This window comes from Channa argus, chromosome 11 (genome assembly GCF_033026475.1).
Source record: "Channa argus isolate prfri chromosome 11, Channa argus male v1.0, whole genome shotgun sequence".
Lineage (NCBI taxonomy): Eukaryota > Metazoa > Chordata > Actinopteri > Anabantiformes > Channidae > Channa > Channa argus.
This window is the reverse complement of record NC_090207.1, coordinates 26,916,374-26,988,462: the sequence shown is the minus strand read 5'-3', so window position 1 is coordinate 26,988,462 and position 72,089 is coordinate 26,916,374. Positions and strand designations below refer to the sequence as shown.

The 72,089-nt window shown below is 39.2% G+C and overlaps 1 protein-coding gene across 1 annotated transcript; it reads left to right on the top strand.

The window, feature by feature from the left end:
* The first annotated feature begins 34,788 nt into the window (after window positions 1–34,788).
* LOC137136613 (protein crumbs homolog 1-like) lies at window positions 34,789–65,984 on the top strand. Its single transcript, XM_067522147.1, has 13 exons — window positions 34,789–35,018; window positions 42,022–42,717; window positions 44,509–44,704; window positions 47,148–47,287; window positions 48,351–48,536; window positions 48,641–48,754; window positions 53,787–54,740; window positions 55,218–55,759; window positions 56,212–56,377; window positions 56,703–57,564; window positions 58,700–58,816; window positions 58,960–59,086; window positions 60,619–65,984. The coding sequence occupies exons 1-13, from the start codon at window positions 34,949–34,951 to the stop codon at window positions 60,838–60,840; spliced, it is 4,392 nt and encodes a 1,463-aa protein (XP_067378248.1). The 5' UTR covers window positions 34,789–34,948; the 3' UTR covers window positions 60,841–65,984.
* Window positions 65,985–72,089: the final 6,105 nt, after the last annotated feature.

Below are 72,089 nucleotides of genomic sequence, written 5' to 3'. Positions count from 1 at the left end.
GATGCTGACTCCTATAGTGTGAGTCCGCTCCTCTTTTTTGTCTTTTGCCCCTTCTCATCTTCTCGGATTTTCCACTTTAATCCTTTGTGTCTGTTAACCACTTTAGTGTGGTCATAATGGTTAGCTGTCTCAGTGACCCTTCTCCTTTTTCCCTGGGTCTCCAGGACCGGCCATCCTTTTTCTCCTCATTATGCTGCCATTAATTGTATGTATTGCACTTTGTTGTGGTGTCCAAAAACCCAGGTCTACAAATGAGAAAAACAAAGTGGAGGTTTAATTTGCTATAAAGTGAAGTCAGTAACTGCATGGAATTGTCTTTTTCATCTGAACTCATTATGAAGGTGAGAGAAAGGAGTCAAATAATTGCATCAGAGATCTGTTCTGAAATGTTTACTCAAAAAGTGCCAAATCCATATGATTAATCATAACTTGACTGCAGCATACACGCTGAACAATGGGGACTCTTTATGTTTCTCATACAGTCTTTGGAACCTTGTTCATGAGTAACATGTGAATGTTGATCCAACACCTGCAGCTTTAATAAGTGTCTTACTGTGTTATTAGGGTCTGGTTAATGTTAATGATGTCATAACGTTTTCCAGAATATGCACATTACTATATAGAATAATTTAAATAAATGTAATAAGCCGAACAGTACTCGAACATGCATACTAGACAATTCTTCATAGAAACTCTTTCTGAAGAACGTGGTCATTCTACCTTTCAATCACGTAGAAATTATGTTTTATGCAATTTATTTGCATTACACCAGAATTGATTGATACTTTGATTACCGTAATAACATGTGTTGAAGTGTATACAAAATCCACATTCCTCTTTGTGTCAAAGTAGAAGTCTCAAAGTTCATTTAGATATATGAGGCTTCAGACACCTGCGTTTGACAAATCAAGTGGTTAATATAATCTACACAGCACAGAAGTTTAGAAAGTTCAGAAATCGTTGAAATAGTCAATAAAATTGGAACAATGTGCACATGTAAACGCATGCAAGTGATTTAAATTTTATTTAAAATAATGTCCAAATAATTCAAGCTGAATTCAGGATTAAATTACCACTTTGCATATTGCAAAGCACATGTGAACTGGAAGACAGAGACTACTCTGTATTCTGGAAGATGGAAACACATTTGTCATGTTCTCCGGCAACAGTGTACATATACGATAAGGGCGCCGTTTTAGAGTGTGTGGGTGTGTGTAAGTGAATATCTTGTCTGCACGATGCATTTAAGAGGATCTCCCTCTAATCTAGACACTGGCCTGGACTCCTAGTAGAGCCACATGTGTTGTTTTTCTCTTCCTCTATTATTAAGGATGGGTGTTTTATTGGAAACATCTGTTGTAAAGTGTGTGCGTACTTCGTATACAGTATATGTTTGAATTCATTTTAAATTGCAAAATGCATTTTCAAATTGCACGATCAAACTAAAAATGTAATTGCCAAATGAAATATGAATAACAGTTGAATTCAACAGCCCAGTACGCTTCCATAAATGTAAGCTTCAGGAATAAATCAAAAACATTTTTTTTACAGCAATTCAATGGATCATCTCAAAACAGTGCAGTTCTGAGAGTAGCAGGGTTTGTTCTCTCTAGTAAAGCATCTTGTTGTTGTGCGAAGTTGTTAGTGCGACAGCATTTTGCAAACACAATGTAACATTCTGTTTCTGGCTTGTGTGTTCACTGGTTTGAAATTGTGAGTTTGAACAGGACCTCTTTCTTTGCTGTTGGAATGTGTTTCTATTTGTATGGGCTTGTTGGGTGTTCTTTGTTTTTTAACATGCAAATTAGCTGCTAACATTTACCAACTGGAGTTGGTAAATGTGGATTTCGCTGTGTCTTAATATGCAAATAACATATAACTTGATAAAGAGCTGATCTAAGCTGTGTTTGCATTAGAAACAGCAGAACACCAACTGGCAATAGATTATCTGAATTCCACATGCTCTACATGTACCTACAACATCCTCAGCACAAACTACCAGTAGCTTTTAGAGTCTAACGCCTCTCAGCTGAAGCTTTTAAAGTTTTAAAAGCATTCTCAGACTCCAGTAAAAAACACCCTGCTATTTACAGGCTGTACTATATAATTTACTTGTTGTTTGTCATGTGAAGGTAGTGTTAGCATCTGCAAACACAAGTGGTGTAACTGGAAATTTCATGCCGTCAAAAAGAAATTCCACAGATCTATAGTCCATCAGTTTCTGGCTCACAGTGCTTTGCATTGGTTGACTGTGTTCTGCTTTCAGTCACTCAGTTATGATGAACATTTTTATTGGACATTTTAATAACTGACACTGACAGGGACTAAAGTGGAGAATGAAACCATTTTGAAAAAAATCAAGAAATATTCACAGAATAATCAACCTGTGAGATATATACAACTTTACACACAAACATCATAGGGACAGCTTTGCTATGTTTATACCCTTTGTATATAAAAATAAACCTTGTGAACCTTGTGTGACAATGGAATGCAAAACTTAGTACCCTCTGTTTTAATTGTATGGCTGTATGTTGTGTAAAACACAATAAAAGTCTTGTAGAAGGTCATAGTATTAAGCAGAGACAAGCTCGGAAGAACACCAACATAATGTATAACCCTTTAAATTGTGCCATTATTGATTGGATACATATGAATCCAATAAAAAATCAGGGATATAACTGTACCCACTTATTGCTTCCATAGGATTTGAGTAAAGTTGCTAGGTGCTATCTGCAGACATCATAAAAGCAAAAGTTTTAGCAGTTTGCTGATCTGAGTGTGTTAACAAAATGCCAAGAGGGAAATACAATAGCAATGGTCTTAGAGAAGCAATTGTTGCTGCATATCAATCTGGAAATGGTTATAAAACCATTGCTGAACAATGTGGATTTCAATGTTCTACAGTGAGAAAGATTATTCACAAAGAGAAAGCATTCATGATGGTTTCCAATCTTGGACTTGTTTTGCAACCACAGGACTGGGGCACCTTGCAGTCATTGAGTCAACCATGAACTCCTCCCTATACCGGAGGATTCTAGAGGCAAACGCAAAGCCATCTGTTGCTTGAGTCATGTAACAGGACAATGGATCAAATAGACCAGTAATACTACATCAGAATGGCTGAAAATTAAAAAAAGGGTCAAAGGGAGCAGTCCCATCCAACTATCACCCAATAACCTGCTTCTGCACAACATGGAAGCTCCTGTTAGGCATCAAAGAGGCTAAGATGAGCAGGCACATGGATCAGAGCCAGGAGAGGAAACGGTAGTAACACCAGAGGAGCAAAGTAACAGCTACTGGTATGTAAAGCAGTCACTCGAAACTGCAAGACCAGACATACCAACCTGTGTACTGCCTGAATTGACTACAAGAGAGCCTATGACTCAATGCCTCACAAATGGATCCTGGAATGCATTTATACATGCATTGCATATAACATTAACAGGATTCTAAGAGACTTCCATGAGAACTGAATGGGGAAATGGGGAAGAAGAAGCCAACTTCAAGCCAATTGCACAATTTCAACATCAAGTGCTGCATATACCAAGGAGATGCTCCTATATATATTCCGGCATTGTTTTCACATTCTCATTTCATACATAATCAAATAATTTGCGACTGCTATAACAAATTTTCTCTTTCTGATAATTTCATGCAACATTCACAACTGGTCTTTCGTTAAATCCAATTTTCTAACTGCCTTACAATCATTTCATTTCATTTTTATATTCATGAAAATTTGCACCTTATTCAAACAAGCTCCCATGAACTTTTAACAAATACTCTGGAAACGTTTGTGTTGCATTTATGTTCTTCACTCTTCATCACTAAGTTCACTTACTTATTGACTTACGGAAGTAAGTCAATAAGTAAGGAAGGCCCAAAAGGGCTAATGAAAAAGTTATATGCATCCTAAATATAACATGTAAAATAAAAAGCAAGAAGAGGAATAATGATGAAAAAGAGCTTGACACATTCATTTCATACTAATCACTGCTCCAGGATGTCAGGAGACCTTAAAAAATCAAATTCAAGCTAATTTAAGTTGAAAGCCTAAATTGGCCAAACGTTGTAGTTAGAATTTAAGATAAGGTTAATCATGATCATACTTGACAATAAAGCAAACAGCTCTACAAAAGAACCATTTGAAAATCCCAAGATGACTAATTGTTGTACTGGCATCATGCAAGTCTGCACAAATTTCTGCTATTTCATTTTCGGACATGTTTTGGACGAAATGGTGAGAATGTTTTTGGCTGTTTATCCAGCAATGTAAACTAACACTGAGTTTTACTTATCTTTGCAGGACATGGGAAATCATTAATGATCAGTGAAATCATTAATGGGGAAAAAGTGTCAGAAAACTCAATGCTGGTTTCAGTGCAGAACTACAACGGCCATGTGTCCTGAGGATTTCTTGTGTGTGACCAGTTTGTGCCCACTACTGCACAATGTGACAAAGAGTGTGTTACATTTTGAATACTTCAAGAAAAAATCATTTTAATACAACCTCGTTAGTGAAATAAATGTTTTTTAAAATAGTTGTTGGCCCAGTTTTAATCTCTTTAATATTGTAATACCATATTATATTGAATTGAAATATAAACCCAAAGCTAAGCAATATGCAGGAATACATGTTCCTCAATATTCGCAGGTGGCGTACATTTTTATGATTAGACAGATTATTTTTTCATAATCAATTGGTTTTATTTCCAGGGAAGGTTAATGTTAACTTTATAAGTGGCAATGGCAGCATGAACATCGAGAACATCTGAGGTTAAGATAGTTTCTTCAGCACATTACTCAGTGAGAAAGGTGCCTAATTATTCTTTTTTTGCAACCTTTTTTTAAAAATACACAACCCTTTTTTAATGAGAACACCCGATAAATTTTAAAGGGCTGAACAGACTCAACTGATAATAACCAAATATCATGTAAACAAATGTAGAGCACAATGTTCACCTATTAAGTGCAGCTGGGAGGTGTTAACAGCTTATGTGCAATGAAACATTTTGTAAATGGGATGCATAATTAAAGGGTTGTTCCATTACTTTTAGACCTGACCTAATCTAAAAGAAGAAGGACAATGATGCATGGAGTGCATCTTAGATCTGATTGGAGTGGATTCGTGCGAGTAGCTATTATGTGTGATAGGATGTACTGGAAGAGAAAGTGGGAGAAAAAGTACCATTTTTTAGTGACCAGTGCCTCATGGCTCATTTTACTGCACAGTCTCTGGCTCACTTTGCACTATATGGTCAATCTCGGGAGTCCATGTTAATCTTTAGCTAAGTGATTCCCATAGTTTTAAACATTAATAATCCAACATCATTGATATATGTTTGTAGACCTGCCCAAATTTGCTTTTTCATAGCTGTCATTTTACTTATATACTTAAAATATACTTTTAAAAACCAAATACTGTTTATTTCTGTTATGTATAAAATACTTACAACATGCTACTTTTCATCACAGCATGTGAGAAATGCCAGATGCACCTATTACACCTATCTTTGCCAAATTAAATTGAGTTGATTAATTTAAACTAAAAATAAACCCACTGTGTTTCATTTGTAGTAGACTGATTGTACAGACATGGTTTACTGATGGAAGCAGGGATATTCTTTAGCATAAACATTTTAATTGAAATCTGTTATTGAGATGTTTTGGATCGGTCCTATATCGTCTATCTGATGTTATGTCCTTTAACATATATGTAAGTGTAACTTGCCATTAAATGAAGCACAAGAATTAAGTCTATCAATGTTACTCAAATTTAGATTGTGTTAGGGATATAATAAGTTTAGCAAACATGCAAAAAGAAAATCCTAGTAAAAGCAGTATTTCTTTTTCGTATCCTAATGTTCTTTACTGGGAAATGCATTTTTTTTTACTTAACAAATGGAATTATAAAGTTTAAGGGTGGCTAAGTGTAAATTAATCAAAGGTTTGATACAGTACAAGTGGATTAAGAGAATATTCTTTCAGTCATATACAGCTAAGTAACTCAGTTGAAGCCTGTTGTATGTAGCATCACACAAAACCCCATTGTTTCTTAAGAAGTGTTTTTAACATAACAATGATGACGTCTGATACAAAGTTTTTTTTTATCTAAGCAATGACACTGTGCAATAAACCACAATTTTCTAAGTATTCAACACACAAACAAACAGGTCATATTTTTTAAAATCATTGTCATTTACAAATTACTTAGATTTACTCTTTTTTAATCTAAATTTACCTAAAATGTGTCACAGTCCCTGGTTTTGGTCTAGTTTTGTTTAAATTGATTTCCTGTTTTGTGCTTTTATTTTGTTGATCCTCCTGTGTCCCTTCCTTTGAGTCTTTTTAGTATCTTTACCTTTTCCGTTTTGTTCTAATTGGTTTCACCTGTTCCCCAGTTTATTTATACCCAGCTTTCCCCATTGCTCACTGCCAGATTGTCTTCCCTGCTTCCCTAGAGAACTCTCCTTATGAATTACCGCTTTGGACTTTGGCTTCCCCTGCACACCTGTGGATTACCCCCTTTGGACTTTGCCCTGTTGTGCCCACCTGTTCCTTGAGTTTTGTTCTGAGGGTTGGTTTTCCGTTTATTCCTGCGTAGTTTTGTTGATTAGGTTTTCTGTGTTATTCACTGTAGTTCCTTAGTCCCCGTGTCTTCCCAGTGTGGTAATAGTTTAGTTGATCCTCTCTCCAGCCGTTTAAGTTCTTTGTCTGTTTTACCTAATTTATATTGTGAGTGTTAGCATGTGTTTTCCCGTCCTCCTTACGGAGTGATTTTCTGTTGTTGCCTTTTGTTTAAATAAACTTTAATTTATTATAACCCCTTGCCGTCTCCTCCTTTTCGGGTACTGCAAAAATTATAACACACAATAGAAAGTGTGTCAGAACGATCTGGCCAAAATTAGGACCCAGGAGGCGTGCAATTTAATTTGTTAACATGGATGCCTCTGAAGCTTTTGAACGCTCCCTTGGCTGCGGGCCTGAAGCTATTGATCAGCCAGGCCTCTTAAATAGTTTTGACGGCACCCGCTTAGCTATTTGTCCTCCGGGAGTGGGGCCCCGGCGTAGGAGAAACCCCAAGCCACAGCCTAAACCTCAGGCCCCTCTTTTGAATTGTTTTGAGGGCACCCGCTTAGCTTTTTGTCCTCCAGGAGTGGGACCCCGCCGTAAAGAAAACTCCAGGCTTCAGACCAAACCTCAGCCCTTTCCCCCCCTCCGTTGTAGATCCCCAGTTCGTAGTCTCCCTTCGGCCCACAGTTCCCCACCTGCCCAGCCGGTTCCTGCCTCATCCTCAGCTCCCGAAGTTGCGCAGATACTGCGTCAGTGGAGTTATGAGCAGCTTATGGCCAGGGGCAAACAGACCCCGATCATCCTACGACTCATTACTAACCTAGCACAGACATTCCAACAGTCTACAGACCCAGACCTACGCAGGGAGACTGCTGCCCAGCTGGAAAGGATTATCTATTCCCGATCATGGCTGATCGAATTGCCTGGGGTGCCTGAAGGGTTGGGGGTCCTGGCCAATTTCAGGACTGGGGGGAAACTGGGACACACTTCCTCTGGCTTGTCAGACACTGCCTCTTCAGCTGCTGACCCCGGACTTATCGACGCTGGCTCTTCAGCTGCTGCCTCCGAGCAGGTCAACGCTGTCCTTCTTGTCTCCGGGCGGGTTGACGCTGCCACTTCAGCTGCTGACTCTGGGCCAGCCGACATTACCGCTTCAGCTGCTGATCCTGGGCCGGCTGACGCCGCCACCTCAGCCCCTGCTCCGCTGCGGGTCGACGCCGCCACCTCAGCCCCTGCTCCGCTGCGGGTCGACGCCGCCACCTCAGCCGCTGCTCCGCTGCGGGTCGACGCCGCCACCTCAGCCCCTGCTCCGCTGCGGGTCAACGCCGCCACCTCACCTCTGGTTCCGCTGCGGGTCGACTCCGCCACCTCACCTCTGGTTCCGTCGCAGCGCCGAGGGCGGCGACCGTTTCTCCTGTCTCTGTTTGTCCCGTCTCTATGTTCCCAGGTCCAGCTCCCGACTCTGATCCTACTCTGGCACCTGCCTTTCGACCGGTCACCGCTCTGCCGGATCCCGACTCTGGGCCTGTCTCTGTTCCTGTTCCTACTCCTAGCATTGGGTCGGCCATGGTCCAGCCCGCTTCTGATCCTGCCCCTGGTCCTGCTCCGGCTCCTGCTCCTGGGTCAGCCAATATCCCTTTGGGTTCAGTACCTGGTCCTCCGCTGGTCGCAGCCGTTCTCCCCACCATTCGGAGGGCTCTCCTCGTCGTCCCCACGGACCCCGGCCTCCACGCCGACCCCCAGAGGGCTTCTGCATTCATCCCCAGCTTCCACGCCGACCCCCGGAGGGTTCTTCTCGTCGTCCCCTAAGAGATCGGCCTCTACACCGACACCCAGAGGACTTCTGCATTCATCCCCGGCCTCCATGCCGGCCCCGGAGGGCACTCCTCGTCGTCCCCACGGACAGCCTGCCTGGCTCCCTGCACAACTTCCTACAAACTAGGCAGGGAGAGCTTGAACCCGCCTCCAGGCCCCCTCCGCCCACCCTGCTCGGCGGGTCTCTAGATTCTTGTTTAGGGCCGTCTGGAATCCGGCCCTTAGAGGGGGGATTCTGTCAGTCCCTGGTTTTAGTCTAGTTTTGTTTAAATTGATTTCCTGTTTTGTGCTTTTATTTTGTTGATCCTCCTGTGTCCCTTCCTTTGAGTCTTTTTAGTATCTTTACCTTCCTCGTTTTGTTCTAATTGGTTTCACCTGTTCCCCAGTTTATTTATACCCAGCTTTCCCCATTGCTCACTGCCAGATCGTCTTCCCTGCTTCCCTAGAGAACTCTCCTTATGAATTACCGCTTTGGACTTTGGCTTCCCCGCTTTCCCCTGCACACCTGTGGATTACCCCCTTTGGACTTTGCCCTGTTGTGCCCACCTGTTCCTTGAGTTTTGGTCTGAGGGTTGGTTTTCCGTTTATTCCTGCGTAGTTTTGTTGATTAGGTTTTCTGTGTTATTCTCTGTTGTTCCTTAGTCCCCGTGTCTTCCCAGTGTGGTAATAGTTTAGTTGATCCTCTCTCCAGCCGTTTAAGTTCTTTGTCTGTTTTACCTAATTTATATTGTGAGTGTTTGCATGTGTTTTCCCGTCCTCCTTACGGAGTGATTTTCTGTTGTTGCCTTTTGTTTAAATAAACTTTAATTTATTATAACCCCTTCCCTTGCCGTCTCCTCCTTTTCGGGTCCTGCAAAAATTATAACACACAATAGAAAGTGTGACAAAATGTTTACTTTAACTAAACAAGAGCATGACTTAAAATGCCTTCACCTGCTTCCTGAACATCCACCTGGACAAACCTAGGGTGGCTGACTTGTTTGCTTTCCTAAACACATTAGACCTGAGTCTGGGCTCCACTCCTCCGACCCACAAAGCTGGCAACAACCTCGAACTCTTCCTCGCCACATATACCACAGACAACATCTCGGTCACTCCTCTGCATTTATCGGATCACTTCTTTATTCAACTTTCAGTCTTCATCCCTAGACCTACGCATTCTCCCACCACACTTGTAACATTCGACCCTAACCTCAGGTCTCTCAACCCAGACCAATCTCTCTGCAATACACTTTCATCGTGTCTGGATAGTCTTTGCCCCATGTCTTCTAGACCTCCTCGTCCCTCAGCTTCCAATCTGTGACTCACCGACAGAATCCGTGAGCAACGCACCACGCTCTTGCATGATCTGCTTGGATTTTTGTCTCACAGTGTCACTAGAGCAAAGACAGAATACTACCAGGAAAAGCTTAGCTACACCACACACCAGAAAGCTGTTCTCCACTTTCAAATCCCTCATCTACCCACCTCTGCCATCTACCTCTCTTACTGCCAACGACTTTGCCGGCTTTTTTACTAACAAGTTGGCAGCCATCAGCTCACAGTTATCTCCTCCAGATGACGACATCCAGCTAACTTCTTCCAACACTGAATCACTCTCATCATTTTCAATTCTGACTAAGGATGACGTATCATCCCTCCTGCTCTCTAACCATCAAACCACCTGCTCACTGGATCCAATCCCTTCTGCTCTCCTTCAGGCTGTTGCACCTGCACTGTTGTCAACTCAATTTACATTTAGTGAATTTAGTAAAGGGAGGGATCAGTAGAAGGTTTCTTGAGCAATGGGGTATTCGGGGCCTGCTGAGGTTGGAAAAGTGCCTGCTGTGCCTTGCCAATTACCGACATCTGTTGGTCCCAGCACCGCACAGAAAACACCAAGCAAAACTCTTCAGCGCAATGATCCCACGATGGTCATCTCAAGGCGTAAAAAGTCAAGACTATACAGATGTGTAAAGAGAACTCACCAAATACCCCTTGAGTAAATCCTATAAGCAGCAGTGGAGAGGAAAAACTCAGTTAAACGGAAGAAACCTCCAGCAGAACCAGGCTCAGGGTGGGCAGCCATCTGCCTTGACCGGTTGGGGTGAGTAGAAAGGGGAGAGAGAAAAGAAAAGAGCAACAAAAAAACATTGGGTAGGTTGGCAGGACCATTAGCTGTGCACTATAAAAACACAAAGCTCCAAAGCCAGGGACACTTGCAAAATGGGACAGAAAGAGGGACACAGAGAGCACAACTACAGGAGAGAAAGATACAAAGTTAATGTCATGCAGTGGCGGCATATAAATGCAGGATGAGAAGAGAGAGGGACAAGAGGAGTAAAAGAGCTTAGTGCATCGGGGGGTGAGTCCCCCAGCAGTCTATAGCAGCATGACTATAACTAGCTGTAAGCTTTATCGAAGAGGAAGGTGTTAAGCCTAGAGTTGCACAAGAGAGGAGCTTGATAGCTAAAGGCTCTGGCTCCCAGTGTACCTGTGGAAAATCTGGGAACCACAAGTAGGCATGCATTTTGAGATTGAAGTGGTCTTCGTGGATGATATGAAACTATGAGGTCTTCTGATAGATATGATAGAGTTTGACCGTTCAGAGCTATTTGAAATTATATATATATATATATATATATATATATATATATATATATATATATATATATATATATATATATAAGAAGCAGGGTTTTAAATTCTATTCTAGATTTTATGGGAAGCCAATGGAGAGAAGCTAGTTAATTATTATATATTGGACCTAACACAGAGCCTTGTGGAACTCCATAACTAACCTTTGTGTACATGGAGGATTCATCATTAACATGAACAAATTAAAATCTATCAGACAGATAAGATTTAAACCAACCTAGTGCAGTTCATTTAATCCCAATTTCATGTTCCAGTCTCTGTAATAAAATGTTGTGATCAATGGTATCAAATGCAGCACTAAGATCTAACAGAACAAGTATAGAGACTAGTCCATTATTTGATGCCACGAGAAGATTGTTGGTGACTTTTACCAGAGCTGTTTCTGTACTATGATGAACTCTAAATCCTGACTGAAGTCTTTATACAAATTATTCCTGTACAGGTGGTCGCATAATTGTTTTGCAACAAGTTTTTCTTTACAGTATACAGTCATGGCATTTAGACTTAGAAATGCACCCGCCACGTTTCAACACTTTATTCTTCAGCACCTTATTCTTGCTGGTGAGGTGTGATGATATTGTGGCATATTCAAGTACGGTGTTTAAGCACATGCAAACATTTAAAACAATCTTTGCACGACTAACAGAAGCTTCCCTTAACCAAATTCTGGCCAAATACGACTTTGTTAGAGCCACAGTGACATACTTAGGGTAAGAGGTGGGCCAAGGACAGGTGCGTGCGCTCACTGAAAAAATCCCGACCTGTATCTAAAACCAGACGAAGGGCTCCACCGGTTTCTGGGCATGGCTGGCTACTATGAAGAATTCTGTAGAAACTTTGCTGATGATGTTGCTCCCCTCACCAGTCTCACCAGACCTTTTGTCTGGTCTTCTGCGTGTGAAAATACTTTTCAGTCTGTCAAGTTGGTCGATAATCCCATCTGGTAAAACACCAGTTAAAATACAGCACCATTGAAAATGAAGCCCTCTCGTTACTTCTAGCCCTTCCACAGCGTGAGGTTTATGTTGGCTCCAGCTCATTACCAGTTGCTCTTGTGTTCCCACCACAGATGCAAAACTCGAACCAGAGATTAATGAGGTGGTCCTTGCGGATACAGGATTTTAATCTTGAAATCCATCACAAAAAACGAACTCAAAATGTTTTTGCTGATGCTTTGTCACGTGTGTCTAGCTGTTCTTAATTGCCAGACATTTTAGATGGAATGCCTGATTTTTAGGAAGGGTTGTTATAACTGTGTGTGATGTAATTGTTGTTCTTTTTAAGTTGTGTTCTGTGTGAATGTTTTTGAATGAGTGTTTTTTGTCTGTGTGGATCTGTGTGAGTTATAGGTGCCCTGTTTGATTGGCTGGATTGGGGGGGAGTAACAGAAGCTAATTGGTCCATCCTACACTTCCTAAAGTTCCTAAGTATGGTTCCCACTAGCCAGACTGGCTTCTCTGGCAGCAGGACCTGTTCTGTATCCTCGGCCTCCAAACCTTTTCGAGCATTGTAAACATTGGAAGGGTCCTCTTCCAAGTCATTTTTTATGGATATTGTATTGTTAGGCCTTGTGACACAGTTTTGTGTATTTATTGTATATTCTTTAAATAGTGTTACTCCTCTCTATTGCTATCTTGTACATAACTGTAAAAAGTATTGAAGCTATAGGGGAGAACTGCCATTTTCTTTTTAATGTTTTCTCTTCTTTTTACATTTGGGATTAGTGACTGTGTTAAGTCATTAACAACATAGGTGTCAGGCTATATCAACCCAGACCACTCAAGATATATCCCACGTTCCATTTGTCAAAGATCAAAGATCAAACCAGCACTCACCATTTGACTCGTTGCCTTTGCCAACTATCTTCTCTTTTAAACAAACTTCTTAAACTGAGCACTAGTGTCTGGCACCAAGTGTCTGGTCCAACCTTAGAACCATTTGTTTCACAGACCCCAACATTAGTTTGTTTTTTTCTGTTTACACCTAAAACTGATTCTGTAATTCAGTGCATTCCTACTCAGAAAACTGATGACAAATATTTTTCAACAATTACCCTGGTTGTTTTTTTCACCCAGCTTGTGAGTACATTCAATAGCTGAGGTATTGATTGAGAATAATTTTCAGTCCAGTTTTCTCTTCATTGCAGTGCTGGATTTTTTTCTCTAACCACGCTGTCTCTTATTGTGGGATGCACAAACCACTGTTTGTGATTGACTATAAAGTGGCTGCAGGCAGTAAACCACAGTAAGCCCTCAATTGTTCAGCAATAAGAGTGAATAAACCAGTCTGACCTGTTAGAGAGGCTACGTCTTCTCTTTACGAGCTGTATGGCTGGATTTCACTGAGTATCAATTACTCCTAGTATGACACAGACTCAAGTTTTTTCCAAGGTGTGGTTGTCCTCACTGGCCATACTGTTATAAAATAAATGTGATATCACATTGATTTTTAAAAAATCTCTCTGATTAAAAGAGCAAACTACTGTAGTTTCAAAAGGTGAAACCATTTGTCCATGTGTAGAAACTTTGCCCGAAAGAAACAGTGCATTGCATCAGACATCTGCATAATTTTAGACAAATCAGGTTTTTTAAAGAGGAAATTAGAAAGCAAAGGTAGAGGTCTACACGGACATTTATTTCTAGCAGCACTGTAGATGAAAAAAGAGACACAATTATTTATCCAACCCCCATCAATTATTGAATTTGTTTAACCAACTGAAACAGAAAGGGGAAAAAAATTGTACTCCAACACTGATATATATCTAATTTTACTAGATTTCTGGTAGCACAGAATTACAGCTCAATAATTGTGTTTTCTTAAAACTTCCCCACCCAGTCTCAATATTACTATTGAAAATAGTTGAAACAAATGTGCAGAAATGCAAATCATTCATAATTTCTCTATCCTTGTTTTAGGGCACCAGATCAATTATAAGCAATTATCACTCTGTTCAAACTTGTTAACCAATAATTCAGTCACATATCAAAGGTGGGCTCTTATCCAGCTAAGCAATCTCTGTCTTCTGTCACAAAAGGAAAAAAAAACAAAACAACTTATCACCTGATATCTCCAAAGGAATATTTATTGACGCAATAAGATAAATAGACTAGATGGTTTTATAGATCAAAGAAAAAGAGCTTTGGATGAATAATGGTTTTCAACATAGGAAACATAATGGAAATCTGGGCAGAAAAATGGTCTTCACTTACACATGTGTACAAAATTGTTGTCACCCTTCTGTTAAAGAAAGAAAAAACCCACGGTGGTCAATGAAATAACTTGAAACTAACAAAACAAAAATTATAAATGACATTTTCTGAAAATTAACTAATAAAATTCAGAGATTGATTTTGAATTGCGAATTGTGAATTTTTAAAAACAAACTAATGGAACATTCTACAGCTTTTTTTACCTTCTTAGTACCCAAAGTGCTTTACACATGCTTTGCATTCACACTGTGCAGTTGCACTCACTGGGAGAGAAAAGTTTGGGTTCAGTAGAAAACCACCATGTAAGTGCAGTGCAGACCATTTATCATTGATAAGCCCTTGATACCTGATACCTGTCAAAAAATATGTGGTAAAGATTACCAAATTATCAAATATCGTAAGATAAACAAAGTGTTTCTTAGGAAATGTGATATAAGATCAAATAATAAGAATACATTGCACACAAATTTTTTCCAAAAACACATTATCTTTCTGAATTTTCATTGAATTTTAAAGAGACTTGGATCAAAAATAATGAAATCACTTATGGGAACTTGCTATTCAGGTTACATGAACCTCATGGCATTGGTTCATACAGATATTAGACTTTTACCAAATTAAAGTTTATAATTTTTTTGACCATTTTCGTTTTACATCAATGTGGGGGTGTAGAAGAGAAATGTGACTAAGAACATATCATATAAACATAGACAGAGAATAAGATAAAAATTAAATATAAAGTTACAAATGTAAACAGAGTATCTGATCTCAGAGGGTTATAAAGATTGATGGCCACAGGAAGGAATTACTTGCTGTGACTTCCTAAAGTCATAAAACTTCCTCAGCATGGTTTGACAGATGTTAAAAAACCTGAGCCTCCTCAAAAAATAGAGGGAGCCCTGGCCCTTCTCGTAGAGGGCTTTAGTGTACTTACCCAGCCCAATTTATTGTCAATAAACACTCCCTGGTATATATAATCTTCCAAAACCTACACACTGTGACCCTGAATAAAAATTGGAGCCACAAGTTCCTCAGCCCTCTTCAGATCCACAACCAGTTCCTTTGTCTTTGCCACATTGAGCTGCAGATGGTCTCCCTCTCTCTGTCCATTTCTGCATGTGTCCACGGCTTGGGAGCTGTGTCTTTTTCCAGTGTGCAGCTATTGGTCCTACCAACCTGCCCAATGAAAACTGCCTTGAGATGAATTTGTTGTGAACTGACACTATATAAATAAAGTTGTATTTAATTGAATAGTCAGTATAGTACTGAAAGGGGATATTATTCCTTGTGTAAAGAAGGCCTTCTATTTAAAATAAATTAGAGGCAAAATGTTTATTTGGAATAAAACCATTTTCATGAATAGAACAATACAAGCCAAGGTTAATGGGAAAAGCTCAATAACAGTTACAATAGAAAACTGAACACCACAGGGCAGCGTCATTACTTCAGTACTGTTGCATATGATAAATGATATATTTGAACATTTTGGAAAGTCATTCTTTGCAGTTGAGTGAGCCATTTGGAAAAGCGGAAGGATTACACAGTTTACTTTAAAACGTCCAAAAAGTTTTGCATTCCATTAAAGAATATGCAGAAAAATGGGGCTTTACAATGTCAGAGATAAAGTCTAAATTTATGATTTTGGTTTCACATGTATGCTACCTGACAAATGGTTGTGTATATATGGGTCACTACTATTAATGATGAATCCTCCATGCACACAAAGGGTAGCTATGGAGTTCAACAAGGCTCTGTGTTAGGACCAATACTTTTTACTTTATATATGTCTCCTTTAGGCAACATTATTAGAAAACACTCCATAAATTTCCACTGTTATGCTGATGATACCCAGCTATATTTATCTATGGAACCAGATGAAAATAATCAGTTAATAAAGCTTCAAGCCTACAAGACATAAAGGCCTGGATGTCCCACAATTTTTTACTTTTAAACTAAGACAAAACTGAAGTCATAGTATTTGGGCCCAAAAATCTCAGGGATATGATGTCCAACCATATTGTTACGCTAGATGGCATAAGTCTGGCCTCCAGTACTACTGCAAGGAACCTTGGAGTTATTTTTGATAAGGATCTGTCCTTTAACTCACATATAAAACAAATCTCTAGAACAGCCTTTTTCCACCTACGGAACATTGCCAAAATTAGGAGCATCCTGTCTCAAAGTGATGCCGAAAAACTGCTCCATGCATTTGTTACCTCTAGGTTGGACTACTGTAATTCCCTACTTTCAGGATGCCCCAGTAACTCCCTAAAGAGCCTGCAATTAATCCAAAATGCTGCAGCAAGTGTGCTGACTGGAACTAGCAAGAGAGATCATATTTCACCTTCACTAGCTTCTCTTCATTGGCTTCCCATTAAATGTAGAATAGAATTTAAAACCCTGCTTCTTACATATAAAGCTCTGAATGGTCAGGCTCCATCATATATAGAAGACCTCATAGCACCATATCATCCGAGTAGACCACTTCGCTCTCAGAATGCAGGCCTACTTGTGTTTCCCAGAATTTCCAATAGTAGAATAGGAGGTAGAGCCTTTAGCTATCAAGCTCCTCTCCTGTGGAACCAGCTCCCAGTTCAGATTCGGGAAGCAGACACCCTCTCTACTTTTAAGTCTAGGCTTAAAACCTTCCTTTTTAATAAAGCATATAGTTAGTTATAGTTATGCTGCTATAGGCTTAGACTGCTGGGGGACTCACCCCCCAATGCACTGAGCTCCTTTCCTCCTCTCTCCTCTCCCTTAGTTGTCTTTGTCCTCCTCTTTCCCCCTCTCTCTGTCCCTTTCTGCAGGTGTCCCCCGGCTTTGAAGCTGTGTGTCTACCAGCGTGAAGCTACTGGTCCTACCAATCTGCCCGATGTTTTGTTGTTGCTTTTTGTTGCTCTGTTCTTTTCTCTCTCCCCTTTCCACTCACCCCAACCGGTCGAGGCAGATGGCCGTCCACGCTGAGCCTGGTTCTGCTGGAGGTTTCTTCCGTTAAAGGGAGTTTTTCCTCTCCACTGTTGCCTATGGCTTGCTCCAGGGGGAATTGTTGGGTTCTCTTTATATATCTTTATAATCTTGACTTTATTCTGTAAAGTGCCCTGAGATGAGTTTGTTGGGAATTGGCGCTATATAAATAAAGTTGAATTGAATTGAATTGAACTACTAAAGAGTGAAAAACAAATATGTTTAGGTCTTTGGTTTGATGAAAAACTTTCATTTAATTTTACAATAAATCAATCAGTAATAAGTTCTGTAATGAATGTTATGTTTATGGTTCAGCTGCTAAAAGAGGGCTCATAAAGTTAGGTATGGTTTAGTCAAAGGCACTCCGGCATTTTAACTTCTCCAATTCTTGTTTTATTAATTAAAATGGGAGAAATATCAACTTATAAACTTATAACTTATAAGTTAAACATAGGACACAATTAGATGGGATTACAGTACGGTCCAGGACCACTAGAAATTGGGGAGGGTTGCTTTAGGAGGGGATCTGGTGTAAAAACTGTGCCAAATCAACATGCGGACAATAATCCGCTGTGGCGACACTGAACTCACAGGATAAGCCGAAAGGACAAAAACAAACAAACAAACAAACAAACAAACAAACAAACACAGAGACAAACAAACAAACAAACATATACACAGACAGACAGACAGACAAAAACAGCATTGTGCAAAATTTAAATACAGCAAATACAGGGTTTAAATACAGCCTCCAGCTCAGTCTTCTGAAAGATATTTTGATCAAACAATACACATTATATGTTATAAGAGAACATCCTACTTGGTTTTGTGATTGTGGCAGCCCAGAAACCATCAAGCATCTTCTCTTAGAATGAAATAAGTATTTAACTGAGAGGAAACTGCTGCATAAGAAATTGTCAGATCTTACTGTTAAGTCTTTTTTTGGCCAAAGTGAGAGCCACCATCTACTCGCACAAGAAGTTATACAATATCTTATACAAGACTATAGACAATAATAAAAAATCTAACTGAACTAGCTAACACCTAACCCATGGAGGGCAGTAAAACAGCTATTAGTGTCTAAACTGCCAAAACAGAAAAAGAGGGTGTTGGGTGTGTTTTTCTCCTTGCAGCTTTATAGGTTTTCTCAAAAAAAATAACAAATAAAAAAATTGAAACGCTGCAGATATTATTAGAAATCCTTAGATCCCTGCAGTGACTATTTGACCAATTTGTCTACTTGTCTATAAAGGCATAAATGGTTCAGTATCAAAAACTTTCAATTAATTCAATAGTGTCATAGTAATAAATTAATTAAAAAAAAAACTTGTCTGACTATTTCTCTCTAGTTTGGCTCAAACTTCCATTTCATTGGATGATACAGTGTCCTAAAAGAAGTTCCAAAATGTATTTGCAGGCTGGCCAGAAAAAAAACTTGTTGATCCCAGTATTCTGCATATAGCACTTGTTACATTTACAGTTACTTGTATCTGTGATGACACCATCAGGTCACCATAGTAATTCAACATACAATAATTTCAGGACTGAATATGATGAAAAAAAATATTTATTTCATTCTTTTTTCTATTTCAAAATAAGGGGGTGGACCCCATTATTTATCATTTGCACTTGCCCCAACAGTATTTAATAAGTACTTAAGTATTTAATAAGGGTAATACAGTGCTGGGTGATATATTTAGTAAAGATCAGCTGTGGTGTGCTGCTACCCAATGTAACCCAATGTCATTATATGATAATCATTATTACAACACTCATGATGCTGCTTAGGCTTTTATGAATTCACAGCACTATTTGCTACAGTTATTTTTTAGAGCTTAGCTCGATAAACTCAGCTAATAAAAGTGTGACAAAATTTGTTTAATGTATGTAGAAATAACTGTGTTCTTTAGGCTTGTTTTACACAGGTGGCTTTCTAATACAAAGTGGAATACAATGATTTATCTGGTATAGTGCTTAGACAAACTGGGTCTGTGTATGCGTGTGTTCAGATCCCATCAGATGTGCTAATACACAATGCTGGGAAAACACACTGATCCATAATTTTGAACAGCACTTTTACACGCTGCACTTATTTTTATAAATTATTTTATTGGCTGATGGTTCACAGATGCAGAGCCTGCATTCAGCAGAAACAACTTTGTCACCATCTGGTGAACAGTTTCGTGATCACAGTCTAGTGTTCTCCTGCATCCTGAGCACCCTACAGTGGACAAGGGAGGAATAAAACTTGTGTCAATCCCTTCTGGTTAATTGAGGTCCTGTGACAACTTGTCTATAAGGATGGACCCAAGTAAGACAGCAACACAAAGTAAGGACAAGTGGGGTTTATTAAGGTTACACAAATAACCTTAATGAACAGGATGGAAATGATGATAACAATTATGCCATAGAATGAAGGGGGTGTGAATACAGTGAAAAACAAAACCAGAGAACACAATACTGTGAAAATGGTGACAGGACTGTTGACACAGGGCATCAAAATGTGTGAACTAACAAAGACCAGGTGAGAGCAAAAATAAATCAGGTGTGCAAATACAGAAATAGAACAGGGACTGGGATAAACAAATAAAACAGGATGGTAAATCAGAAACCGAACCCCAGACATAAGTAACAGGGACAGATAAAATCCAGAAAACTTGGCATAAAAGAGAAGACTCAAGGCAAAGATCTGATAGGAAATTAATCTTGCAGGGGGTTTAAATGGACAGGGGAAGAGGTGAAAGCAATCGCAGCGTATGATGAGTAGTGAAGTTGCCAAAGAGAACTATGAAAAACATGAACTGAGAGAGAGGGGCTACCAATATAAAAGGCAGGAACAGGAAGTAGCACTGGAAAGGGAGGAAGAGAAAGAGCAAGACTAAGGTTGCTAACTAGGTTTAGGATAGAGATGGTCAAGGGTGAGGATTAACAGACTACAGAGTTTGATTCATGACAGATCCTTTTTCCACAGTGCTCAATGGCAGGATCTGAGTATTAATACACCTGTTCATGGAAGGTTCAAATACTAGTGAATCAGTATTGTGGAAAAAATCTACACCATGAATACAAAGGAGAACTCCAATCAAGCCTGAGCATTGGTAATTCTCAGCTGTTTCATGTTCAGCTGCTCATCCACATGCACACTGATGGACTGCACATAGAACCCCACACATCATCCTGATCATCTTAGGAACCTTTTTCAGTGGACAAAAGCAGCAAATTTGAAACATAAAGTTGGAAACATCACTCATGAGTTTACAGAAAGATCATATGGTGTCCTCAGTGTGTGCAGTTAGGAAAAATTCCCATTATGTTCCAGATTTATGGCTATAGGCAGATATGTTTTTGCTTTGTAACCAGCTGTATAGTGTTTTTGCACTGTGTTCTATGATGTTTTGACCATTTACGTTGTGAGTGAGTTCTCATGAGCTCCCCCCTATAGGAATGCACCAGCTGTTAAGAGAAGTTATGTTTGATATCAGTGCACGCTGCCAAATCAAATTCTAATATGATATGATCACGATAACGTCTGATAGAGTAGATGGGAGATCACCGCAGTAACAAACATCCATTCAGTGTGGTTACACTTTAACTCACAGTTTTATCTAAAGATGGATAATGATACAGAAAGATTTTTTATTTAGGTGGTAGTGAAAACTAAATTGTGAAACATAAGATATATTTGGCACGATTCCACTTGTATGAATTAAATAAATGAATTAAATGATTCATTTGATTTTTTATTGATTTACATTTTAACAGTTAAAGACTAATATAAAAACACAACAAAAAGCCTATCTATCAATTACAACCATCATTATTAGTTCACTATTAATTATAATTGTTTACCAATTCATAAGTGATTAAGAATAACAAGATGAAATAGAGGCATTAATGCCATCATTCTTTCTGTAAGAAATTTTTATTTTGTAATAAAAATTAGAATACAGGAGAGATAGTTTACTGACAGATCCCCATTTTTCACTTCCTCCTTCAGGACTTTTATTTTGCAGCCACTTCCTGTTCCCCTCACATTGTTTCCGCTTTACTAATCACAGATGATCAGTTTCACCTGCACTCATCAATTTGTTTATATACCTCAGTTCCCTCATAAAGCTGTCAGCTTGTCTTCTTTATCACTGCAGCTTTCCTGGCGTCATCATTGCTTTCCACGGTTCGGACCGCGCTGCGTTTGTTGACCTGACTCTGCCTGCCGCTCTGTGTTAGTGAGTAACAGCTGCCTGATGACTCTCTCTGTCGCCGACTATATAAATTACGCTAAGGATTAAAAGTATTGCTAAACGCCCGTGAGGAATCAAGTTTCATCATAACCATGCCATCGGAAAGAGACCGTTTTCCATGCTCATGTTTTTATTCACGCCATGCATAAGTGTTTCCCACTCCGTGTGACTGTCTGCCTGTGAGGCTCAGACAGATGTTACCACGTGCTCATGAATAACACTGATTATTGAATCAAGCGCCAAGGATTTCCAGGATGTCATCCTGCACCCTTTCCCGTAAGATCCCTACCTCCCCTCCAGACTCTGCTCGTCTCCTCACGCACTCTAACTGGAGATCAGTGCCACCTAGCGAGTCGAGATTATATGGCAAACTCATAATCATGCCAACAATAACGCTCTATCATAAACTTTATTTTAACTGAGAAGTTGTGTCAAGCACCTTATTGGGTCCAACCCTAAAACTAACCCTTTACAGTTTACAATGATTCGATTATTACTATACCTATATGCTTTCCAGTAGAGTTGCAGTTTGGGGGGGTGTAATTTAGAATAGTTGTAGCCACAATTATACCCATTTAGCAGGGGGAGTCTGCAGGTTTGCGTGGTCAGGATAGGTTCTAAATTGTATAAATGTTTTTTTTAGCACAAGAAATTAATAAATCTAATAATTTAGGCACAAAACTGTTTATCAATGGTTGATAAATGAGACCCCAGAATTTTTACTAGAATATTTTAAGTACATTTACTGCACCCATGTAATCTCCATTAAACTGAGACTTCTAAAACCAACTCTCTGCATCACTGATGCTTTATATTCATTACCTCAAATGTATTTTCTGGTTTTTAACTCTAAAAAAAAATAATTAAATAGTTTGGATCACAGCCGCATTGATTTAATGTCATTAATGACCCTGATGTGCTCTTCTCCATGTGCATTACTCTTTCCCTTGCAGTTCAACACCTACTACAGATGTTGATCTCTGGCCACAAACCTCTAATAAAGCAATAAAGAGGAGTTACAGAGAATTGCAGAACTAGCTACAGTTATGATTCAATAGAAGCTAAGGCAATGTTTAAAATTACATTGTTCAGTCATAAAACTGATCTCCAGCACCACCACACTGAGCACTGGGGCCCCTCAGGGCTATGTGCTCAGCCCTCTGCTGGTCACTCTGCTGACTGACGACTGTGTAGCAATGCACAGCTCGAACCACATAGTCAAGTTTGCGGATGACACGACCGTGGTTGGTTTAATCAGCAAGAACGACAAGTCAGCTTAAGGAGAGGAAGTGCAACGGTTAACAGCCTGGTGTGGAGCAAACAACCAGTCTCAGAACATTGACAAAACCAAAGAGATGGTTGTGGACTTCAGGAGAGCACAGAGCGACCGTTCTCCACTGATTATCGATGGATCCTCAGTGGAGATCGTCAAGAGCATCAAATTCCTTGGTGTTCATCTGGCAGACAACCTCACCTGGTCAGTCAACACCAGCTCCATTACCAAGAAGTCCCAGCAGCGTCTCTACTTCCTGAGAAGGCTGAGGAAAGCCCATCTCCCTCCCCCCATCCTGACCATGTTCTACAGAGGGACCATTGAGAGAATCCTGAGCAGCTGCATCACTGCCTGGTTTGGGAACTGCACCGTCTCGAATCGCAAGACCCTCCAGAGGATAGTGAGGACAGCTGAGAAGATCATTGGAGTCTCTCTCCCCTCTATTATGCACATTTACATAACTTGCTGCATCTGCAAAGCCAACAGCATTGTGGACGACCCCCACACACTTTTCACACTCCTGCCATCGGGAAAGAGGTTCTGAAGCGTTTGGGCCGCCACATCCAGACTAAAATATTTTTTTCCTGCAAGCCATCAGGCTCCTCAATACACAGAACTGAAATGGGACACACACACACACACACACACACACACACACACACACACACCACTCTTCTCAATTTGTTTCATCATTTATTTATTATTCTATAATTGACCACACTACACTGTTTACTTGCTTTTTTTTTTGCACATTCCACTGCATTGCATACATGCTGCACATTTAACTGCACTATACTTCTTACATGCTGCTCTTTGCACCTTTAGCACATTTGACTGTACTGTATAATCTATGTATACAATAGGTTTATTGGTCAGCATTGTCTTAGGTTTTGTGTCCTGTCGTGTGTTGCCTACACTCTCTCTGTACTGTTTCGTTTGCACTTGATGCACTTTACATAGCTTGTGTTCTGTAGCACCATGGTTCTGGAGGAAGCTTATCTTGTTTGTGTCCCACTGCGTATAGTAGAAATGACAATAAAAGACACTTGACTTGATTATATGCTGTAAGCTCTTTCTGACACATTTAAGCCCTGCCTTGTTTATATTTCATGCTAAAATGTTTAAATGGTTTGATATTTGTGTGGTTAAACTATTTCATAATAACCAGTGTGAGCACTCTGTCTGTGAAACTTGAGTTTGCTTAGATCATGGTGATGAACTTGCAGTACATATATTGTTTGTTCTGGTTCAGTGTTGGTGGACTTTGAGCAGACATAAAAAAAAAAAAAAAAAAAAAAAATGAAGCTGGGTTGCACAGACACAGCATAAACCCACCACCACAAACTGCACATCTCTTTAACAGTGACATTACTGCAACAGAACAAAAAAAATGTGTCTGGCCTGCACGGACTCCCCCTGCTGTGAATTCCTTCTAGGAATGTCAGCTAAGATGACAGACAGACATGGTCTCACAAGCTAAATGGAATTCAATATTTTACTATTATATTTATGTACCACAGAAAGGAAGTTTGCTTTGATCCCTTCTAGCTTTGTTCAAATCCCTTTCATTACTTGAGCATTGGATCGGGTACACTTTGGACCAGGATTGAGTGGTGAAGGGCTATTGCACGAGGATTGGAAAGGTTGTGGAGCCCACTGGGGGAGCATTGCTGGGAACTGCTGTCTCTCTAGCTTATTAGCCCCTTGTCAAGATTACTGGAGGCCAGAGGACAGGACAGCAGATTGAGGTCTGACCATTTCTTTACAGAGAAAATATCATTAGAAGTGGTCAGCTGTTTTTCTGATTTGTAGATATTTTCATGTTGAGCTTGGAGATTTAACCATAACCAAGCACCGCTTGCCAATGAGCTTCATCTAGTTTTTTTTGGTTGCTATTCTTTTTTTAAAATTTCATTTGGTAGTTAGTAAGAAATCTTTAACATGATCCGTGTGTTCACATAGATTAATATGAATTCAATTGATTATAAATAACATAATTAAACAGCAAATTTGTTATTTTAAAAGTGTGTATCAAACTGGTGGCCCTTCGCATTAATCGGTACCCAAGAAGTAGCTCTCAGTTTCAAAGGTTGGTGACCCCTGGTATACTCCATCCAGGCATGGATGGCATCTTAATAAGAGCTACAAAACAAAATAGCTTCTTACACAGACTTTGAGGAAGGTCCCAGTTGGTGTGTAAATCACTTTATTGTGCTAATCGGGTATTAGAGACAGCCCGAGCAATTAGTGAAATCACAACAGAGATTTGTTTTGTAGAGCCACTGTCAGGCACCAGCATTTCATGAGAAACCTTAGGGATTTGTTCTTGTATCAGTCATGTGTTTAAGGTGCTTGAACAGGCCAGAATCCTCTTACCCTCACTATCCACATTAATTCCCCAGAGGAGGAGAAGACCCACAGTTTTGTGCTATTTATCAGAATCTCTTATCATGGCTTTACCTGTCAGGGTTAGGACTTGTTTTTATGCAATCTGGATTTTCACTGATGGCACAAAGTTGTTCTAGACCAGCTAAATTCCATCATCCACTTGTTTTCCATAAAACTTGCCATTAGTACATTTAAATAAGAAAAAAATTGTACATGTAGACACTTGATTGGTGATTTCACCTAATGATGTGTTTGAGATGATTAATTCATAATAAAACAAAATATGATTTTACATACGATATAGAAACTAAAGAAGGGAATAGTAAAGTACACTGAAAAAAAAATCCTTTTTGTTAACTTCACCAACTGTCCAACATTTTCACGAGCTCTTACCAGCCTTTGAAGAAGCCATGTCCTAATCTTTGTCTTTTAAATCTGCGTTAGTGGTTAATAGTGGAATGATATCTAATGTTGATCCTGTCAGAAGCACCCAAACCCTTTCTCTTAATGTTAAGTCGACATTTCTAGTAGCAAATGTAAAACTAAGGATTGATGAAGAATTTGCATCTAATAAATAGAATATTTATTATAGAAGAATATATAATATATAGAATATAGAAGTGCTATTATCTTGTTCTCCTTACATTATGTCAAATGTTGTAACAGGTTAGTTAACCTGATTGTGGTTGGCTATTAACAGTGTCTACAATTCAAGCTGGTCAAACACCTTCTCAGAGCTTCATACATGTGATTTGACAAATAAAGTGCATTTTTAGCAGAATACTTGTACTTGTTTTGCCTGCAATTAATTCAATTGTCCATTTAAAATTACAATGTGTGTTTATATCCTAATCCATGTTAGAGTCCCACACCTTATGTTCTCTCAAAACCTGTAGGAAGGGATTTCATGGGCAGAACCATGGCCCACAGTCATCCTTATTCATTAACACTTTGGACAAAAGTAAGTAAATTACTAAGTGACTTACAAGTGAGGTAAAAGGCAAAAAAAAAAAAAAAAAAAAAAAAAAAAAAAAAAAAGGGAGAAAGTCAGGGAGAAAACATTAAAGCAAAGTGATATGTGAAGAAATGTTTCCCTTTCATGAGATGCAAAAAGCCATTTTTTTTTTTTTTTTTAAGATTTAAGAACGTAGCATTTTTGGCATTTTCTTTAATACTGGGAGAGAGGCTGCTGAGAGTGCAGAGTTTTGTAGCTCATTCTACCTTTATTAGACCACTGAGCAGATGAATTTAGCTTGAAGTAAATTTGGCTGCCTAAAGTTCATGATTAATTTTTTATTGAATTTTTGGATTACAAACTGTAAGCTGTTATTTTGTTCACAAGCACATAATGTATTTTTTATGGCCCTTAATATAAACGTGATAACGGTCAAACTAATTCCCTTTCGTGACACAAAATTTTTTTTTGAGGCTGTTACAATGACCCATTGTCTCACCTGTGTAGAAATCAATAGTTTAAGTGACGGAGTAGGAAAGGAGACCAACATTGCGGAGTAAGATGTGAAGTTTGGCGGATGTAAAGATGTGAAATAGATGCGTTCACTGATGCTGAACTTGCTTCGTGTGGTTCTAGTTTGGGCAGTACATGTACATAAATGTCATTAAACTTCCCTCTGATTTACCCATATTAAAATATCCTCTAGGTAACACAATCTAGAAGCAGAATCTAGACCCATCTATCTATTAATATGGAGCAACAGGAATATTCTGTTTAAGAGACATTTAAGGTAAGAAGATACAAAATATGTGCCATATTACTCACTGTTTTTCTGTGTCCAGATAAGATTAGCCAAAGAAGAAGACGGAAAAAGCCTATTGTCAGTGTGATGGCCTATAAGTCAGATCTGGGTCCTGTCTTTCTCCATGTGTGTGTGGCTGTGTTTTTCCTTGTTTCCCAGGAAGCCAGTGGGTGAAGCTGAGATTTGGGCCTGCTGTACACCTGTGTCAATTGGGTTGAGGCCTTAAAGATCGGCTCAGTCTCTTCCCCTGGGCCTGCTTGTTGAGTTCTGTTTTGGTTTTGTCTACGTGTCTTTTACACCTTCCATCCAACATGGCATACAACACTGATTTGGTCACAAACTAATTAGAATCTTTATATACTCAATTAAAACATATTGAGTTTATTGAGAACCTTGTGTGGCCTCTCTTCTTTGTCACATACTGTTGAGCCAGGTTGTGACATCACTTATCACCCCACAATATGTTAAAGCAACCACTCTCTGCTGGATGAGTTCACAAACTCTTTCCTACCAATGCTTTATCATTACTGGGCATCTTGGGCGAAGAAATCAAAAGTATTTCAGTACATTTACAAGTATACCTGTACACTGTAAATAGTCTGCAGCACTTTACTAAATGTTCTGCACTTATATAGCGCTTTTCTACCTATTGGCACTCAAAGCGCTTTACACTGCTTCTTATTTACCCATTCATACTCACAATCAAACACACACTCATACACCGATGGGGGAGCTGCTATGCAGCTGGCCAACACTCACCAGGAGCAACTAAGTTGGGGTTCAGTGTCTTGCTCAAGGACACTTCGACATGTGACTGGAGGAGCCAGGGATTGAACCAGCAACTGTGAGATTGGTGGACAACCGCTCTACCTTCCTGCGCCACAGTCGCCCCTATTGGTACCTATTGGGGGTGCTCCCCCGTGTGTGTGTGTGTGTGTGTGTGTGTGTGAATGGGTGAATAAGAAGCAGTGTAAAGTGCTTTGAATGCCAATAGGTAGAAATATATATATAAGTGCAGACCATTTAATGTTGAAACATAGCAGTGCAACATAGTTGCCATAAATGGGGGAAGGTGCACATGTAGATATAAAATGCTTTTTTTAAGTTAAAGAAAATGCAACAATTCTTATTTTCAGGTGATTACACAGTGATTACATAATTATGATTGCTAAATTCCATTTCTACTAATAGACTGCTTTAAGTCTTACACACTGCACCTTTAAAACTGAATTATGTGAAAATTTTGATCTAATTTTGTATGTAAAAATATCTTTGTGTCCGAGAAACCAATTAAATACAATTAACTATAAAAAAGGAAAGGTTTTTAATCCAGCATTGAGACTTGTGTGCAACATGTTCGAATCAATAAAAATAAATTAAATACTTAACAATGCTGAGCTGTGCTGCAAATTTCAACATCAGTATTGGCAATAGTAGTTTGGCTGGTAAATGTAGTTTTAATTCCTCCCAATCTTCACCCTAGCGGCATTCTTTGTTGCCAGAGTTGAATAAAGCGGAATGAGTGGTGAAGTTAAGGGTCACGGGGCAATTGGGACCCTTTAGAAAAGCAATTGTTGTGGAGGGTTAGACAGGAATAGATGTTAAGGTGATGAGGGAAGAAAGATGTGTGTGTGTGTGTGTGTGTGTGTGTGTGTGTGTGCGGGGGAGAGGGAGACACAGTGAGTAAGAATGAACTAGAATACCCACAGCAAACCTCCTTTCTGAAACTTTATAAGAAGACCCATTAATTCTAAGAAGTCTTGTTCCTCCTCTCTCCAAAGCAGGTGGGAAATGTTGGGATTTTCCTGAAACTACAGTGTGAGGTCACTCTCTCTGACATTGCATCAAAACGTTTCTTATTCTTTCTCACACTGTCAAGTTGTTAAATGTTGCCTCTCAGTGGGCAGTGATTGGCTGTTCCAAACCTCACTGAGCATTCAATAGCAGAATTGTACTGGCTGCTCATTAGCACCCAGCTGTTGCTCTAATTACAGTTTTAAACTAACTTTTTACAGCCACAGTGCTTCCTCGTAACTGCTTCATACCAATAGAACCTTAAGCCGACACAAGTACAGATCTAACTGCAGGTGCATCCAAGGGATTACAAGGAGTTTGACATAATGTTTTACTTAAATATGTCGGGTTCTTCCTTCTCCAACTTACACCAGCATATATGCTGTTTACCCGTATCCTCACATGTGAGCAGTAGGATCTTCTCGGGAACAGCGTCACCATGGTTAGTGTACCGGACCCTCATCATCACTGAAAGAATCCTAAACATGCGGTTAACATTTTTATGTTGATCTGGTTACATTGAGGCAATATATAAATATATATGTTTAGATCATGTTTTTTTCTTAGCATTACAGGACCATTATCATCATAAAAATGGATAATGTGGGGATTAAAAAATGATAAAAATAAAATATGCAAATGACATCAAAAACTGTGTTTAGTTACCTTTAAACAAAGTAGCACTACAGACTGTAGTTGTGTTTTTACTTTTTAAGTCCGAATGAAATAGCTAGTGTTCCTGTTCTCCACCACAGCACTTAATGACAGGCTCTCTCTAATGCCATACAATGCAGGTGTAAAGAAGGAGGCAATGTTGGTATCCTGTTAGAATCTTTAATGTTCTAAGTGTTAGTCTATAATTGATTGTGACTTTATTGTGTATTGTGGTTTATTTACCCACATTATCACTTAGCTTCCAGAAGATCCCCCAGACTACTGGCCCATATGGCACCATGGGTAAGTAGCAAACACTGACTCAGAGGGGCAGATTACGTCTAAATCTGGACAGTATTTGTATAAAGAATTGATAGACTCCTCTAATGGTTTGTCTGTGCTCTGGATGAAGATATCCAACTGCTCTTGAAAGAATACATCAATGTTTACTTGGCCATCCTATGTTTAAATGATGAAAACATTCATACCCACTGTCACCTCATCATTATGTTACCAAAATTAAGGTAATTCGTTCAGCGGATTACATTAGTTTTTCTGGAGTATGGCTTTTAGAATGGAACATTAGATTCCCTACAGTTAAATGCTGTACCTCCTGAATCACTAAAGCTCTAACATAACAAAACTGCAGGAAGGAGCGGGATCGTTTGGGTCGGGGGGAGTTCAGCAGACCTTGTTTTAAGATAGTACATATCAAATATGGCTGAATGGTTAGCGTACATAGTCAGCTGTAGTGATTATCTAACAAACTGTACGATGGATGGGGGACTGTAGGGAAAAACTGACAATACTATTTTTCTGCATGTTTATGCAAAAATAAATTACTTTTATTGGTGGGAACCAGTATTTAGCTAATTAACAATACGGAATGAGGAATGAAAACTATGATGATGTGTTGATGTTTTTTCAACAAATAAAACTGATGATCTGAAAGAGGCCGAACGAACATGAAGAAACTTTTTAATGCAAAGTCTTATTGACTGTCTAAATGATCTGTGGTTTAAAAGTAAATTTAGCTGCTTAATAATGTCTGACTAAAACAGGCATCGTCAACAAGGCAGCCACAGCCCCCTTGGGCTTTGGCATCAAGAATTTAATGATTGTATGCCCCAATGGACTTTATTCTTTATATTAAGTGTTAACTATCGGAAGCTTTTTAAAGCATAGCATGTTGATCATGTTTCATCTTTCACCATTGGAAATGACAAAACCTGCAAGGACTACTACAACTAAAAAAAAGAAAGATTATGAGAACAAAACACTTCCAACTTCCTACTGAAATGTATCCACAGTAAAATGTTATACACTGCATGAAAACATTTTCTTATTCACAGCCAGGTCTGGCAGACTAGTATGCTAGTTCAGCTGCACCTGTCAGTGACCAGTCCTGTCACCTATGACTGATCCTATGCACCGAGCAGAATGCAGGCCTATTTGTTGAAGGTAGGATGAGAGGCAGAGCCTTTAGCTATCAAGCTCCTCTCGTGTGGAACCAGCTCCCAGTTCAGATATGGGAAGCAGACACCCTCTCTTCTTTTAAGTCTAGACTTAAAATCTCCCTCTTTGATAAAGCTTATAGTTATTTGTAGATATGCTGCTATAGGCTTAGACTGCTGGGGGACCCACCCCCAGATGCACTGAGCTCCTTTCCTCCTCTTGTCCCTCTTTCCTCTCCTCTCACCCCACAATTGTCAACACTGTATGACATTAACTCTGTGTTTTTTCTCCTATTTTTCTCCGTCTCTTTCTTTCTCTCTCTGTCCCTTTCTGCAGGTGTCCCTGGCCTTGGAGCTGTGTGTTTCCAGTGTGCAGCTACTGGTCCTACCAACCTGGCCGATGTTTTGTTGTTGCTCTTTTCTTTTCTCTCTCCCCTTTTCACTAACCCCAAACGGTCAAGGCAGATGGCCGCCCACCCTGAGCCTGGTTCTGCTGAAGGTTTTTCCGTTAAAGGGAGATTTTCCTCTCCACTGTTGCTAAGGGCTTTGCTCAGGGGGGGGGTTGTTGGGTTCTCTCTATACATCTTTATAGTTTTGACTTTATTCTGTAAAGATTTGGGGAGTTCAGAGAAAAAACATGTCTGGGAACATTTTATATATTTTTTCATGAAAACGTAATGGGTTTGCAGTTCCCTTTTCTTTAAAAGGTATTTTTAAAGTTTAGTTGTGTAGAATTGTAATTTATAGGACCACAGTTATAGTCACATGACCCTCAGTTTGCAAATCACTCCTTCAGAAACTGAGACGTTGGTGGTGATTAAGAGTTTTGATCCAAGCTACCCTTCCCCCTATGTTTACTTTGTAGAGATGTCCTCAGTTTGTAATGTCACATAAGACTGCTACTATAAGCTTGAAAATACAGTGTATTTTAAAGAGATCTGTAGCTTGGTATTTCCTGTCAGGCAGCCTGGCAGCATCCTCAGGGCTGCTGTTTGTTTCTGTATTGTGCAGCAGCTTTAATGAAAGCGACAGCCAGTCACTGAGGAATGTGAAGCTGCTCCTGTGACTCACTTCTCTTCACATTTGCATGTTTAAGGCGTTGAAGTGAAAAGACCTGTCTCTCCTCAACATCCCCCCTCCACTACTAGGTGTTTAATTAAACTTTTTTCTTGCAATTGCAGCATGTTGGAGTTAAGCCTGACGCTGGGCTCAAGACACTGGGTTGAAGTTGGGGGTTGGTGGGTGTGTGTGTGTGTGTGTGGGTGTGGAAGTTGGGGTTATTAAGTCTAGCTGCCACAGAGGCATCTGCCAACCAGATAGGTGCTGGGATAATCTCCCTCCACCCCTGTTCCCAAAGGCGGGGGTGGAAGTTACAGGGACTGGGGAGCAACAGTCCATTGATCCAAGACCTACAAATATACTAATCCTGGACTGGACTCCAGACTGGGCTCTTGACCCACTTGCAAGTTGGTGACAGGAGTTCACATTTTAATCTGATGTTACTGGGATTGAGAACATTCAGCTGGAGTAAACCACTCAAGACAAATATCTCTTAGATCAAAATGTGGCTTTGGTTAATAACAGCATTCTGAGCTGTGCAGTACATAAATCCTGTATTTATTTCCACAATGCACCAGAAAGATGCAGCTAATCCCGCGATCCGATTATTTAAATGAAATAAAATCAAAGAATTCCAAACAGCAAATATGGTGGATGCAAGAAACACTGCATTTTTGAAATATTAATTTACACCAGCTAATTTTAGTTTTAAAGAAAGACCATATAGTAAGAACCTAGTTCATTTGTTTTTTCTCTTACAATAATTGCTGATTGATGGAAAAACACAATTATTTCACATACACTGTTGCCCATAAGGTTGGAATAATTTTGTTTTCAGACATATTCCACTTTTTTGCAAAGGTTAATTATGGAATAATTTTCATCGTAATATGTTCGGAAGAGATTGGTCAATAAAGTTTTGTTATACACTTTATTTATCAAGAATAAATCACATTGTCACAATAATTTCATGAGAAGAAGTAACAAATATTTTATTCATCAATTGTAGAACTTACCAATTTTTCACTTCCATTCTTTGTTTTTTAATACTAATAAACCTCTGACTGTCTTTTATGTATTAAAATATCTTTGTTTTTTTTTTTGCTGAAATACTTTTTCATATGATATCATCTAGAACAGTGTTCTGATGTCATTAGAACCAAGCTGATAACTGGTGAAGTCCCCTTTAAGCTAACTCAGAGAAATTGGTTAAAGTAAATAATTTATATTGCCACCAACTCCCTGCAAGATTTCAGTTAGTGAACACTTACATTATTGCTGAAACGTACTACAGGAAACCATCTTGTGGTATATAAGCCATATTTTAAGACACAAATTTAATAATAGAGACACAAAAAAGGGGTGACATTTTATTTTATCTTCTATCATGAACTGACTATAAGGTAAAACAAAAAATATTGCACTTACAAATCCATATTTTACCTCTGATCTAGAACATTTCCCAGTCTTGTTTTAAATTTCTCAGTGAAGTTTGTTTATGTGAGTAGTTCAGACTGATGAACACCTGGTGCACATTAACACCATCATTAGTTTGTTGAAAGTTTCTTTTATAAAAAAGAAGAGTAGAAAGATTAAATCAGCAATTTTAGAGTTCGTATAGTCAGCTGAGCATTACAGTTCAAATGAAGGTCATGCTATTGTAGTTTTCAGGTTATAGGACATCTATCTACTTGCTTAATTATTATGAGCAAGACGTGTTGGAATTTGCCAAAATGTAGTGGTTGTACTTAATATTACAGTTGTCAAATGAGTATTTGATGATGTAATTCAGTTCAATTATGTTTTATTTATATGGTGGCAATAAAAAACTCCTTTTACTGGAAGACACTAACAGAAACAACTCAGTTGGTCACTCAGCTGTCTCAGCTGGTTAGGGCGAGTAGAAAGCAGAGAGACAGAGAAAATGCAACAAGAAGCATCAGATAATACAATCAGGGAGGGGATTAGGAACATTCAGGTGCCATCAATCAAATGTTGCCTAACTCACACAACCTCCTCTACATCTTCCCTTGAAAAAGGACTGACAGAAACAGAGAAGACCTGTGGGGTGACTTTGGTGCAGGTAGGTAGAGCGGATATTCCCCGGCTCCTCCGGTAACATGTTGAAGTGTCCTTGAGCAAGACACTGAACCCCAACTTAGTTGCTCCTGGTGAGTGTTGGCCAGCTGCATAAAAACTCCCACATCGGTGTATAAGTGTGATTGTGAGTGTGAATGGGTGAATAAGAAGTAGTGTAAAGTGTTTTGAGTGCCAATAGGTAGAAAAGCGCTATATAAGTGCAGAACATTGACCACCTGGATGCTTATGTCCTTGGAAAAAACAAACAAACAGATGGTTAAAAGATGCAGTGATTTTCAGTGAAGTATAATATTCTTTGTTTCATCAGAAGGATCACGTTGACTATACTGTCCATACTGGTTGCTAATTTAATTATTTAATTGACACTGTATCCCACCCACTGGCCAGAAATTGGTAGCAAGTAGAAACTCCTCTAAAGAGTGAGACTGTCTGACATTATAAGGGAGGTCATTCCAGAGGAGAGGGGCATGAAGGTAAAAGACCATGTAGGCAGTTGACTTTTTTAGTCTACGGAGAGACAGGACCCCTTTAGTCTGTGAGCAAAGAGGACAAGATGAAGTAGAAATAAGTCAGTAAGTACAGTCACTGTATACTCTCAGTGAATGTTCTTACTTTAGTCAATGTTGTCTTTTAAAGCACCCCACAATCTTTCCCTAATCATAACTGAACTTTCCGGGATGTGTGTGTGTTTGTGGTGAGAATTCATAAAAATATAAAACAGAAATAATGAACAGGGAGCCAGAAAGACAGTCAAATCCAGCACTCCACCCCAGGTTTTCCTCCTCTCACTCTCTGCTGGGATGATTACTCTGCTTTACTCCAGCCCAACTTTGTCCCCACAGAGACTCATGCACTCTACAAAACACACACACACACACACCAGCAGAGTCCTAGTGGTCCAGCATGGAGGTACTGCGATCACTCTCAGCAGCTAACTTGGAGCAGCCTAGGTGGAGCGCTGCACTGTGTTGGATGGAGTACGTTTGAACTGACAGCCTTGTTGTGACTGGAAACCGACTGCTTGACCATGGAGTTTGGTAGAGTTTGGTCCAGATACCAGAGGACAGTGCTTATCACCTTGATGATGCTGAAACTGGGTAAGTCAACATCAGCATGTTGTACTTCAAAGTATTAACTTTTAGAGAGTTTTTAAAAGATACACCAGACAATTTACTACTTCAGACACATTCTTTTGCTTCTTCTGCTCCAACTTTTTGTGCTGTGCACATATTTAGACCCACTGCAGGTCCACACTGCAGAAGTAAATGATACTTTGGTGACCCTTTATTTAACAGCTCCTTGCTTAATTGCTACATATTCAGAGAGGCTTAGTTCAGTGTAGGTCTGAAATGTGTTGAAATTTATAGATTTGCTTATAATTACTAATAACTAAAAGACATGCCCAATTGTAAATGCACAATCAAATACATATTTTCCCTTCCTTTCTAAAAAGCACTCTAGGAAATTATTAAAAAAGACTGTTCTGGGAGTATCAGTGAGTATTATTAACTTGAAAACAGCAACGGGATCTGTCGTGAATCCTGATGGATTCTGGGTTTTTATGTGTAGGTTGTTTGACTTAAGCCTTCACTCTTTGGGTCATGCTACAAAAGAAAATGATCTCATATTGAATCTAAGTAGCTGGATTTCTTTTTGGATTCTTCCATGTGTGATCAATCTGCAGCTGGTGCAGCACCGATCGTGGGGGGTTGGTGGGTGAGGTGGGGGTCGACCCCCACCACCTTATGAAACACTGTTGACCCATTTTTCTCGCGACCTTCATTTTTGTCAAGTGTCTGAAGCTCATTTAAATGGTGGCGGACTAGCGGCAGGGATTGGCTGCGGGTGGCATTGTTAAAGATCACCATGGTAACAAGCTGAGCGTCTGGCTGCACTGTTGTACACCCTTTTTTTTTGTCTCAGCTTTGAATGGGAGGGAGCAATGGGTATTAAGGAGAATAGCAAGAGACCTGGCACTCTGAGTATTTAAGGATTAAACTAAAACAAGAGCCAAAAACACAAACATGAAGCGGAGGACATGTGATAATGACGATGACAGTGTTTAATTTACTCAGCAATCTTCTAAAAGAAAATGCAGCGCACAAATACAAGTCCTTTAGGTTTAAGAAAATTAAGCATGAACAAGAGCAGTTTTAGGAAAGAAGAAAAAAACCGTCTCCTCTATGGGCCTCTTCAGCATTGTCATCCCCAGATAACACACACATAAGAAACAAGTTCAATTCAATTCAACTTTATTTATATAGCGCCAATTCACAACAAAGTCATCTCAGGGCACTTTACAGAATAAAGTCAAGATTATAAAGATATATAAAGAGAACCCAACAATTCCCCCTGGAGCAAGCCATAGGCAACAGTGGAGAGGAAAAACTCCCTTTAACGGAAGAAACCTCCAGCAGAACCAGGCTCAGGGTGGACGGCCATCTGCCTCGACCGGACAAGTGCCTTAAAGCAAGTTGTTAAACTGTTACCAATTCCAGGTGAATACTTTCTGAGTTGGAAACGAGTGACTCAAAATAGACGAATACACAATTTAGGAAATAAGTTGCAAAATCAGTGGGAGGGTTACTCTCCCTATTTTAAACAGCCCGGCCAACTGATAACTAACTCTTCAAAAATGACTCATTCAAAGATCAGCGACTTTTGGTTTGTCCCTTCAGGGGTCGCCACAGCGTGTTCTTCACGTTATTTTGGCATGAGCTTATACGGCGGATGCTTTTCCTGCTGCAACCCTCCCGTTTTATCCGGGCTCGGGAACGTCACCAAGGTGGCCCTTGGTGGCTGCACAGGGCCTCACCTGGTGGCAACCGGCAACAGGGGGAGTGACGGATTCAGGAAACATTTCGACATTTATTATTATTATTTATTTAGTACGTTTTTAATAAAGCAAAGCAAAAAGTCCAGTGGTGCCTTTGGAGCACAAAACTAAAGCAAGGAAGTGCTGCCAGTCTCTTGTGGTGATTCAATAAAATTCCTTTGAGCTCAGCTTTAGCCAGGGGCTTCCCTCCCTATGTGACGCAGAGCATTTCTGCTTCCAGCATGACTCTCTCCTGACTATGAATTGCCATTTCTGATACTCGGAGTAAACCCCCCTTCTCCCACATGTCCACCTTTTGCACTTAGAGAGTAAAAAAAAATTTAATCTCTCTTTGACTATAAACTGAACCTCCCCCAACCTTTGCGCCTCATTATATGACAAGTACTATTAGAACATTTACTACTAGAAGCTACTACTATTTTACAATTTCACCATTGGAATTACTTGTGCTTTGCTGTGGAGGAACCAAAAACATTCAATCGAGTGCGAACGAGTACAAGTTATCAAGTAAAGGTCTTGTCTGTAATTTATTTTAATGTCTTCCTACAACTGACTAGAACTACACTACACTATACACTAATGTGTATACATCTTCTGTCAATTCTGGACCAGTAAAATTATGCATGGCTGTTAGTTATTCAATAATTAAAAGGCAACTCTAACTAGTGTGTAACCCTCTGTCCATACAGTGCAGCAGTATAGCTGTAATGATAAGATTGCAGTTTGGACAACGCTTAAATATCTAGTCTCTTAAGAGGTAAGGTGTGCAGCTTTTTGAGCATTCATTTAGTGGACACGTGCTCAAAAGTTACTGTGTGTAGCTGTGCAGGCTATGGTGCACAGTAGAAGAGCAGATCAGGCAGAGGAAGGACTTTGCAGAAAAAGTGGATTGGTATGCTATTACTAAGCATAAATCGAAGCTTTACGTGCAGTTGCACTCAAAATTATTCAACTCCCATTGCAATTTAGGTCTATAGGCAACATTTACAAACTTTCAGCTGTTTGCACTGAACAAATTAAACAAGAAAAATTTGATTATCTCACCATAACTAATGTTACAAGTGGTTCCTCCAAGGTCAACATAAAATGTAACTTTTATTACCTATGTCTTCAGTACTTAGTAGAACAGCCTTTTGTTGTTCTTACCTGCTGCAAACCGAATGCATAGCCAGACACCAACTTCTGGCAGGTTCCTGAGGAATCTTAGCCCATTCCTCATGACCAGTGACCTCCAGTTTACTTATATTCTTTGGATTTTGTATTGCAACCACCTTCTTTATATCCCACCAGAGGTTTTCTAATGGCTTCAATTCAGGTGACTGTGATGGCCACTCTAAATCTTCCAGAACTTCTTTTTGAACCAGACCTTGCTGGACTTCAGGTAAGCTTAGAATCATTGTCCTTTTGAAAAGGTCCAATGACGCCCAAGCTTCAGCCTTCTCACAGACAGCATGACATTTTCTCCTAGGAGGTACTGATAAATGAATGAATCCATATTGCCTTCCACACACAGCAGGTTTTCTCTATCAGAGGAAGTAAAGCTGGTCCAGAGCATCAATGAGCTACCAGTGTTCTTTTCAGCAGTTGCTTCAGCAGTTGCCCTGTGTCCTTGTGTCCTTGAGCAAGACACTGAACCCCAACTGAGTTGCTCCCTTTGCACATAGCATAGCAGCTCCGTGTGTCAGGTGTGTGAGTGTGTGTGTAATTGTGAGTGCGAATGGATGAATAAGAAGCAGTGTATAGCACTTTGACTGCCAATAGGTAGAATAAGCGCTAAGTGCAGACCATTTACCATTTAATGTAGAAGGCCACAGGTTCAAATCCCACCCCACCAGGGGTGGCCCCACCCTAAGGGTCAAGGGCCTCCCTGTCAGTCCACAAGCCTGGATAAAATCGGAGGGTTGTGGCAGCATGGGCATACGGCATAAAAACTGTAGCCAAATCTACGTGCAGAACACATTACACTGTGGTGACCCCTGAAGGGTCAAGGCAAAAGCCATTGATCTTTGATCGTTTTTGCTTTATTATTCCTCCTCCAGACAAATCAATAATCAATAGGCCCAAAATATTCCAGTTTAGTTTCTTCATTCATTTTTCTTGTGCTTTTGGGTCAGTAATAGTAGTATCTTGGAGTTCAGACATGGACTTTTCATGTTATGCTTGTGCTTGTGTAGGTTTCCTCTAGGTACTCCATTTTCCTCCCACAATCCGAAGACATGCATGTTAGGTGAATTGGTGAGTCTAAATTGCCGGTAGATGTGATGGTTGTCTGTGTGTGTCTGTGTTGGCCCTGAGATAAACGGGAGTCCTCTCCAGGGTAGAACCCGACTCTTGCCGTTTGAAAGCTGGGTTAGGCTCCAGCCCCCTGCAACCCGGAACAGGATAAGAGATGATGGATGGATGAATGGTACAAACATGACACTGTTCATGTCTTCTAGGATCTACAACTGTACGTGTTTCTACACAAGACTCATTGTAGCATGAGTAATTCAAACTGAATGTACATATTCAGTGTATTTATCCCTAGAATATCGGTTATCATATTAACTTCCTTTATTATTACACATACAAGGGAGAAATACCATTTAGACTGAATAAATGTTTTACATTATCTTAATTTGCCATACCCTTTCTACTTTTGCTTATTTTTAAAGCTGTTCATTGAGACAGGCTGACATCCCTGGAGAGTGTCTTCTACCTGCTAACAGTCAGAGCTCTGCTCAGTGTTATTCTTAGTACCAGTCAGTGCCAGGGATCAACCCTGTCTGGCCGTAACCATGATCTATGAAGTGCTGTAGGATAGGGGGGTGGGGGTGGGGTGAGGGGATAGACTGGGTGTAGGAGGAGCTGTTATCAGCTCTTAGGAATGTGTGAGGGCTTGATTGAGTTTGGATGGACGGTTGAATAATGAGGAGACCCTTGTTGTCCCTGTCAGCCAACTTTTACAGGGTTCATGAGATAAACACGTAGTGGAGGTTAAAGTGTATGATCTGCTGTGCAAATCAGTCCTGTGTAGGATCTGGGTTCTTTTTGACAGGGGAGGAGAAACAGAAAAACAATGAAAAAAACATAACAAGAAAAGATAAGAAAAAGGTCTCAGTAGAAGAAACAATGGAGGAAGGTAAAAGAAAAAGATAAAAAAAAGATGATGCAAGTAAGAGGAAATTACACCTCTGACAAAGACATAGCAGCTCGGGTTGAGACAAGCAGGAAGAAACATGCAAAACACACAACTTTATCATCAAACTTCGATTATCACACGTCACACAATTATCACATTCTAAACTCGGTTTACACGTAAAAACATGACAAATAAATTTTATTTACCATTTATCTACCATTTACAGAAAATAAGTCTTCTTACAGTAGACATGTATAGAAAAAACATGTTATTGTCATGTTATTGTATTGTGTTGTGTTGTAAGTCACAATTAAAAACAAATATGTTTTTCTGTGACATTTTTTGTATTTTAGAAATAATTCATATTGATAACATAAAAAAGTTGGTTGATATAGAGTATAATCAAAGGCTTTTTTCAGCATTTGTGTGTATTTGTACTTCAAATACCATCATCAAGTCATAATTTCTATTTATCCAGTTGGTTTGTGATCTAGCACGGTACCTGTTAAAGACTTGTTAATTATTTAAGCAAAATTAAATGATGATTGCCTTTTTAAAATGTCTGTTGCAGGTACTTTGTTTTTTAGCATTTAAATATAGACAATGGAAAGGCCATTTTTTTCAGTTCTGCATTTACAACTGTCATGTAAATGCAATTTGTTTGGAAATTGTTTACGGAAATTACATCAACTGAAAAAGTCAAATATTATTACAGTTGCACATTTGAGCCTTTAAAGCCTAGAAACTAGATTAGATGATCAGTTTAGATGGTAGGCTCTTGCTGTGACTTGTAACCTGCATTCAAATTAAAACAGAGGAAGCACAAACAAACACATGTCAAGATTTATCAGGTATAGAAACCATCAACGTAGTGGGAGGAGAAGTGAGAGACAGATGTGAGGAGGGAGGCTCAATGTGAGAGCAGATAAAGGAAGTGATAGTAGATGCATTCAAGAGGAACTGGGGGTGTTAAAGTGAATACAGTGGGAAAAGAGGAACATAAGTGTTGCAGGAAACTCATTATTACAGGAATGTTGCTGTTGATGACTTGCAGTGGGGTCTGCATTGTATTTGGATATGTTTACCCAAAGCACCCACCTGTGCTGTAATTCCATAGTACACTCAGCAATTATTATGAGACACAGCAGATAAATAATACACGAATTGGTCTGATATGTGGCTTTTCTACTTAAGGGTTAAGAGAGAAAAACTTTAAAGTTAGATAATGTAACTAAAGGTACAATTCTATAAGTAGCTTGTGTGAGGTTAGAACTTTGGTGTTACAATAAAGCACATGTTGGTTCTTTGTATCTTGTATGGGAAATTACTAACCACAACTAATTCCATAACATTGCTGTGCTGAAAAGGGCTTTGGTAAATAGGGTTCCACTGACATAATGTGTCTGAAACCAGGTGTTTTTGGCCAAAAGTTTGAGATTGGTTAATAACAATATCAAAGGAGATGTAGCTGAGCTCTACTAAGGTGCAGTTTGGAATTCAGCCTATCCTGCAGATATGTGAAAATATCTGTTTTTTCAGCTTCTAAACATTCTGCTAAGGTCATCAGTGATTCACTAATGTCAGCTGTTTGGTGGTATGCTGTGGTGGTTTATAAAGGTTTATCAGGTTAAAGGGTTTATTGGTTGAAAACTGGTGTATGTCATGATGGCACATCATGTTAAGGAGAGATAGTAGAGTAAACAGTAGGACTGTTTAATCTACAATGATGTAAAAAGACTGAAAAGGTAGGTTTACCACAATAAGTGACACCATTCTCATTGTACACATTCATTTTAGCCATTATTAATATCAAAATATTAATTAACGACACAATCAGATTAAACTATTATGGGACATTTGGGGCTTTAAATGTAAATCTATTTGTTTTTGCATATACACTTTTTTACAATTATTACGCACAAGATGTTTAATGTAAGTAGGAAAAAAAAAGACAGGAAACTTAAAATAGGTAACAATAAAGAGACTAGACACTGTTCTCTAGACAAATGCTCACTTTGATATGTTAAAGAAGCTAATTTGTATTTTAATCTTTGCTCACTTCCCGATGGACAGATAAGTGCATACAGATGTTTCTAGATGTAACCTATTGCATCTTGAACAGCAGTGTGTTGTGTCATTCCAGGCCTGCTGTGCACAGTGGCATCAGACAAGTGTCTCTCATCTCCCTGTCACAATGGTGCCACGTGTCTTGAGCACCTGAGTGACTATGTGTGCCTGTGTCCCAAAGGACCAGTGTGGTACATGGGTAAAAACTGTGATGAACTGTATGATGCCTGTAAAATGGCACCTTGTACCAACTGTACCAGCACACCTGGGTCTGAAGAATTCACCTGCCCCTGCCCGGACGGCTTCACAGGGGTTAACTGCACCCAGGATGTAGATGAATGTAAAAGTGATCCCTGCAATGGTATCAAGTCCCACTGTGTCAACAGAATCAATGGCTATTCGTGCCATTGTCCCATTGGATTAGGAGGGGAGGACTGCCAGGACAATGTGACCACTTGTTCAGAGCAAACCTGCCAGAATGGAGGCTCCTGTATGGACATACCTGACATTGGTCACTCATGCCACTGTGCTGCTGGGTATGAGGGAAGAAACTGTGAGGTGAACATTGATGAATGCCAGTCTGAGCCCTGTCAAAATGGAGCTATCTGTATAAATGGGGTCAATACCTACCAGTGTTTCTGTGTACCTGGATTCCAAGGCTACAACTGTGACCTGGACATCAATGAGTGCGCTTCGGGTCCGTGTCAAAACAATGGCACATGCCTGGATAAAGTTGATCACTACAGATGTGACTGTGCTCCTGGCTTCAAAGGTAAGATACTGTTTAAGGGTTACAACATCTGACATTTAAATGACATTTAAATTTCATTTACTTCAGAGTGTGAAAGAAACAGCAGTTAAATTATATTATTACAGCATTCTTCCATAAATGAAAGGCTGGATTCCTACAACCAGTTCAGATGTTATCACATCATTCAGTGGCCATCTATTGTTGTCAGAACCATAGATATGGATTAATTTGTCCCTAGTCCACGTGCTAATATGCTCAATATATCCTTTTTGTGTTCTTTTAGGTTACCCAAAAGCCTCTTTCACATACTGTATGAACTTCAAAGTATGACATTGTCTGGAGTTGTCATTTCACACATGCAACACAGTGATGAGATTGTCTGAATCCGTAGTGTTTTAAGATGATTTCAGTGAGATGGCAGTGCTTACAGAAAGCGCAACATGATGCTTAGCAAACAGTGTTTTGTTTGCCGTAAGATGCTGAGGCACACATCTAATTTATCAGTTTAAATCCTTCCAAAAATATGTGACAGAGCAGTGTACTCTATCAATGTGCAGGATCAACAACATAATTCGGACTTTGTACTCGAGGGTTCACAGAGTAAACTCAGGTTAATCTCTGTAGTATCTCATCTGGACATTTTCGTTCATGCCTACTCTGCCTCCGAGTAAATTCCAAAGAAGAGTAATAACCCACCTCATGTGCAAAAGAGGCTTGACACTGTACAACAAAACAATGGGGTTAGACTCAGTGAAAGACTGTGGGTTAGTATAAAAAACATTACTTCTTTAACTGAAATAAAAATGTTGACTAAAAGTTTAAAAGGGACTATGAGCAGGTATCTCTGGTATGTCACACACTGATCCACCTCAACCTTCTCACTGCATCTACTTTTAAGTTAGATCACCTGTCATGACACTCATGCTTATCACAGATGTTGCCATATTAGCATACCTATTAGTGATAACCACCTACTGGTAGGAAGTGGGTGCTCTTCTGAATCAGAATCACTGCATGGGCATGATAACAAGTGATAAGAACCATTAAATGGCTTGGTAACACTTGAATCAGCTTACAATCTAGAGATCCCAATGGTTTAACTTTGCTTATGGCCCTTGACCCCCAGGTGCCCCAGAGGCCACGGTTTATTTTGTAGTAATTAGCTTGTGCTTACTTGGTTAATTCAATCAAGGAAAAAAAAACTTTATTTCATGCATATTTCTAATGTAATATAATGTACAATTATTACTCACTGAGGCAGAAGTACACCAGAGTAGGCCTTGTGGTTGGCTGCCTGGTCATCTCAACAAATAGGTAAATGAAACATGTTAGTTTAGTATTTGTAGTAATTATTTCTGTATCATGTTGATTCTGCACCAGTACCAACATTCAGAACGGTCAGGACCGTTATATGACGTTCATGTCTTTTTGCTGCTGTTATTTTTGTTGGTCTTTTTATTAGCCACAGTGTCAGTAAAAATTCATGCAGGTATGATTATCTTAAAATTTAATCTTCCTTTTTAGTTTGAAGTCCACTTGACATGACTTAACTTTCTTGATTAATTTCCACAATGTGTTTAGACTTTCTTGTATAATTGCATGTTGCATTGTTTTTCTGTTGAGGTCATAAAAGGAGCTTGCTACTCTATTTGAGTAGCATTAGTTTGTGTTGCTCTTGTCTGTCTGCCGCTGAGCCTTTGGCAACTCCAGTGTTATTGTGCTGTATGTGTGTATCTGTACGTGTGCTAAGATAATTACAAGTTACCAAGCTTGTGCCTGGGCCCACTGCCATCTCTGCTCTGTCCCCATCAGGCATTAACTGTCAAGTGGAGGTTGATGAGTGTGAGACCCATCCTTGCCAGAATGGTGCTACCTGTCGAGACTACATTGCCATGTACATGTGTGCATGCGTGACTGGCTTCCAGGGCCGAGACTGCGAGGTCAATATTGACGAATGTGCCAGCATGCCCTGTCTGAATGAGGGCAAGTGCATAGACAGGGTCAACAGGTAGGGCAACACACATGCATGTTTGTAACACAGATTGCCAAGACACTGGACAAGACTCTGAGATTCCAGATAGTTGTTCTTTAAATGTAACTGTTCCAAGACACTTTTCCATGAGGATAAATAATAGATTTATAAAAAAAAACTCATTATAAACAATCGTACATACTGTGCATTAACTACAATATATCTGTCAAAAACTGTAGCTCGGTGTGCAAGGCTAAGGCAGTTGTCCACGGACCACAGGGTCAGTGGTTCCGTCCTGGCTATATGTCGAAGTGTCTCTGGACAAGACACTGAATGCCTAACTGCCCATCCCCATCCACAGCTGTGCAGTCTTGGTCCAAGCCTGGTCTGAGGGTGTGTCAGGAAGGGGAATCGGGGTAAAAATTGTGCCAAATCAACATGCAATGATCCGCTGTGGCGACCCTGAACTCAGGGGATAAGCTGAAAGGACAACAACAACAAAAAAAATCTGTCAAAAACCATTAAAGTGGCTCAATGTGCTCAGTAACTCCATTATAGAAGGTGTCCCTGGGCAAGACCCTGTGCCCCAAACTGCCCAATCTTAGCCGCTGAGGTTGCGGAAGCCAGCACTCATTGGAGCACAGGTCCCAAGCCTGGCAAAGGTGATGTGAGTTGCATCAGGAAGTGCATCAACCCTAAAAACATGTGCCAGCATGTCTTTCTATATGTAACACCCAAGTGTGTTTAAATTTTACCCATATAGCTGATAGTTTGAGGTTATGCTGAAATTTTCTTCATTATTCTATCCACACTGTGCAATGCACCAGATCCACTGTCAGGAAGAAAGCTGCAACCTTAGCACAATTGAATTAATAATCTGAGGCATCAGGCCCACTCAAGACTTACATTTGATATGTGCTGTTTTCAGTGATGTTGCATAGAATACAAAAGTATTTGTAGCAGTGTATAGAAAGTATTTCAGTAATTTAATTTGCATATGTGTTGCCTTTAATTTATATTTGTTTTATGAGTCTTAAGGTCCAATCCGTGTCTAAAAGTATGAGTGAATTGTTTTAGCTGTGAAAGTTGTGGAAAGTGATAATGTGAGCTTTATGTGAATTCGATCACATGATCAGTTAGATTCATAGTAAGACTTATACATTGGCTTTGACTTTCTGTCATAAGACATTTTCATGAAGAGTTTCTAATTGCTATATGTCTGTCTATAACTCTGACTGTGTTTATTTCCTTCTTACGTTGAGCCTGGTGAAGCCGATGTGTCATCCAGCAGTGCATTGTGTCAACATAAGACATTAAATTTGACCAGGGATAAGAATTAATCCACTTACTGTCAGTCATTGTGATGAGTCATTTAATAGCTGGAGGTGCTGAGAATACCTGGTACAGTAGTAAAACTGATTGGGACAGCAGGGAGCAAGGAGGAAGGAAGGAACGAAGGATGTTATAGCTTATGTTCTATTGAAATATTTTTCTAACATTATTTGTTTTATTATCTTCAATATGTAAAGTGAGACCCTGTAACTGTTAAAGGAGGAAAATGCACATTATTTCTTTAGCAAAATAAAGGCGGATACAGAAACAATACATGCTTGCAATTCAGAGATCTATTACTACTTGGCGTTGCTGTAGCAAAGTTTAGGTAGATATTTCTGTGTAAGTAATTTATTGTGTAACTCTACATGTGATGCATGTCACACATACACAAGTTACAGTAGTAAAACAAAATGCAACACGTTATGTCTCCCCAGGGGATATGTTTTGCTTAATATGATATTTTAAACCAACTTAAAGAAAAGGGCTGGGATTTTCTATGTTTTTCTTTTTGTCAACAAATCCCTTAAAATGACCAAAACCAAGAATAAATTTCATGCAATCACAGCACAAACACAGATTAAAAACCTTTAGAAAACATCCACTCTATTTACACTATTTCCATTCTTGCTGTACACATAATAACACGGTTATATTGCTTACATGAAACATTAAACGATTTATTTTGCACATGCAAGGTACAAGCAAATCATATCTTATTTATGATCACTTGTTAGACTTTGGAGAACAAAGATGATGGCCACATTTGTATTAATAACGAAATATGTAACGCAGAGCTGGGTGTGGCTTGCTGATTATTTATCCATCCCAAACAGGTGTTCTGTTGGGTTCTGTTGGAGGTTTCTTTTGTTAAAGGATGTCCTCCCTCTGCCATTGTTATCTTTAATTGCCATTTATCACATCAGTGGCCAGTGTTCAGCATTAGTTGATTTTTCGTTATGTTCTCTTTTAGTGGTTGAAAATAGAGCCATTGAGAATATTTGAATTGAAAATGTGCTATTATACCATCTCCTAATAATATTTGGGCAAATATTTGATTTTGAGAAATAAAAAGATTACTTTCTTCTTAATTTGTTGTGTTGTTGACAATAAATTCATAATTATTTTGTGGCTCTGCTTTTCCTAGCTATGAATGTGACTGTGATGGGACAGGGTTTGTTGGTGACCACTGTGAAGAGGACATCCCTGAATGTGCTTCGAACCCCTGCCAGCATGGAGGCACCTGCCTGGAGGGAATCAACCAGTACAAGTGCCTTTGTTGGCCAGGTACATAGAGGTTCAATACTAGATGTGATATAAATCAACGTTTAAACATTGCAGAGGTTACGCAGAAACCATTAACCTCCAACTATCATCATCTGTTATAAAGCCGTCCCACTCAGTATCCAGTAATATAATGACACTGTGAACAAACTCACGGCTATTATTGTGAGTGAGTTTACCTTCACTAATGCATGGATAACGGGCTCTGCTTGATCACTAAACTAAAATCAGGAAATCAAATGGATGTCCTTTGGAGTTTCCCACACATAAATGAAATGCAATAAAAGCATCGAACTATCTGACCCTTCAGCTCGGAGGACAAGAGGGGGCACACAGTTCAGCTGAATAGAAATGGTAGTGTTGTACTCTTTGAATCTGGCAAGGTTGTGAGAATTACGGCAAAGTTATGCATAAGCACATTCCTACAGAAAGTCATCAGTTAACTTCTGATGTTTTCAGTCAAACTTACAAACAGTTCAAAACAACAACAGTTCAAAAATAAGAGTATGTTTTGGAAATGTTCTTTCTTGACCAAAAAAAGCACTTAAGGTTTTTTCAAGGTCACCAAATGTGAGAAATCTGCCATCATATTGTAAAATGTGTTCTAATTTTAACTGTGGCTAAAACAAAAAGTCTAATCTCTCGATGCTACATCCTGTTTGTTGTGATATTCCTATTTATGTTTCTGTGAACACAAATGCCAAATATTTTATTTTTACATAGTGATCTGAAGTAAGCTGGTCCACTATATGTGACATCTCAGGGAGAATTATAGTGATTCACATCAATTTGGACAATGTTTTGTTAAAAATACACCATTCACATGTTTTGGAATGAAGAAATATTTTACCCTTAGAGCGATTTGTCTGGCTGATGTGAACAAGCTTATCCAGGTCGCAGACTGACAGATACTAATTGTGAGTAAAGGGACTCATTGTGATTGTGGACAGTACAATAATTTAGAAAATGGCACAAATTATCCTTTAATCTTACAACAGATGTGGCTATAGTCAAACCCTGAGCGTTAAACATGTATTTGTGTGTATATGCATGTGTTTGTTTTCAGGATATGAGGGAGAAAACTGCCAGGTGGATATCAATGAGTGTGAGCAGCATCCCTGTGAGAACAGTGGTGAGTGCTTCCAGCGCTCAGATATTCTGAATTACAGGAAGCTGCCTGAACTCAGTGGAGCCAATTTCACCTATGAAGAGGCAGCTGGCTTCATCTGCCACTGTCTGCCAGGGTTCACTGGTAAGTCAGCTCACAGCAGAATTCTGTTATGTTTTTGTTATGTTGCCTCATTAACTGATCAGTAGCTATGAGACTATGAATTTCATCATTTTTTCCCCTCGCAGGAGACATCTGTTCAGTCAATGTGGATGAGTGTCAATCTGCTCCATGTCAACATGGAGGAAGCTGCCAGGATATGGTCAACTTATATCAATGCATTTGTCCAGATGGCTTCATGGGTAGGAGAAACTTCTTATCTCGCTCCATCTCTATTAATTATTTTTTTGCAGATTTCTATTTGCTCCCATTTGAGTTGTGTCTTTTCCCTGTTATTGTTTATATTCTATAGTACTGACAGTTTGTGTTAAGACATGTTAAGTCACTCCTGAGGTCAATGTATTTAATGTACCTGAGGTCAAACTTATACCATATTTGAGTAGAGGCAAATTGTTTTTGGTTTTAGTGTCTGTATAAGTTGTTAAAAATACCACCAATTTAGAAAATGACAGAAGTGGTGCAGGTGGGTAGAATGGTCTTCAGCTCCTCTGGTCACGTGTTGAAGTGTCCTTGAGCAAGACACTGAACCCCAACTTAGTTGCTCCAGGTGAGTGTTGGTCAGCTGCTTAGCAGCTCCCCCATTGGTGTGTGTGTTTGTGTTTGATTGTGACTGCAAATCGGTGAATGAGAAACAGTGTAAAGCGTTTTGAGTGCCAATAGGTAGAAAAGCGTTAGTGCAGGACATTTACCATTTACCATTCAAGTTATCTTTACTCATTTCCTAAGGTGGGATTCAGTTTTTGGAGTCAAGACAAAGGTGACTGAACTTTTTTTGATTTGCTAAAATCAGTTGAATCTGCTGTTCAACAATGATGAGAAGTTTGGTTTCTTCAGCCTGTTCCAACAGCCACTACATTTACAGAAAAAAGAACAAAACAATTCCTAACTTAACTCTTCTTGTAAGTATACAGGAGGGCAACAAGAGAAAGGTCACTGGAAAAAACAGAAAATAGCAATGGCCCTAAGCAACATCCGTGTGGTATACCATGCTGCAGCTTGTTCACTTGTAAATATCCTCTATTATAAAATACTTTTTTTCCTATTGAACAAACTGAAACTGAGTTTAGTGTGATGTGGAAAATTACAATATTTTAATTTGTCAAGCAATAATTTCTCATCCAGTAAGTCAAAAGCTGAGTTAAAATCCAACAATACTGCTACTAAGTTATCATTAGTGTGTTTTAGGCAGTGACCTCTAGGGCTTTTCTTTAAACAAAGAGTTGCATTTGCTTCTCTAGTGTTTTGTTAAGAACGGGTAGCAAATGGATTGTGGATTGGTCAACTGTTTGTAACAATATGCCATTTTTTGTACAGGAATAATCCTTGCTTTTGTCCATTTAAATGGGGAATTTATTAACACACAAGCTATCTGAATAAATAAGAGTCCAATTAATTGTGATTGGGTTTTGCCTAGTTGTTTCTCACATTGTGACATAGAATATTAAAGTTGAGCCATTAAGTTGAGCTTTTCTTAATATTCCTCCATAGTGCTGCTCTTTGTATGGTATTTTCATTAGAAATCAATTTATATAATTTGTCAAATACTTGATTAGCAGATAATAAATGATAAAATATTTTTTTTGGAAACAAAGATGCAAATGTTCCTCCTTTTTCTAATTTGACTTTTATCTATTTTATAAGATGTGAAAACACTGAAAAGGTGCCATATGTCAAGGGCCTCTATAGGGTATTAAATAGGGTCTCCTAAGAAATTTGTCACAGGGACGGAGATTATAGTTAAGATGCTTAAAGATTAAGACTAATTAAAGCCTGATGAAAAAACAATAAAAAAAGTATGAGCATATATTTCATTCCAATGGTTTACTACAGGAAGCACAGACAGAGGAAGACTCCACAACACAAAAATGGAATCGTATTAATCAGTTGCAAATGTGACATACATCTATCAACATACAGTTTACCATGACAGATTTCATTGTTTGTTTATGGGATGTATACCACAGGTTGACTTCTCACGTGTATAAGTTGGTTTACTCTGGCTGATAATCCTCTAGAGATTACTGGTGCTTGTTGTGTCACTCCTTCTCATTGCACATTGGCCGAGGGTTTACAGCCCAGTCTTAAGAGCTACAATGAGTTGACTGAGTTACTGAAGGCTGATACAGGGCATGTTGTATTAAATAACGTCTGGGGTAGAATTATTGCTATAAATTAGATTAAATGAAGTGTAGTGGCTAATTTAATAAATTACAGATCACAGGACAAAAATATCTGCATTATTCATACAGTATGCAAAAGTTTGCATACCCTATATTAAAGCAACATAATATTAAATCCACATTCAGCTAGAACAAATGTTTTAAATCAGAAAATAATTAAAGTTAAATACTTTTTAAATTCACTGGAATTTATTTTTATATAATCAGACTTGACATTCAGAAATTTAAAAGTAAAATTAAGGTAATATAACGAGTTGTTAAAGTATACTGATATTCTAACGCTAAAAGAAAACGTTAAATATAAAAATTAATATAATAATGATACACCCCAGTTTCAAAAAATTGGGAAGATGTGAAAACGTAAAGAAAAATAGAATGCAATGATTTTTAAACCCATCAACCCATATTTTATTCACAATAGAACATAAACAACTTATCAGATGTTGAAACTGAGAAAATTTACCATTTCACGGAAAATATTAATTTAATTTGAATTTGAAGGCAGCAAACCATTTCGAAAAGTTGAAAGAGGGGCAACAAAGGGCTGGAAAAGTGATTGCAAATCAAAAAAAAATTGGAGAAGCATTTGACAACTAATTAGGTTAATTGGAAACAGGTCAGTAACATGACTGTGTATAAAATGAGCTTTCAGGGAGGCAGAACCTATCAAATATAAAGATGGGCAGAGGTTTACCAATCTGTCACAAACTGCACCAAAGAATTGTGGAAAAATTTCAAAAATGTTCCTCAACCAACGTATGATTGCAAAGACTTTGAGGATCCCACCAAACTATACCTAAAGTTTATAATATCATCAAAGGATTCAGAGGATTAGGAGGAATCTCAAGGGACAAGGGGAAGGGAGAAGGACGAAAGTCAAAACAAGATGCACTACATTAAAAACAGGCATGATTCTTTACTGGACATCACTGCATGCTCTTAGGAAGACTTTCAGAAATCAATGTCTGTGAACATGGTTCATCGTGCAATCCTCAAAGCTGGATCATGAAAAGAAGAATCCCTTTGTAAGCAAAATCCAGAAACGTTGTTGTGTTCTCTGGGCCAAATCTCATTTAAAATGGTTTGAGGCAAAATGGAAAACTGTTTTATGGTCAGTTGAATCAAAATGAAATTTTTTTTTCTGGAAACCATGGACACCATGTTCTGTGGACTAAAAAGGAGAGGGACCATCCAGCTTGTTATCAGCCGACAGTTCAAAAGCTTGCATCTCTGGTGGTATGAGGGAGCTGTAATGCCTATGGTGTGAGCATCTGACAAATCTGGAAAGACACCAAATGCTGAAAAGTACATAGAGGTTTTGGAGCAACATATGCTCCCAACCAGACAACGTCTCTTTCAGGGAAGGCCTTGCATATTTTAGCAAGACAATGCTGAACCACATACTGCATACATCCAACAACATGGCTTCACAGGTGAAGAGTCTGGGTTCTGAACTGGCCTGCCTGCTGTCCAGACCTTTCGCCAAAAGAAAACATTTGGCACATCATAAAATTAAAAAAATCTGCAACAAAGGACCAGGACTGTTAAGCAGCTACAATGTTGCATTAGACAAGAATTGAACAACATTCATCTCTTAAACTCCAGCAACAGGTTTCCTTAAAGTCCCAGACATTTACAGACAGTTGTGAAAAGAAGAAGAGATGCTACACAATGGTAAACATCACGCCATCAAATTCAAAATGAACATTTTCCATCAAATGGCAACATTTCTCAGTTTCAACATCTGATCTGTTGTTTATGTTCTCTTGTAATTAAAATATGGGTTGATGGGATTTGCAAATCATTGCATTCTGTTTTTATGAAATATTGGCTCTATGTATTGGTCCCACAATTTTCAGGCCAACAGTAGCTCATCACCTTGAACCTACAGCACTTCCTGCGGGTTCTTTCTTGCAGCTCCTGCCACTAGTGGGCATCCACAGGCCAGCACATGGAGGAAGGAGGGAACTAAATTCCACTTGTCAAACCCTGACAGGAGCCAGCTGGAGGTTGGAGGCTTACCACTCTGTTTTGGCTGGGCTGCAGACAAGAGAGGAGCAGGGGGTGTGAGTGAGGGAGGGATTTGAGTAGGGATGGAAGAGAAAAGGTGGGCAGGGCTGCCCTGTAATCACTCGTGACTGCTTGCGTTGTGCAGGAGACTGGAGTGGTTGCACTTCTGATTTGTAAGCCGAGAGAGAGAAAGGGGGAGAGAGACAGAGAGAGAGAGAGAGAGAGAGAGAGAGAGAGAGGACCTGGTTGTGTCATTTCTGTCATCAGTGTGAAGAGTTTGTTGGCTGATGACTTGGCTGTTGACTTGCTGGATCATGGGGGGAAGGCAGTTGATGCTGCTGCTGTGCTGCTGTGTTGGGCCCTGGTTGTTGACAGGTACAGTATGGTACAGCAGTCTGTAACGCTACATAAACAGAGAAGAAGGTTGCATGCTTGTGTATGAGGGTGGAGTTTTGGCACAGAGAGGATGAACAGCTTTAGGGTTCCCTGGGTGAGTATTTTCAAGGACTATGGTAATTCAGTTGGATTGCTGCTGCCATGGCTTAATTTTGAATGTAGTATGATGGTGCAGCTCTAACTACTGAAATCAGACAGACAGCTTTGTGTTTCTGGAGTGTGTGTGTGTGTGTGTGTGGGGGGGGGGGGGGGGGGGGAGGAGGGGGCATGGATATGACAGGCATTTAATGTAATATTTTAAAGTCTAGTTTATGGGGTTAATGTGTTAAGGAATCGAATTAATCGCTAAATGTTTAAGACTATTTCCTGTAGTTATTTCATCTGCAAATGACACTGGTTGAAATCTCTTGCCTTTCCTTCACTAGACCTTCCTGTTAATCTATATGTGTGTGTATGCTTGGTTCTATATGTAATTAAGTCATTGGTCAAGTGTGGTCCCCTTGTCTTTTTAAATAAATTATTATGTTAACCATGAGATCCTTTCTCGATGTGAAAGAGGAGTTTCGGCCGTGTGAAAAATTTACACTACACTTTGGTACACTAAATGTAAGTGCCTCTCTTCATGCAGGTGTACACTGTGAGGTGGACATCAATGAGTGTGACAGCAACCCCTGTCAGAATGGCGCCTTGTGTGAAGATGCTGCCAACTCCTATCTGTGTCACTGCCCTAAGCCAAAACCTGGAGAGGAGCCCTGGGGTGGGCGGGACTGTGACATCCGCCTTGTTGGCTGCCAAAATCACCAGTGTCAGCACAAAGCCAGTTGTGTCCCCACACTGACTGATGATGGAGAGCACAACTACACCTGCCTATGTGTACCTGGTTGGACTGGAGAACGCTGCAACACCTCCACCACTTTCTCCTTTAACTCAGAGGGCTACGTCCATATGCAGCTGCCTGTTTCCAAAAACCAGACTAGACCAGAGACTTTTGACTATAACCATGGTCTCCATATACAGCTTAGATTCAGGAGCACTTTGCCCAACATGGTTTTGTTCTACAGGGGCACCATGGAGCACTTTGTCTCCCTGGAGCTTGTCAGTGGATCCCTCTGGGCCCGGCTGAAGTCCGGGAAATTTCTGCAGATTACTTACCCTAGACCAGTTAATGATGGAAAATGGCACCAGGTCACTGTGACCATGGATGAGAGGTTGGTTTTGACTCTAACAGGACCTGGCTGTGCGGAAGTATGCCAAGTTCAGAATGAGGGCCACAATCATCTGCTCTTCCTTCAGCCAAGCTCCTTTCAGCAGCTGTATGTTGGAGGAGCACTAAAGGAATATTTTGGCCATATGTCCAGTAGGAGTGGGTTCATTGGTTGTATGGAAGACCTCCGTGTTGACCATAAACTGGTTCTGCCTCAGGACCTCATGAGAGAGGAAAATCAGGGCTTGGAACTGGGCTGCACCAAAAATGACTGGTGCCAGATAGACCCATGCATGCAACGTGGGGAGTGTGTGGACATGTGGATCCAAGCCAGTTGTCAGTGTGACCGGCCCTACTACGGAGAAAGCTGTGAGAAAGGTGAGAGTGCTTAAGGTTTTCCTCACATGTTTGCAGTGATATATTCTATTATCATAGCAAATATATCCCTAATAGATCACTGAATACGTTACCTTGAGGCTTGTGATCAGAGCTTCTCAAAATAATTTCATGGGTTTTTTGCATTTTTCATTGGTTTTGCGCAAAATTTCTCTATGAAACATTTTTTAACCAACAACAAAAACAAACAAACAAAAACATTCAATCCTGCTGCTCAATTATCAATTCCTTAAAATTAAGCTGCATTAATTGATTTTTGGCCACATGTAGGCAGCTAAAAATGTAAACAAAAATTACAGCAACTTTCTATCTCTTGCTAATCCTCTTCCAGAACCACACAAGACTAGAATAACTGTAAACTCTTATTTCACAGGATCTATAGAGTCCCTTTAAGAAAAAAAAATGCCGATTTAGATGTCACCTATACTGACAATGTTTTGTTTTCCTCTTCCACCAAAGAATACCCATCATGGACCTTTGGCCATGAGAACACCACCAGCTACATGATGTTTAATATTACAGAAAACCATGGAGACAACTTCACTATTTCCTTCTTAATGCGTTCCCTCAAAAACAACGGTATGCTGCTGCAGCTCTGTCGGGAAGGAAAATCGTACCTGACAATCTATCTGAAGGAAGGCACTGTTGCTGTTTACAGCCCTCACACCACCCTGCTGTCAGAGGCCAAGTTTGTCACTGATGGCAACAACAATTTGGTGACCATAAAGATAAACTATGGTCATGTGGTCTTCCCCAAAGCAGGGAATCACCGTGCCTTAGGGAATGTGAGTGTAGAGGCAGGGGATGTGGCATATGTCGGAGGGCTCCCTGCAGGTAAGAGCACGATTGCCTGGGGTGGAAACTTCAAGGGCTGCCTGCAGGACATTCGCATTGACCAAATGCACATGACCACTGAGGCTCTTCCAGAGGGGGTGGGGGTTTACCAGGCAACCACAGAGGAGAATGTGCTGCCCGGATGCCAAAGTGATGATACATGCAAGGTAAATAAGAAATAGAACTGAGCTATAGGACAGACAAACCTTTAAGATGATTTAATCCCCTCAAGATCAAGTGAAATGTAAAAAAGTTGATAGTGTGGCTGATGTTTGTAGTGGAGTATAATTTAAGTTTACTAAATCTGACGGTTACTACACAGCAGCTATCAATAGACACTACTTTATGCAATAAAGCAGTTTGCATCAGATTTAGCATATCACGGAAAAGTCTTTTTTAATGAAGCCCAGTGTGTGTCTCTGACACTGAACCTGTGCTTATTGTGTTAGTGCCATGCTCTGCTATCTACTGAAGTGCCTCAACCCAGTTAATCTGGTTTTGAATCCTTTAGATCCGTAAATTACCATTCAATCCTCTCTGTGGCTTTTAACCCTGCAGTCGCATCAGGTGAGAGATTAGCAATGATCTAAACCATCCATCTGTGTTTGTCTGTGCACAGGATGAGCCCTGTTTCAACGGTGGACAATGTCAGGTCACCTGGAATGACTTTAGGTGTGACTGTTCCATTAACTACTCAGGCCAGCTGTGTGAGACACGTCTGTGGTGTGTCGACAATCCTTGTTTTGATGGGGTGCACTGTGTTGACCGACAGGATGGTTATGAGTGTGAGTAATCCTTTATCATCGGTCTCGACACAAGACAACCCAGGTCAGGTTAACTTTATTTGTTTGGTAATTAGCTTAATTAGACTTACAGCCTTGAAGGTTTCTGAGGGACAACCTACACTAGACCCTCACTTCTTAGTACAAGAGACGGAAGAATGTCCCTGACTTAAAGAGTCTAAGAAGTGCGTTGAAGACACACTATAATACATCAATCATGTAACATCTAAAAAGACTTAACCTTTGAATCAGCATGTAACTCTCACACATTGTTAAATATCAGTAGCTTATCAGTAACAAAGCTGCTAACAACCTTCTCCCTCAACAGGCTTAACTGAAGCTACTTTTCAGGACAACTCTCTCCAGTACATTGCCAACAGCTCCCTGCTGAGCCCTGTAACCAACATCACGATGAACATACGAACACGAGATGAGAATGGGGTCTTGTTGCGAGCCACCAGCAGAACTGAAGTCTTCTGCCTGGGTCTGCTCAACTCCTCAGTGCTGGTCAAACTGCACATTGGAGTGGACACAGAGTTGCTGGCCTTCACAAGTGACAGGACCATTGCGGATGGAGCATGGCACCACATCCAGTTGTCAATGGTTGACCCTGCACAGTCAGCATCTCGTTGGTGCCTTACTGTGGATGGCCAGAGAGTGGGTGACAGCTTCACTGTTGGTGGCAACCTTAACTTCCTCAATGATACTATAATCTGGCTGGCTGAAAAATACACTGGCTGTTTAAGCGAGGTGAGAGTGGGTGGCGTGTACCTGCCATTCATGAATGTGTCAGATCCCCCTCAGGTGAGCCGGTTCTCCTGGCTGGGTGGACACGAACCAATCATAGGATGCCAAGGTGAACTGATTTGTGATTCCAATCCCTGCCTCAATGGGGGTGAGTGTCAGGACCAGTTCAATGACTTTAACTGCAGCTGTACTCCAGGATGGGAGGGAATGCTATGTGAGACCGAGGTAAACGAGTGTGCTTCAAGTCCCTGTGTCTATGGCACATGTAAAGACCTCCTGGCAAACTACCAGTGTGACTGTGAGCCTGGTTACACAGGGAAAGACTGTCAGGAGCAGGTGGATAACTGTCTGGAGTTCAGTTGTGTTAATGGAGGAACCTGCACGGAAACATCAGGAACTCATTCATGTTTATGTCCTCCTAGCTACCACGGCAAGCGCTGCCAGTGAGTATGATAATCTGTTTATGTGTTCTCTGTTCTCGCTGTAGATAAAAGGAGCTCTTATCTGTTTTTCCTCTTTCCTCTTCCATTGGTTTCAACACTTAGAGTTACTTCTATTATTTTTATTTACCCAATTTATGAGATTATTCTACAGCAACAAAAAGTCTCAAAATTAAGTTATACGTTGTTCCTTTAAGAGTGGAGGCATTTACACACCAGGGAAGCACTCAAACCCTGTAGCTACCTAAACTGGGACTTTGCCAAACAGTACAGCGCTGTTCTTCAATATGCTGCTGAATTATATTAGAAACTTAAGACATAAGCAGTAAAATACAGCAAAGAATGGCTGATGTGTACATTGCAGAACCCCCCCCCCCCCCCCCCCCCCCCCCAAAAAAAAAAACACCTTACAAGTGGATGGCACAGCACAGAAGAGCAAGCTCCTTAGGACAAGACTCAGCTGTCCATCTACATCCAGAAGACAAATGTCACTTCAAATGTCACAGCAAAGACCAAATTCTAGGTAAAGAAGCCCGGCGGTTAGAGAAAGGAGTAAAGTAGGCCATCTTTGTTGACTGGAGGCACTGCTTCATTGGTTCATGAAAATTAAAACACCACAAACCCATTATTTTTAAATAAAAATAACTCAAACTGAATTAAGAGTTAATTTCCACTTATTACAGATTTTCCAATTTCAAAATGCATTTCCAAGTTCCATGATCATATTCAATATTTTATTGCATCTAAATAAAAAGCACAATGATCTTCAATGGATTGATAGGTAAAGATGAATCTTTTGTGTTTACCCAGTGTGAAAGCAAAACAAACATACAGTATGAATGTTTACTAAGCATTTATTAAGACAGGACTTTTTGCAACCAATGCAACAGGCATTTTTCCAATGTAAAAACACACAGTGTACGGGGCAGAAAAGGTTAGATTTACTATCTTCTCAGAATTAGCATGTTCCTCTTAAGGTCAAGGTTTACAATATGATATACACGTGCACCTACAAGGCCTAAAAGCTCCAGAGGAGAGTAACTATTCTGAATTGTACTAAAATACTGTTTTTTTTTACTGTTAATTTATTTCTCACATTACAGACTGTAATAGAGGGTATTTTTTGCATGTCTAATAGGTGGCGTTTTCCTCCAGTGGCATGTGATGCAAAAACAGAGTGTCTCAATGGAGGGGTTTGTATTGGAGGTGACTCCGGAGGAAACTGCACCTGCAAGCCTGGATATACTGGCAACAGGTGAGTGCAACACACATTTCTCAGGACAGACCTACACCTGGAGAAAGTATGTCTGATCCAAGTGTAAAGGTCAGGTGAGTGTGTGGTATTAGCTGCTGCTCTGTCAGTCAGAGTTGTGTTAAAACCCTGCTGATGTGTTTCAGGTGTGAGACAGAAATAGACGAATGTGAGTCTAATCCTTGTCTCAATGGTGCCACTTGCTTGGACAGACTCAACCACTTCCAGTGTGTATGTGTGCGAGGCTTCAGTGGCACACTGTGTGGGAGCAACGTAAGTGACGGACAGACCTTTTTCACTGACACTAGCTTTGAGTTATTTGACTTTCACAGCACAAGTGCTTAAACAGAATCTGAACGATTGTTATAAAATTCATGGCTTTGGTTCAGGTTCCTTGTAGCTGCTATAAAGGCAATGGATATAAATCTACTATAAGGAACCATGACAATGTTTTAATTTCAATCAAAACCTGAAAATTATTATAGTGGAATTGTGTTCTTTATACTGTAAATGAAATAATGACAGTGACAGGGCTCATATTACGTATGGTTAAAAGAGCATTTGAAAGTACTGGAAAGTGAAGCTTAAAAGGGAAAAAAACAGTATAGAAGTGTAAAATTTTAGTTTGTGTAGATTCAGCAAATTAAATTACTTTATCGATGATGTACAAATACACCATTCAATTAAAAAGTAGTAAATATAACATTATAAGTAAGATGTAACAAAGACCACAAAATTAAATTGGCGTTTGTAATCATGTCATGGTTAAGCTGCTTTAACAAAGCTCTCCTAATGATGAAAAACTCCTCCGGGTGATGTCATCTGTAGGAGTTTTTCAGCTAGAAGAAGAAAGCCATTTGATATAGTGAAGTCAGAGGGAAGTTAGCATTAAAGTACTTAAACCCTAAACTAAAGTCATAGAGAGCAAGTTTGGTGGAGTCGTCCTTTCATAACAGCTTTATACCTTAGAACCGCTGGCTTTACTCATGTTAATGAACATTGATAGACCGTTTTAGAGCCTACTTTATGTCATTATTAGGTCAAATGTCAGCTGTATACCAACAAACAAAGGCAATGACCTCAGGCAAAGACTGAAAATGTGATCTTAATGTGTTGCTGTGTGCCAGAATCAAAGGATTATTTGTCTTTAATTTGAACTTTTATCACATAAGTAGCCACTACCAGTCATTTATTTATTTATTTTTATTAAAGACAACTGTGTTGAAACATTAGCTATGTCCTAAAAACAAAGTTGGCTAATGTGCTTAAAGAATTACAAGGCAAATCACCTAATATTTGAGGGTGGGAATCACAAACCTTTAGATCCATCTGTACTTACAACAGACTTTTGGGGCGACTGTGGTGCAGGAGGTTGAACGGGTCGTCCACCAATACCCCAGTTGCTGGTTAGACCCCCAGCTCCTCCAGTGACATGTCGAAGTGTCCTTGAGCAAGACACTGAACCCCCATCTGTGTGTGTGACTGTCAGTTTAAACGGGTGAATGAAAAGCAGTGTAAAGCACTTTGAGTACCAATAGGTAGAAAAGCGCTAAATAAGTGCAGAGCATTTACCATTTGCTTTATTTACCTGATGTGTGTGATACAAACACTCACTTTATTGTATTTTATCATGTTTAATCACAGTTGTTTTCAGTTTTTTTTAGACTGGCAGTAGCAATTGATATGAGATGAAATTTAAATAATTTAAATTTCTATCAACATTTGGGCTGAAATTAGTGTGTCTACAACTTAAGCTGTAGGAACTAGAACAACACATTAAGCCCTGTGCTCCTTGTTGTCTGCAGAAAGAAGAGCATAAAGAACGGATTTCCTGGTTGGCGGTCACTATCCCTCTGACCACGCTGTGTGTGTTACTTGGCATCCTGGTAGTCTTTTTCCTCATCATGACGGCCCGGAAGAAGCGCCAGTCGGAGGGCACATACAGCCCTAGCTCTCAGGAGGTGGCTGGTGCCAGGCTGGAGATGGGCAGTGTCCTTAAAGTGCCACCAGAAGAGAGGCTGATTTGAGGCCTTTTTAGAAAACATATACTCTGCAGTGTCACACTGCTTGGTTCTTCTGTCCTACATGGAGTAGATGGAGTATAGATCAATGACTGATCCTCTGCCTGGGAAAACTACTGATGCTGATGCCTCAGAGGGATCTTACAATTACTCAGGCTGTCCTGTAAGGGCGGCCATTGGTTTGGTCAAAGGACATTCTGACCGTAGATGTTTCCTTGGAAGTTTAGGTGCTGAGGACAAGCTCAAGCTTGATTTGCGTGGGACCAAAGCCCTCTAAAGAGCACATGTACTAAAGACTTGGGGAGAGAGGAATGTTTACTGTAGACGGAGAAAATACATTTGGAAACAAAAATCTGTCAAATTACAGTTTTATTTGTAAAAATTGAAATTGCAAGGGAACCTCTTCTTTCACCAACACATGCCTATCAGAACTACTTACATATGAAAGACTGTTTCTGGTTATTGTGATTTTTTTCCAGAGAGACACTAATTTAAATCCTGGCTTTAGCTTGTTATAGGTAATACCAGTCCTAAATAATTCGCCATTTCCTGATTTTGTTTTGCTTCCAGAGGGAACAGTGTTTTTTTAAACTTTATTTTTCAAAGGAAACTATTTTTGATACAAATGTAATATTTTCATTGCTGAGTCAGGATTTTTGAAACTATACACTGTTGTCATCATCCATGGAAAAAGGGTGTTATGTTGAAGGCAGTATTCTTTCGCCATTTTGTTTCATCTAAAAATCCATTGTTTTTTTGTGACTAAGCAATTTCTTCTTAAGGGAACTGCATTGTTTAGTGTAAATGAAAGGATATAAACAGTTCAAGTGATGGGGCAACAGAACCTGCTAACACCCTTCTGAATGTGTGGACTGAAACGCTGCCTCCCCAGAGTCAAAGATGTTAATATGTGTTGAATTATTTTGTCATTGTGCACTGTATGTTAACAGGCTAATTACTTTGTCCAGCCTGTGTTGTTACTGTGTGAGTATGATAGGAGTATTTTTCCAAATCTTTGTGTTGCTTATGTTATGTTGCAAAAGTTCAAGTCACTGTTTTTTGTTGTTGTTGTTGTTGTTGTTGTTTGTTTCTTAGTTTTTTCCAAATATCTTTAAGGGACATTATTTATTTTCTATATAATCTAATGGTCTACAGTGGTCACATTGGTATTTGTGGACATAACTTTATGTGTAATAACATAAAAATAGGAAGGAAAATGAGAGACTTCATTAAAAAAGACACATGTTTAGCTAATTTAAATGAATTACCTTGAATTTAAATGAATTTTAATTTAAACACCTGTTAAAGAGTGAGGTAAGAAAAGTGTTAAATCTCTGTGTGTTAAATAGAGAGCAGGAGACAGCTAGTTGTTAGGGCAGCTTAGTATAAAGAGTAGACAAGGGGAAACAGCTAAGTACGCTTTTTGTCTAATAACTCAATTCCCACCCCCTCCAAAAAAAAAAAAAAAAAAAAAAAAAAAAATTAAATCTAAAAATGGAAGTTTGTAGTTAGATTTCTTTAAATAAATGTATTAAAGAAATCTCTGTGAAAGTATATTTCACAGAGAGGTTACCAATTAACCGACTCATGTTAGATTGGTTAGTGAAATGAAAATCTTAATAGATACTTTTTGGCAAACTATAGTCTAACTGGAGACGCTACATAGAAAAGCTGGGGGGGGGGGGGGGGGGGGGGTGGATAAATAAGAACATTAAAAAAGATGTACTGATATATTTGTTTCCCAGCTTTAATTCTTCATGCTAAGCTATAGGCTAACCATGATTATTTAACACAAAAATAAGACTGTTATTCATCTTTTCACCTCACTTTCAGAAAGAAAGCAAATGAGTGCTTTATTTTATATCAACAAAAGCCTGTTGGCTCCCTAGTTTTGTATGTTCCACAAATGCTGTTCAGACTGATCACTGTTGACCTTAAGAGTAATGTTAAGGGTTCTTCATTAGAGTTAAGAATTCTTAAACTCTGATTAGCCCTTAATCTGATGCAACTATACTGACATCTGTACACCACAGATCATTTGCCTTTCACTCTCCACTCACTAGTGCTGCTAACTTTACTAAGCAACTTAACTGAGATGCTTTACCAGGTAACTAAAGGTGGTGGATTGATATACAGTACACTCAGACTGATATACTGTAGCCGTTTACCACCTTTTTTGTAAACGGCTTTTGAAAGGGAAGTGACATGCAAGTCATAGTTGAATATAACTTACAAAAGCATTGAACAATAATGAATGTAGTATTGTATAATTTCAAAGGGGTAATAAGTTGTTTTTTGATCATGATCTATTGATGGTCGGTATCCATGACTCAGTCGAGATTGTCTAGAGCAGGTTTCGGATTTGATTTTTAATATAATTCACTTGAGAAATTAGAAATGATCACAAATCATTTATGTGGCACATTTTAATTGTCCTGTCGTAAACTCACTGGCCAATTTATTAGGTACAGCTGTCAATCAAAGGCTACAATTTCTCAGTTTTTAATTTGAAACTGTCACAAAGGTGATAATTCTACTCACTGTTTATCATTGAGGCCATAGTGGGTGGTAGAGTCGTACTGGAGTGCATTATAAGAAGAGGCGGTTCTAATGTTTTATTAACATTATTATTATAAATATAATTATAACATTGTAAAAGTAGAATTCATGGCGGAGCTGATGTATTGGATTTCATTAGACTGCACAGGTTCACCTGATAAAGTGACTATTGAGTGTGTATGTGGATACCACTGTCCACATACAATATTTTAGTGTGGTTTGTTTAGTCTGGTCTCTTAGCTCCAGTTCTTAAAATTTTGTGGCAACACTGTGTATCTGTAATTTCCATATTTCAGCATCTGCACAAATCCAGTGCTATAGCTACAGTCAAGTTTAACAGGTGGTGTAAAGCTTGAAAGCAAAACACAGAAGGCTTTTATGTCAGCTTATTAATCCCCATGGTTTTTGGTAATATGTGGGCGTAAAGTTCATAAAGTGTGTAAATACCACTTTTAAATATTGAAATGATAAATCATCTTTATCTTTCAATCCTCTCATATTCTTGGGCCGGATTTACAATAGGAGACACACCACACTAAGGATGTGCTCCAACATGTTCTCTTCCCACAGCATCAGATATTGACGCTTCCTAAGGCATAAAATTGTGCCGCTTTGCACTTCGTTTGGTGCACCACAATGATGCTACAGGTACGCTTTGGCGTTACGAATCCCGTTGTCCTGTGGAAAAGTCCTGTGCCTTGTTGTACCATCCACCACCCCTATCCCCATGAGAGTTTTTCTGTTCTTATTTTCCATCATCGATTATGGCTTCAATTTTGAAGCACCGGGTTTCTAATTAACTACACTGAAAGCTCTGAGCGTCAATCACTGATGCAAATGGGCACATTTAGTGTCAGCGTGTAATGCAGAAGGTCTTGAAAAAGCGATACTTTTTATTTCGAACAGGCAGTAAACTCCCATATTCATTTGTTTGTACAAACTGCATAAGGCAATGTAGCTGTAATTTATGTCTGCTGTTTTATATAGTACATGGAGTTCCCATGTAAATTGAGGAAGAAATTTAGTATAAATGTACTTGGAAAATGTATTTTGTTCTTATTTACCATTGTTTTTTTTTACCTCAGGGGGGGAGAGAACCAGGACTACCTTTGAAAGAGAGAGTTACATTAAGGGATTTTTTTCTCCTTTCATTCCACAGTACTAATTCCAACAGCATAGAGTCATGTCAGGTGTTTGACTTTGCCTTTGTTTCTTGAATGATAAGCTGCAGTACCTTTAATGAAACACATCCTCCACAATTTTAAAATTAAATTCCTACAGCCTTCCCTGCAGGATTTTACTGTGTTTTGTTGTGATGATCATAGATTAACATCAGCCAGGAAAGAGGGACCAGTGGGAATAAGTAAGAGAAACTCAGAATATTATGTTGTTGCACTGATAGCATAATGGATATGTTTACCAAGGAACTTTTGAAGTTGACCATTGATAACTGTACTTCGGCAACGTCCCTTTGTCCAGCCATTAAGAGTATTAGGCTTAATTTATTTGGGCAGGTTGTTTTTTTGAGAGTTTACTGTATGTTATTTTCTGGTCTATGTTACTCAAGGTGATGGCAAGGAATTGTCAGAGATGATACACATAAGACTTAGTACAAATGAATCAGATAAACTGCTGTTTCTGGGTATGATTATTATAGGGTTTGCCTCTTCTCCCAACACCTCACTTCAAATGTTTACCCACTTCAAATCGTATCACACAAGATTTCAACTGCCATTATCTGTTATTATCAGCACCTATTGGCCAGTAGGTACCTGCTCCACATAGACTTAGTAGGTTGTTATTGTGCAATATGTGCCACTAGTTATTTGGTTTAGCCATGAAAAACAAAGTTAGGTTTAGAGATAATCTGTAAAGAAAGTTTGCTCATAATAACTATGCCAGTAGGTAGCAGTTGACTGACCAATGCTTAACTATGGGCTGATAATGACATATAACACTATTCAGTCATTCAAATCAGCTTTTTTCACTGTGTTTGAGGATGCACGGCTGTTATTGTAGTGGTAAACAAAGGTAAGAATTGACTTATTGCTATTTTTATTGACTACAGGTGCATGCATTATGAGATGCAAGTGTGCCTTAATGCTGTCCTGCATCCATGAAACCTGAACATCCTGTGATTGTTTTGTTTTTCATTTTTATTTAGACAAAAGCCTTTGTTTAGACTACGTTAGAGGATTTAAAGGAGAAGTAACTGACAGAAATATTTGAATGTTTTACTCTGCTCAAATATTTGAATGTTGTATTAAAAAAGTATAACATGCAGTGTTATACTGTGAATTCAACAACAGATGGATGCATGCAGAACAGATATTTCCGGGATACCTCCAGAATGGTATTGACTTTAAACTGGTACTGTTTTAACTAAACCTCTACCATACGGCACTATGATTCAGATCTGTGCATAATTAGTACTATTGCAAAAATGTATTTTACACCTTAGTGAATTTGCCATTTTTGAGCTGCAAATTATTTGGAAGTTAAAAATTCTTATTTTGAAATATATATTCTAACTGTTCATTTGTACTGAGGAGGATTAATGTCAATAAAATAAGATGTAAACTTTCGATCAATGTTGATAGATGCACTGTAACTGTGTGTATATATATATATATATATATGTGTGTGTGTGTGTGTGTGTGTGTGTGTGTGTGTGTGTGTGTTTGTGTATAGGAATCAGGGTATGTTTGTATGGAAATGGTTTACAACAGTGTTAAAGTTAAAATAAAACATAAAGTAAATAATAGCCATTCCTGTCATATGTTAAGTTTAGATTACATCAGAATAAGATTTAATAAGAAGAATAAGACATCAGGATTTTTCTCTATTAACCCTTTTCTAATCATAACCAAGTGTTGTGAGCATCGAAACCAACTCCACAAAAACTGGATGTTGTTCTGGAAGATTGAAATGTTTAGAGGAACTAAGTTTGGAAACATTTTATTGATACTATATTAAGTATTCGTGACTTATCTTTTATAGAAAAATTCAATTCCTTATTATTTTTAACATTAAATGTCATCTGGCTTTAATTATGTCCCTACAAAACATAGTTATGATAGAAGTATCTTAATCAAAATCAAACAACAATAGAAATGTCACGTATAGGAGACATATTTCCATTTATCCCTTTTAAAAAGTTTATAATCCACATACACACAAAGTTAAACATAATGTCCAGGTATTGTTCACAAGAGTGGAACAGATGTAGGCCACAGTGAGACTGACCTTTGACCTTTGACAATCAAAATGAAATCAGTTCATTCTTGAGTCCAAGCAGATGTCTTTGTCAATTTTGAAGAAATTGCCTCTAGGTGCTCCTGAGAGATCACATTCATGAGAGTGAACAGACAAACAGACCACCTGAAAACATATTGCCTCCGGCCTTGGCTGACATGATAAAAAGAAGAAGAATCCTTCAGCTAATATATACCTATACAGATGGATATATTTCCTGTCATCCACCTCGTTGGTCTGTGTGCTTTAACTCCAGATTTTATTTGTATAACAACAGTCAGGCCAAATGTTAATGCATCCTGAAGAACCTGAAGGTACTGAAAGTAGAAATAAAGGCTGCAAGAAAAACCGGAAATGAAATGTCTAGAGCTGTAGTAGAGTCTGGCTACCTTTGAAGAGGGAAATGAAAAAAAATCTGTATAGTATAGTCATATTGATGAAATGACAATGAAATTATGTTTCAATGTTTTCTTTTATGAGTAGGAGGAGAAGGGTTTTGCTCTTACTAACAGACTCTGTATAAAATTATTATGATTATAATAATTATAAATAATTAATTGTTAAACAACTCAAACAAGCCACAAATCTGGTCGTTCCATCTATCCATCTATTATCTGAACCCCTTATCCTGTGAGCGGTTGAGGACACTGGGTAAGAACTGGTTGCCAACACCAAGCCACACATAGTAGAAACATTCACACCAATAGGAAATTTAGGTTCACCAGTTAACCTTTACCGTATATTTGAACTGTTGGAGGAAACTGGACTAAACTCACGCATGCACAGAGAGAACACGCAAAATCCACATACCATACCCCACATCCATATCACTTTATCTTTACTGTAAGGACACATTAAATAGTAAATGGTCTGCACTTATATAGCGCTTTTCTACCTATACTCAAAGCGCTTTACACTGCCTCTAATTCACCCATTTGCAATCACAATCATACACACACTCACACACAGATGGGGAGTTGCTATGCAGCTGGCCAACACTATCCAGGAGCAACTAAATTGGGGTTCAGTGTCTTCCTCAAGGAGCCGGGATCGAACCAGCAACTAGGGCATTGGTGGATGAGCACTCTACCTCCAGCCCCACGGTTGCCCCCGGCTCCACAATCGCCCAATAAGGGGACTCTTTTTGTTTGCACATACATTATAACAGATACATAACAGCATATTTAACTCAACAACTTACTTAAGTTTTTTCATTTTCCATTTGCAGCATACAAATTCTTCAGTGCAATAATCCCTTTTTCCACAAAAATGACAACCTCGACACAGCAAGGATGGAGGATATTAGTGATTATTCAACACTATTTTGGTTTTTCATAACCATATTTGTTCAAACTCAAATATTTTTTTTTTTTACCAATAGAAATAAATTATGTAAATGGACAACCAGGAATAACTGCCCTTAAATAAATAAAAAAATAACCACTTTAAAGAAGTGAAACTGAAAAAAATGTATTAGTTGAATTGTTGAACCCCTTCAACATCCATCCTTTTGCATTCCACTTTGCACTGCTCACCCCAGCAACCTCCCACCTCCTTTGAAGCTATAATGGTGCATTCCTTTGTGTCTCTGAGCGACTCCCACCGAGGGTGGCTGCTAGCTTGGTCAGTGCCTCTCCTCCTAATGATAGCAGGCAAAGCAGGACAAACATCCTCCTCCTTCTCCTCCTCCCTGATCCTACAGTGTGGGGGCGGATGAGCCAGGAATGCTGGCAGAAAACCCTGAGACAGTTCTTTTACTCCAAAGCAAGTTAGAAAAAGAAAAGTGAAAGACACACAGTCAATTTATAAGACAGACTAAGTGGAAATATTCCGTTTTTTAGTACGTAGTTATACCAAACCAAACTATCTTTTCAAGGTCAATGCTCCATCCTCGCTGTAATCGTAATTATGATTTAGTTTGTCGAAGAACAGAAAATGAGTGACTGCTCTTCTTAGAGTCCCCTCTACCCACAAACAACTTTAACAAGATATTACATAACGATTGGATTTGGTTTGTATTTGGAGTTTACAAAGCACATGATGATCATGATGACTGAAAAAAAAAAAAAAAAAAAAAACAATCCCAAATTTCAAATTGAATAAGTGTTGGTGCTTTGGGGGCAAGTTAGATACCTGATAAATGTACAAGAAACTCAAAGCCTAAGCAAAGCAATAAGCAGTATTTTCATAAATTTTAAATTTTCCTCCATTGCACCAATTGTATACTAAGGAATGCAATGACTTTGCTTTCTAGGGATAAACAGGAAAAGCACTTTATTCAAGTAGTTTGTTTAAAGGTTATTAAACACGTTTCGTATGTATCCAGATCACAGTGCTTTCTTTAAATTTAAGCAAGTGCTGTGGGTGCCATAAAATCTAATGATGCTCCAGTCAGAAAAACTGCTGCAACCTCAGGCATTTTGGATGAAGAAAAAAAAATTGTCTGGTAACATTTTAATTATATGTTCAGAATCAATGCAAAGAGCCTTCACCACAAGAAAATGTGATCAACATTGTTTTGATAATAAAGGTTTGGTATAGACCCAGACTAAGATTCAGGCTAAAGCAGATCCTGGCAGAGTGCTCCACACGAACGAGTCTGAGTCTGCCCTAGGGAGGAGTCTTCAGTCTCTGGTAGCAGATAAAGTTGGAGTGGTGGTGGGCACTGGGAGATAAACAAGAAAGACAATGAGGAAAAATAATTAAAATAAGAAGAGACATGATAGAAGGTCTGAACTTTTGCAGTGACTGGAAGAATGGGGCAAATAGGTGATGGAGCAAGAGATACGTTGAGCACGACAGGTATTGTATGAATGAATATGGCTTAGTCACTAAATTAAACATTAGTGGTACATTCCTGATAATATAATTGTACACTAACCTACTTTTTAGGAGAAAGGCAAGAACAAAAGTAAAATTATGCCAGTTATTATAGTGTAGACATACTGTTTTGGTCTGTTTTAAACATACAGTAGGTAAACAGTTAACACTTTTTTCATCCATTAATGCAGCTTTAATTTCATCATAGAATAAAACAAAGATATTGTGAAAAAACCTGAATTATTTCCTATCCTGCAGATTCTACCTTCTAAGTGGTAACTAAGCTATTGGTGGCACTTAATAGTGGGTTGTAGTAATATTTCAAGCAAACAATTGTCGTCACTTAGTTTTGCATGTGTGGGATTATAGTCAAAGAAAGACAACAGAAAGACAGAATACAGATCAGGAAGATTAGCAAGAATGTACGATGTGTAAACATCTAAATAAGAGTTACACAAGTCTGTAATGAAATTTATTCTAAATGTACTCAAAGAAATAGACTAAAATTGATCAAGTTAAGCCAAGATTTATAACTGACTGCTCCATTTTTCTCACTCTACTTACACATATTTGTAGTAGACCTCTTACTACTGGGGTGGAAACATCCAGATATCTGCTATGGTATTACCTCTGTATAAATAAGGTAATAGTAATACTGCTTCGCATTCATAAAGGCTTTATGTTTACAACCCTTAGACAAGATGGTAGGAGACTGGCCACTGAAAAATCACAGCAGACCAATTTCAGACAACGTCTCACCACTAAAACTTCACTGGTTAAACAGTTTTCTGCAAAATGAAAGGCAAAACATATAACACATTTGCTGCTGCTAGATTTCAGTTCATCCCCTGATATTGTGAACCACACTTGGTTGAAGGGAGGTTTTTTTGTTTCCATCAGCATTCTAAATGTCAACAGATCATCAGGGCACGTGGTGCTGATCGACTTTTAAGGAGTCCAATGGTAGGACCTTGGGTGCAAACCAACTTCACCCTTTTAAACAAAAGTTTTAATGCGACTTCTTAATGACCAACCTGCAACATCTGTGGAAACACAAACTGTAGGTTCTCGTCAGTAAAAGAGTTTCCTCCACCCACATTAACTGGTTTACAAGTTAATTTAGACGTCAACCTGTTGAACCACCCTTCACATGAAGCTTCGTAGATCAATAACTCTCTGTCTCTGTAAGCAGAACTTACTGTGTTTATGAAGTAAATTATACTGCTGAGAGTCTACAAAAAATGCAGCAGCACATATACTGTGTTCTGTCGAATTGTACTGCCTTGTTGAGATATGCTACCCCAATGCAAAATGAATACAGAGTCTAGTTCCATCCATCACAAGCAAATAAGGAACCATTCTATAGGTTCTTTGGACTGTAGGAGGAAACTGGAGTACCTAAAGGAGACCCAGGCAAGCACGGGGAGAACATGCAAACCCACTCAGAAAGCCTGGCATTCAAACCACGGAGGGTTTAGTTGTGTGGTGGTAGAGCTAACCACTCCACCACTGTGCTGCCCCAAGCTGAATCCCATGAACGTTTTTGTATAGAAAAAGCGACACACAGACGCTGTGAACAAACAGACTTTGAAACTTTTCTTGCAATATTCAACAACTATGCTTGTGACCATAGTAACTTTACCCAACACGATGGCGACAGCTGTAACCTGAAAATTTATGAGAAGATGTGAATTAGCAGTGCTAACCACTCCACCACTATCACTAAAACTAAGAAAAAACAAATGAATAAATCAAATCAAATCAAAAAAGTGAAACTTAACACTGCTGAGTAACATTATTTTAATTACTTGCAACATGCCACACTAGATTCTTTTCCAATCTTTTGTTGCCCCTTCCCAACATTTTTTGATATTTCACATTTGTAAAGTAAGCCAATCTTTTACAAATTTTCAAAATTCATCAAAGCATTAATCAAATTCAACCAATTTCAAAAAGAATTTTCATTTAAGTTTATGTACTATATTATCCCCAATCAAAAAGAGGTTTCAAATGATATACAGATCATTGCATTACGTTTTAATCTCATTTTAAACAATGTCCCAACTTTTCTGGAAACATGTTTGTTTTAATTCATGACAGACCTTTTCTCTCGCGAATTCATGGTGTAACCCTGAAGTTTAAGATCATTAGAACAACTTACAGTTTGCTGTCACCTCACTAAAATGTTATCCCTGGGCCACATGTCCTTCAGACACTATGACACTGACATATATTCACATTGTGCTATACAAATAAACTTCATTATAGTTTTTCCCTCCTAGGCCTTCAGAGTAGGGTGTATGGTGCACCCTCCTACCCTCCCTTGAATGCCTCACCCTCCACCCATCTGCCCTTCGCTTTTCCTGACTGGATGGCTGGCTGGCAAGTGACAGGAATGACAGACGAGGCCTGTTCCTGGGTTAGTATCATGTCGGCGGGGAGCGAAGCCTCCCGGCGGTGTCAGCCATCATGGTGCCAGCTCCAGGTCTAATGAGGGAGACTGCCGTCTCAGCATTCCCTCCTCAGTGTCAGGAATCGGCCGACAAATCAGCAGTGCATCACGGGCCCACCACAAATGATATGTTGACAAATGCAGATATTTCACTTTTAATTGACACTAA

Bases quoted from the DNA above. Each gene is read 5' to 3' on its own strand.
- LOC137136613 (XM_067522147.1), top strand. From the start codon at position 34,949: ATGGAGTTTGGTAGAGTTTGGTCCAGATACCAGAGGACAGTGCTTATC. The intron at 42,718-44,508 runs GTAAGATACTGT...TGTCCCCATCAG, and splicing joins CTGTGCTCCTGGCTTCAAAG to GCATTAACTGTCAAGTGGAG. The intron at 47,288-48,350 runs GTACATAGAGGT...GTTTGTTTTCAG, and splicing joins CAAGTGCCTTTGTTGGCCAG to GATATGAGGGAGAAAACTGC.